Source organism: Taurulus bubalis (assembly GCF_910589615.1).
Source record: "Taurulus bubalis genome assembly, chromosome: 17".
NCBI classification, from domain to species: domain Eukaryota; kingdom Metazoa; phylum Chordata; class Actinopteri; order Perciformes; family Cottidae; genus Taurulus; species Taurulus bubalis.
Genome location: NC_136605.1, coordinates 22,819,217 through 22,890,503, shown reverse-complemented (window position 1 = coordinate 22,890,503; position 71,287 = coordinate 22,819,217). Strand labels below are relative to the sequence as shown.

General features: G+C 43.4%; 7 protein-coding genes across 7 annotated transcripts in view; 6 read left to right on the top strand and 1 right to left on the bottom strand.

The window, feature by feature from the left end:
- LOC306749380 (mpv17-like protein) overlaps nt 1-230 on the bottom strand; it is a gene marked incomplete at both ends in the record, with an annotated part of 2,108 nt that extends 1,878 nt beyond the window's left edge. The window contains one exon of the mRNA XM_079232661.1: nt 1-230. This exon is cut by the window's left edge and continues 77 nt beyond it. Within this exon, the coding sequence (XP_079088787.1) occupies nt 1-230 (230 nt within the window).
- A 1,842-nt stretch (nt 231-2,072) lies between these two features.
- crlf3 (cytokine receptor-like factor 3) lies at nt 2,073-15,893 on the top strand (the record flags this gene model as incomplete). Its single annotated transcript, XM_079233778.1, has 9 exons — nt 2,073-2,115; nt 8,633-8,760; nt 12,254-12,461; nt 13,055-13,142; nt 13,435-13,612; nt 13,715-13,943; nt 14,621-14,759; nt 14,860-14,972; nt 15,631-15,893. Exons 2-9 carry the CDS (start codon nt 8,644-8,646, stop codon nt 15,891-15,893), a joined length of 1,335 nt encoding a protein of 444 aa, XP_079089904.1. The 5' UTR covers nt 2,073-2,115; nt 8,633-8,643.
- A 5,313-nt stretch (nt 15,894-21,206) lies between these two features.
- Nucleotides 21,207-24,301, top strand: LOC306749625 (C-reactive protein-like; the record flags this gene model as incomplete). The annotated part of the gene is made up of 3 exons (XM_079232937.1): nt 21,207-21,351; nt 23,576-23,783; nt 23,896-24,301. 3 exons carry the CDS (start codon nt 21,207-21,209, stop codon nt 24,299-24,301), a joined length of 759 nt encoding a protein of 252 aa, XP_079089063.1.
- A 7,714-nt stretch (nt 24,302-32,015) lies between these two features.
- LOC306749624 (C-reactive protein-like) lies at nt 32,016-35,118 on the top strand (the record flags this gene model as incomplete). The annotated part of the gene is made up of 3 exons (XM_079232936.1): nt 32,016-32,160; nt 34,393-34,600; nt 34,713-35,118. 3 exons carry the CDS (start codon nt 32,016-32,018, stop codon nt 35,116-35,118), a joined length of 759 nt encoding a protein of 252 aa, XP_079089062.1.
- An 8,464-nt stretch (nt 35,119-43,582) lies between these two features.
- On the top strand, nt 43,583-45,614 carry LOC306749623 (C-reactive protein-like; the record flags this gene model as incomplete). Its single annotated transcript, XM_079232935.1, has 3 exons — nt 43,583-43,727; nt 44,808-45,015; nt 45,128-45,614. The coding sequence occupies 3 exons, from the start codon at nt 43,583-43,585 to the stop codon at nt 45,531-45,533; spliced, it is 759 nt and encodes a 252-aa protein (XP_079089061.1). The 3' UTR covers nt 45,534-45,614.
- A 5,726-nt stretch (nt 45,615-51,340) lies between these two features.
- Nucleotides 51,341-53,641, top strand: LOC306749622 (C-reactive protein-like; the record flags this gene model as incomplete). The annotated part of the gene is made up of 4 exons (XM_079232934.1): nt 51,341-51,386; nt 51,724-51,931; nt 52,484-52,814; nt 53,543-53,641. The coding sequence occupies 4 exons, from the start codon at nt 51,341-51,343 to the stop codon at nt 53,639-53,641; spliced, it is 684 nt and encodes a 227-aa protein (XP_079089060.1).
- Nucleotides 53,642-54,483: 842 nt separating this feature from the next.
- On the top strand, nt 54,484-69,807 carry LOC306750046 (polycomb protein suz12-like; the record flags this gene model as incomplete). The annotated part of the gene is made up of 16 exons (XM_079233428.1): nt 54,484-54,670; nt 55,653-55,699; nt 55,817-55,881; nt 60,167-60,235; nt 60,564-60,613; nt 60,907-60,992; nt 61,106-61,337; nt 61,678-61,780; nt 61,907-62,012; nt 62,161-62,335; nt 62,429-62,517; nt 63,299-63,442; nt 63,994-64,151; nt 65,194-65,386; nt 65,468-65,547; nt 69,228-69,807. The coding sequence occupies 16 exons, from the start codon at nt 54,484-54,486 to the stop codon at nt 69,670-69,672; spliced, it is 2,229 nt and encodes a 742-aa protein (XP_079089554.1). The 3' UTR covers nt 69,673-69,807.
- Nucleotides 69,808-71,287: the final 1,480 nt, after the last annotated feature.

The following is a 71,287-nucleotide window of genomic DNA, read 5'->3' as shown; positions in this document are numbered from 1 at the left end:
GATTTCCCGGGGAACCGCCTCTCCAGGGCCCGCAGCCAGAAGTAGTTGAAGTTTCCATGGAAACTGATGGCCACGATGGCCACGTCGCGAGTGTGTTTCCAGTCCATGCGCTCCTCCTGCGCGATGAGCTGGTGGACCAGGTCGCCGCCGGCGAATAAGCACCCGTACAAAGTGACGTTGGCGAGCCAGGGGAACCGCTTGGCGGCTTCCTTCAGGACGGCTCTCCTCATGCTACAAGTGATGCTGCACGGCCCCTCAAACGGCGTCGATTGGGCGATCAAGACGCAGAAGCATCGCGGTTAGAATGACCCATCTGCGCGGTAATCAGGAGGGATTAGACGGCTTCAACGGCAGCGGGAGTGTTACACATCACCGGGTCTCAGGTGGCTAAAGACACATCGCAGACTCCTCCAAACAAAGTTTCTCAAACGCTCCTCTCGGCTCCTGCGTAAAGGCCTGCCGTGGCACCGCCGTGGGCATGTTTGGAGAGGCCTCCTCTGCGTCCTGAGGGTTGTGCGTAAAATGCACCCGATCCTCCCGCGCGCAGGGAAACACGAAGATGTCTCAGGGAAACACAAATATGGAATCTAGATCATCCCGTCTGCTCCTGCGGGTCACGCGCTAATCTGGTGGATTGTCCCGCGCCCGTGTGACGTCATCGCGTTCAGCCACACAACCCACGCACTGTGAGATCTGTGGTGTCCAAAACCCCGCAATGGGTATATGCTCTCTCTCTCTCTCTCTCTCTCTCTCTCTCTCTCTCTCTCTCTCTCTCTCTCTCTCTCTCTCTCTCTCTCTCTCTCTCCATACTATAAAGTTATTATAAGGACGCTTGTAATAAACCTGCAGGATTATCGTCAGAAAGCTCCATCAAGAGGTCACGTGATCACACCTGAGGCAGGGTGGGGGTGAGAATAAGCGCTCCTGCCCTGGAGAAAGCCACGCCCACAATTACTCCACCCTAATGAGAAGCTGTATATATATATACTGCCTTCCTCCCTTTGTTCTTGTGTTCCCAGCCACGCTGGTTCTGTAAGTGAGTTTCCTCATTAAAACATTTGGTTTACCTTTAATATCACCCTCTTACTTTCTTATACTCTTAGTTAGTTACATGTAAAGTAATGGAAAGGGAAATTAAACTGCTCCACATCCTGCTCTGGCTCTCAAACCTCCTCCAGCCCACGTAAAGGTTTAAAGGGTTAACAGCAAAACAACTGCAATACACTGAATTACATGTGGAACAACTACTCAAGGATGTTTATAAATGCTTATAAAGGTTTATACATGTTTATAAAGGTTCTCACTGATCCATCCAACATGGGACCCCTATTCCAGTGAACACATTACCACCGATAGATGGCGACGTCACCACATAGAGCCAATGACCTCACCTGTACCTGAGGAGGAATGTACCTGTTACTGTCACTGTGTAACCTCTGGTACTGTTATGTGTTGCTCCGTGTTCTTCGAGGTTATTTGAATATGTAGCACATGATTTATTACAGTTTAGTTATACTACTACTTTGACTGCTGAATAGTTTTCACCCCATTAATGTATTTAAGGATCTAAACATCTGTACAAATGAAGGTAATGCAATTAGAATAAACAGATATTAGGATGTAGTCATAACATACGTTAAGATGTGTTCTATTAAAAGATCCTCCATTTACAATGTAAGTGTTATATCATATAAGATGCATAAACATCCAGTTGTGCATAATACAATTATTTAGCTTTACAGCAAATGAAAAGGACAAGATATAGAAACAGTTAAATGCATATTTACGAATGTATGTAATAGTGACACATATGACATATTACTTTTAACATAATACATACAATGTGAAATTAAATATAAATACTAACAGTACAATGACTAATTTGAGCACCACTTTATCATAAGGCGGTTGGGTGATGGGAAGGGGGCGGGATCAAAGCGAATCTCAATCCGATTGGCCGGTTTCCCTGTCGATCAAATCTGTCTCGTCTATGATTGGCTGCTGGCCCGAACGCCTCGGAAGTGTCATTTTTTGGGGACTTGAGCAAAACTTCGGCGGCTGCGAGCTGATTCACGACTTTCGGGATTAAATGGCCACCAGAAAGCTGTGAAACAGGTACGTGCGACGGAGAGGACCCACCTGAGAACCGCTTCTTTATTCAGACCGCAGAGGCGCTGCTTCCTCTCGGGGCTCGAGCCTGCGTGTCTTTTTAACAGCGCACGAGCTCCACCTCAACTTCTGTCTTCTCACGTTTCTGTGAGAAGGAACAGGAGAATATCCGTGAAGAAGTCTCCTCTCTGTCTGAACACAGTTTCCTCCTCTTGTCCAACAGCGGCTCTGTCCGCCTCGTGAGCCGAGCATGACTTTCTGTTTCTGCCGCTTCGCCTCATCTTCTGCCCCAGAAGACGCGAGGCGGCTGTTGAAGTTTGTGTTTTAATAGATAAATAAGTTGCTTATGACACGGCGTCCACGCCGAACTGCTTGTATCTCTTTATAAGTGCACAAGAAGCGGTTAACTCTGTGGAGAGCCGCCCGCGGGTTCTCTGACAGCAGCGACAACTTAAACACAGCAGATTTCTGCAGGAGTTCAGTCCGCTTTGATCTCATCAGATCAAACGCGCCGACGTGCCGCCTCGTGACATTGCTGCGAGAATTATGCATTTAAGCATTTTACATTGTGGAACTTGTGAAGCATCTAAAGAATGTGGTGGGCGTTGAGGTTTCAACGAGATGGAAATAACTACAACAATACGGAAGTTGTGTTGAGCGAGTTGAGACACGTCCTGTTGTCTCCTCGCCTGTGGTAATAATCATAATAATATTCATATTAATAATGTTAATGCTAATAGCGTGGGTTTGCACGTGAGACCCTCCACAGCTCTGTTAGTGCAGCATGCTAAAGGAGGTGCATGCAGCTTATTGAAATATGAAACGTGTGAAATTAAAATGTGGGTCACATGGCAGAAACCCATCAAAACAAAGAGTGTGTGTTTGTCTGGTGGCTTAACACAACAGCTCGTGACGTCACATCCAGCTGGAGAAGAGCAGAGTAAACGCAACACAACATGTATGTGACGATGCTTGTCAGCCTCTCCAGAGGAAGACTCTGTCACTCCATAGGTTCTAACCCCGTCTGTCAGTGACGTCACCCCATGCAGGTTGACCTAAATACTCAGGAGAAAGCTCGGCCTGCACATTTGCACAAAAACAACATCAATATATGTTTGTTTCTACAGCCACGTCATCATATATGTAAGATATATTTACACATTTATGGACGTGGGAGTTTTGAGATTTTGGAGGCCATATGACTTTTAGATCATATAAAAATAAAATTGAAAGTTAACAGCTGCTGCTTTGTGCAGTTTGTCAGCAGAAAGAGGAGCAATATCTTCACGCTTGAATAATTCTGCATAATTTCTGTCGTCCTACAATTTGCATTCATGTGGGTGTTAATTCTGGAGCACAGAAGATCAGTTTACTGGGACAATTTAACTTAAAATAAAGACAATCCTCTTACGTTTAGTGTACATTAGAGCTAAAGTAATATGCAAAACATTTCCATAATTGGTGAATTGTTGAAGAAATTCACTTTTATGTAAGAAGCTGAGACCAGCGAGCTTTTGGTCATTTCTTTACTTGACTTTTATGATTTAATCAATTCTCAAAGTTGTTGAAGTTTAGGCTCCGTCTGAACTCGACCGGCTCGTTAACAAAGCTAGCAGTTTCCCTCCGCTTCTAGTCTTTGTGCTAAGCTAAGCTAACTTTAAACTAGCGTTCTGACAAACGCAGAAGAAACCAATCTCTTTTTTGATGAAACAATTACTTGATTTTTATATTTTTGACTGTCGACAATTTATCGTTTAACGATCAAAAATGAATTCCTTCTAGTTGTATTCTTTGTTTTTATTTTATTGTGAAGAGAAAAGCTAAAATGTTGAATACAGAATCTTGGGCTTTTAGGAAATAATAATAATCTGCAGTCCTACGTCAGATTCTGGAGCCCAACATGTTCTTTGAACATGACTCACAGGTTATGTCTCTTATCTTGCAGCTGAAATAAAATGTGTACTTGACTTGATGGTTTGACATTGAGATGCTCCGGTCATGGCGGTTTGAAGGAAGATGCTCACATGCATGTGGCCGAAGCGCGAGGCCTCACTTCCTCTTTGAGATGCCGTACAGGAAGCCGGCCGACCGCAGCTCGTTGCATCACTACTCCGCTCCGAGGAAGACGAAGAAAAAAAACGAAAGTTTAAAACCGCCATCATTTGAAGACTTTAAGTCTGAAGATTATTTTGCGAGTCACACAAGGAGTGACAGAGACGACCTGTCAATCACCTTGTAGCCCCGCCCCTAAAGCGTCCCCTGCTTTATGGTCTGTTTGACTCCAAATGACTATAATTTACTAAATGAACATCATGCTGTATTGAAGAAGACTTGAAACTAGAGATTAAGACACAAACTCATGTTTACAATGTTTACTGAGGGAATAAATCAAGAGAAGTAGAGTAGTTTATATAGACTTCTATACAACCAGAGGAGTCGCCCCCTGGTGGTCAGGAGAGAGAATGCAGCTTTAACACATGAAGCATAGCTGCTGCTGGGCCTTGCTGAGTGTTTTCATTCTGGGCTCACGACTGCATAATAAGTGCTCTAAAGTAGCAGGAAGTGGTTTTCTTGTTGCCACACATCTTCTGCTCTGCATGCAGAGTTGTATCTTTGTAGTTTTCGTGGTGAAAGATGCGGGTTATTGAGTATTTAACTCCACATACAGAAAGTATTCCTTCACTTTATCCACGTTCTGTTATGTTGCAGCCTCATGCGAACATTGGTTGTAGCGTCTTCAGGTTGTAGCGTCTTCAGGTTGTAACGTCTTCAGGTTGTAGCGTCTTCAGGTTGTAGCGTCTTCAGGTTGTAGCGTCTTCAGGTTGTAGTGTCTTCAGGTTGTAACATCTTCAGATTGTAACGTCTTGTAACGTCTTCAGGTTGTAGCGCCTTCAGGTTGTAGCGTCTTCCGGTTGTAGTGTCTTCAGGTTGTAACATCTTCAGGTTGTAATGTCTTGTAACGTCTTCAGGTTGTAGTGTCTTCAGGTTGTAGTGTCTTCAGGTTGTAGTGTCTTCAGGTTGTAGTGTCTTCAGGTTGTAGTGTCTTCAGGTTGTAACATCTTTAGGTTGTAACATCTTTAGGTTGTAACGTCTTCAGGTTGTAACGTCTTCAGGTTGTAACGTCTTCAGGTTGTAGTGTCTTCAGGTTGTAGTGTCTTCAGGTTGTAACGTCTTCAGGTTGTAATTCAGGTTGTAGCGTCTTCAGGTTGTAATTCAGGTTGTAACGTCTTCAGGATGTAGCGTCTTCAGGATGTAGCGTCTTCAGGTTGTAGCGTCTTCAGGTTGTAGCGTCTTCAGGTTGTAGCGTCTTCAGGTTGTAGCGTCTTCAGGTTGTAGCGTCTTCAGGTTGTAGCGTCTTCAGGATGTAGCGTCTTCAGGTTGTAATTCAGGTTGTAGCGTCTTCAGATTGTAGCGTTTTCAGGTTGTAACGTCTTCAGGTTGTAACATCTTCAGGTTGTAATGTCTTCAGGTTGTAACGTTTTGTAGTGTCTTCAGGTTGTAACATCTTCAGGTTTTAACGTCTTCAGGTTGTAACGTCTTCAGGTTGTAACGTCTTCAGGTTGTAGTGTCTTCAGGTTGTAGTGTCTTCAGGTTGTAGTGTCTTCAGGTTGTAACATCTTCAGGTTGTAACATCTTCAGGTTGTAATGTCTTCAGGTTGTAACGTTTTGTAGTGTCTTCAGGTTTTAGTGTCTTCAGGTTGTAACGTCTTCAGGTTGTAGCGTCTTCAGGTTGTAGCGTCTTCAGGTTGTAACGTCTTGTAGTGTCTTCAGGTTGTAGCGTCTTCAGGTTGTAACGTTTCAGGTTGTAACGTTTTGTAGTGTCTTCAGGTTGTAGTGTCTTCAGGTTGTAGTGTCTTCAGGTTGTAACATCTTCAGGTTGTAACGTCTTGAGGTTGTAACGTCTTGAGGTTGTAGTGTCTTCAGGTTGTAGTGTCTTCAGGTTGTAACGTCTTCAGGTTGTAACGTCTTCAGGTTGTAGTGTCTTCAGGTTGTAGTGTCTTCAGGTTGTAGTGTCTTCAGGTTGTAGTGTCTTCAGGTTGTAGTGTCTTCAGGTTGTAGTGTCTTCAGGTTGTAGTGTCTTCAGGTTGTAACGTCTTCAGGTTGTAACGTCTTCAGGTTGTAGTGTCTTCAGGTTGTAGTGTCTTCAGGTTGTAGTGTCTTCAGGTTGTAGTGTCTTCAGGTTGTAACATCTTCAGGTTGTAGTGTCTTCAGGTTGTAGTGTCTTCAGGTTGTAATTCAGGTTGTAACGTCTTCGGGTTGTAAGTCTTCAGGTTGTAATTCAGGTTGTAACATCTTCAGGTTGTAGTGTCTTCAGGTTGTAATTCAGGTTGTAACATCTTCAGGTTGTAGTGTCTTCAGGTTGTAGTGTCTTCAGGTTGTAGCGTCTTCAGATTGTAGCGTTTTCAGGTTGTAGCGTTTTCAGGTTGTAGCGTCTTGAGGTTGTAGCGTCTTGAGGTTGTAGCGTCTTCAGGTTGTAACGTCTTCAGGTTGTAACGTCTTTAGGTTGTAACGTCTTCAGGTTGTAGCGTCTTCAGGTTGTAGCGTCTTCAGGTTGTAGCGTCTTCAGGTTGTAGCGTCTTCAGGTTATAACGTCTTGTAGTGTCTTCAGGTTGTAGTGTCTTCAGGTTGTAACATCTTCAGGTTGTAACATCTTGTAGTGTCTTCAGGTTGTAGTGTCTTCAGGTTGTAACGTCTTCAGGTTGTAACGTCTTCAGGTTGTAACATCTTCAGGTTGTAATGTCTTCAGGTTGTAACGTTTTGTAGTGTCTTCAGGTTTTAGTGTCTTCAGGTTGTAACATCTTTAGGTTGTAACGTCTTCAGGTTGTAACGTCTTCAGGTTGTAACGTCTTCAGGTTGTAACGTCTTCAGGTTGTAGTGTCTTCAGGTTGTAGTGTCTTCAGGTTGTAGTGTCTTCAGGTTGTAACATCTTCAGGTTGTAACATCTTCAGGTTGTAATGTCTTCAGGTTGTAATGTTTTGTAGTGTCTTCAGGTTTTAGTGTCTTCGGGTTGTAACGTCTTCAGGTTGTAGCGTCTTCAGGTTGTAGCGTCTTCAGGTTGTAACGTCTTGTAGTGTCTTCAGGTTGTAACGTTTCAGGTTGTAACGTTTTGTAGTGTCTTCAGGTTGTAGTGTCTTCAGGTTGTAGTGTCTTCAGGTTGTAGTGTCTTCAGGTTGTAACATCTTCAGGTTGTAACGTCTTGAGGTTGTAGTGTCTTCAGGTTGTAGTGTCTTCAGGTTGTAGTGTCTTCAGGTTGTAGTGTCTTCAGGTTGTAACGTCTTCAGGTTGTAACGTCTTCAGGTTGTAGTGTCTTCAGGTTGTAGTGTCTTCAGGTTGTAACATCTTCAGGTTGTAGTGTCTTCAGGTTGTAGTGTCTTCAGGTTGTAATTCAGGTTGTAACGTCTTCGGGTTGTAAGTCTTCAGGTTGTAATTCAGGTTGTAACATCTTCAGGTTGTAGTGTCTTCAGGTTGTAATTCAGGTTGTAACATCTTCAGGTTGTAGTGTCTTCAGGTTGTAGTGTCTTCAGGTTGTAGCGTCTTCAGGTTGTAGCGTCTTCAGGTTGTAGCGTCTTCAGGTTGTAGTGTCTTCAGGTTGTAGTGTCTTCAGGTTGTAACATCTTCAGGTTGTAACATCTTCAGGTTGTAGTGTCTTCAGGTTGTAGTGTCTTCAGGTTGTAATTCAGGTTGTAACGTCTTCGGGTTGTAAGTCTTCAGGTTGTAATTCAGGTTGTAACATCTTCAGGTTGTAGTGTCTTCAGGTTGTAATTCAGGTTGTAACATCTTCAGGTTGTAGTGTCTTCAGGTTGTAGTGTCTTCAGGTTGTAGTGTCTTCAGGTTGTAGTGTCTTCAGGTTGTAGTGTCTTCAGGTTGTAGTGTCTTCAGGTTGTAGCGTCTTCAGGTTGTAGCGTCTTCAGGTTGTAAAGTCTTCGGGTTGTAGCGTCTTCAGGTTGTAACGTCTTCAGGTTGTAGCATCTTCAGGTTGTAGCATCTTCAGGTTGTAGCGTCTTCAGGTTGTAGCGTCTTCAGGTTGTAGCGTCTTCAGGTTGTAGCGTCTTCAGGTTGTAGCGTCTTCAGGTTGTAGCGTCTTCAGGTTGTAGCGTCTTCAGGTTGTAATTCAGGTTGTAGTGTCTTCAGGTTGTAGTATCTTCAGGTTCTATTTCAGGTTGTAGCGTCTTCAGGTTGTAATTCAGGTTGTAAGTCTTCAGGTTGTAGTGTCTTCAAGTTGTAGCGTCTTCAGGTTGTAACATCTTCAGGTTGTAATTCAGGTTGTAAGTCTTCAGGTTGTAAGTCTTCAGGTTGTAACGTCTTCAGGTTGTAACGTCTTCAGGTTGTAGCGTCTTCAGGTTGTAACGTCTTCAGGTTGTAGCGTCTTCAGGTTGTAGCGTCTTCAGGTTGTAGCGTCTTCAGGTTGTTGCGTCTTCAGGTTGTTGCGTCTTCAGGATGTAGCGTCTTCAGGTTGTAACGTCTTCAGGTTGTAACGTCTTCAGGTCTTTTTGTGAACACTCTTTCTCTTCTGGTGTCTCAGGAGGCGGGAAGATGTCTGCGGAGGTGGACGCGTTGCTGCAGGAGGCTAAAGAAAGCATCGAGGCGGCCCAGAACTACCGCAGTGAACTCCAGCAGCGTCTGAATGGGCTCAACCAGGCCCGCAAACAGGTAATACACACATCAAGTACACACGTTTAAAATAGGCTGAAAGGGAGCTGGACAGCGCCATCACCTGGCTGCTTATGGATCCCTTTGTGTTTCCACTGTGACGGTCAGTGGTGGAAGAAGTATTCAGAGCCTTTACTGCAGCAAAAGTACTAATGCCTCACTTAAAATACTCCACAACAAGTAAAAGCCCTGCATTCAAAGGATTACTTCAAGATGTAGTAAAAAGTACATTGGAATGAAATGGAAACAGGCGGGAACAGCTAGCATGGCTCTGGGTTTTATCTCGTCTCTGATCATGTGACTTTGTAAACAACCAATCAGTGTGTAAACCAACGGGAGGAGCGCTAGTAAGAGCCAGTAATCTCATAACTACTTTATTATCTTGAAATGAACCCTGTAAAGTCCATCCATCCATCCATCCATTATCAGCCGCTTATCCGGGGTCGGGTCGCGGTGGCAGCAGGTTCAGCAGGCCGACCCAGGCCTCCCTCTCACCCACAACACTTTCCAGCTCATTCTGGGGGATCCCGAGGCGTTCCAAGGCCAGCCGGGAGATATAATCCCTCCAGCGTGTCCTGGGTCTTCCCCGGGGTCTCCTACCAGTTGGACGTGCCTAGAAAACCTCTAATGGGAGGCGTCCAGGAGGCATCCTGACTAGATGCCCGAACCACCTCAGCTGACTCCTTTCGACACGAAGGAGCAGCGACTCGACTCCAAGCTCCCTCCTGATGTCCGAGCTCCTTACCCTATCTCTAAGGGTGAGCCCGGCCACCCTGCGGAGGAAGCTCATTTCGGCCGCTTGTATTCGAGATCTCGTTCTTTCGGTCACGACCCAGAGTTCGTGACCATAGGTGAGGGTTGGAACATAGACCGACCAGTAAATGGAGAGCTTCGCCTTCCGGCTCAGCTCCTCTTCACCAGGACGGACCGGTACAGCGCCTGTTTTACAGCTGCAGCCGCACCGATCCGTCTGTCGATCTCCCGCTCCACCTTACCCTCACTCGTTAACAAGACCCCGAGATACTTGAACTCCTTCGCTTGGGGCAGGCAGTTTGTCCCCACCTGGAGGGAGCAATCCACCGGTTTCCGGCAGAGCACCATGGCGTCAGATTTGGAGGCGCTAACTCTCATCCCTGCCGCTTCACACTCGGCTGCAAAACGCCCCAGTGAATGCTGGAGGTCACAGTCCGAGGAGGCAAACAGGACCACATCATCCGCGAACAGCAGAGAGGCGATCCCGAGACTCCCGAACCGGATCCCAGGAGAACTATGGAGTCGGCAGGCGGCGCCCTTTCCAGGACCCCTCCCACCGACTCCAAGAAGGCCGGATACTCCGAACTGCTGTTAGGTGCATAAGCACAAACAACAGTCAGAGCTTTACTCCCCGCAACCCGTAGGCGCAGGGAGGCGACCCTCTCGTTCTCCGGGGAAAACTCCAACATAGCGGCGCTCAGCCGGGGGCTCGTGAGTATCCCCACTCCCGCCCGGCGCCTCTCACCCTGGGCAACTCCAGAAAAGGACAAAGTCCAACCCTTCTTCAGGAGCTTGGTTCCAGAGCCCATGCTGTGCGTGGAGGCGAGCCCAACTATATCTAGCTGGTACCGCTCCACCTCCTGCACCAGCTCCGGCTCTTTCCCCGCTAGCGAGGTGACGTTCCACATCCCTAGAGCTAGTCTATGCTGCCGGCGATCGGCTCGCCCAGGTCTCCTGCCTGGCCCGCCGCCCGGTCTGCATAGCACCCGACCCCGATAATTCTCCCCGCGGGTGGTGGGTCCACGGGGTGACTGCTGCTCCATGTTGTTTCTTCGGGCTGAGCCCGACCGGGCCCCATGGGCGAAAGCCCGGCCACCAGACGCTCGCCGACGAGCCCCCCCTCCTGGGTCTGGCTCCGGGAGGGTGCCCCTGTTTCCCTTGTCCGGGCGAGGTAACTTCAGACCGTGGGCTGCTATTCATCAGGGTTTTTTGAACCGCTCTTAGTCTGGGCTCTCCCCCGAGACCTGTTTGCCTTGGGAGACCCTACCAGGGGCTGACGCCCCGGACAACATAGCTCCCAGGATCACTGAGCCACTCAAACTCCTCCACCACGTTAAGGTGGCGATTCATAGGAGGAGCCTGTAAAGTCAAATACTAAATTAATTATAGGGAAACAAATGTTGAATATCCTCAACTATTAGATTTTGCTGCACTTTTAACTCTTCCTGCTTCTCAAGAATGAACTAATGTAACTTCTTTTATCATGTAATTTTGCTTTAATACAACCATACATTATATGAATTAAGCTCTAATGATGAAATCCTAAATATATATATATATATATATATATATATATATATATATATATATATTAATTACCTGTATTAATATTATTTCATACGGCATCATTTTCACAGTAACTCCTCCGATTACATTGACTAGTTATTGATTTTGTGTAGAGATAAACTGTCTATTAAGTAAAGTAACTAATGCACACACACACACACTAAACATTGTCATCTCCCGTGTTTAATGACGTTTGCTCATATTTTTTGTTCCACTGTGTTTTTCTCCCAACCAAACCCAAAATATTGATAATTGTCTGTCTGTGTCGCGCTGACAGTCGCCAGGAAGTGATGCCTTATGTGTGTGTGGAACAGTCCACACACGTACACACACAAAGTTCAGTGTGTGTGTGTGTGTGTGTGTGTGTGTTTCCATTATTGTACTGTCCCTTGTTTATCAGTGCAGCAGTGGTCAATCAGCCTTCCGTTTCCTGCTATCTTTCTATCACTCCCTCGTGTGTGTGTGTGTGTGTGTGTGTGTGTGTGTTCTGCAAAGAGGAACTGAAACATGACCTCTACCGCCGATGGCAATCCGCAAGCTTCCTGACAAGTTATTCGTCAGAGAGATTATTCTGTGTGTGATATAAGTAGTGAAGTCTATGCTTCATGTGTTAAAGCTGCATTCTCTCTCTTGACCACCAGGGGGCGACCCCTCTGGTTGTATAGAAGTCTATGCTTCATGTGTTAAAGCTGCATTCTCTCTCCTGACCACCAGGGGGCGACTCCTCTGGTTGTATAGAAGTCTATGCTTCATGTGTTAAAGCTGCATTCTCTCTCCTGACCACCAGGGGGCGACCCCTCTGGTTGTATAGAAGTCTATGCTTCATGTGTTAAAGCTGCATTCTCTCTCCTGACCACCAGGGGGCGACCCCTCTGGTTGTATAGAAGTCTATGCTTCATGTGTTAAAGCTGCATTCTCTCTCCTGACCACCAGGGGGCGACCCCTCTGGTTGTATAGAAGTCTATGCTTCATGTGTTAAAGCTACATTGATCAGCTGTGATGAGATTTGGACGACAATAAAATACAAAAACATCACATTATTCTGTAAATTTAAGCTGTTTTGACACGTTCATTACAGTCTTTAACAGATGCTATAACGTAGTGCCCTAAAGACGTTGGTGTTACCGGTGGTGACGGTTTTGGAATTGCAGAATGAACCTCCTCTCCTCTGCAGGTGCGGGGAAGCTCCACTCAGGCCCGCGAGGCCCTGCGGCGCCACTTCTCGGAGCTGCAGGCGGCGGCGAGCCGTCTGCTGTCAGAGCGCTGCGCCGCCCTGCTGGCCGAGGTGGACGCCATCGAGGCGGACAGCGTCAAGCCGCTGGACGACTGCCAGAGCCTCATCGAGCACGGAGTGGGCCAGGCGGACGAGCTGCTGAGAGACGGTGACGGCTTTACCTTTACACGGATGATGCTACGTCTCATTCATCTTTATCAGTGTTGGGTGTTAAAACATGGCCTCCGTGTCTCCAGGGCAGAGTTCATACGCTCATGGAAAACCTTGAACAGTCATGGAGTTTTAAAATGTTTATTTTCAAGCCTGGAAAAGTCCTTGAAAAAAATAAAATCCCAAAAGTTTAGTAAAAGTCATGTTAATGTGTTATATTCATGTGTTCATGACGTTCATTTACGCTGAGTTTGAAATAATGAATATGCTTTTAAAAGAAAGACCCAGAATATAAGCAGGCATACATACAGGCACCTATATAAATGTTTATTCTTTTAGTCAAACTATTGTCTCATTCATTTGAGTCATTTAAGGTTTACTGTATGCTTTGTGTTCTCCTTGTTAGTTTAAATACTACATTTACTCACTTTTTACTGTTTACACCCAGATTTCACTAAATGCTTGTCATGGACATTTGGTTTAAAGTCATGGAAAAGTCATGGAAATATGGGTTAAGGTCATGAAATTTTTTTGTGAAAAGTCATGTGAAGTCATGAAATGCATTGGTCACAATGTGCATGAACCCTGCAGGCGAAGCGGCTCTGCGGTGCGGCCTCGGGGAGAAGGAGGACAAGCTGGGCAGCTTCACCAAGAAGGCCATGCACATCCAGCTGGACAGGTGTGTCACACTTTACCCTCACAGTTTTTATATCTTATCTTATCTTATTTTTTGTGTAAATGGCTGCTACGCGACACTAAATTTCCCCTTGGGGATTAATAAAGTATATATTCATTCATTCTATGGAAACAACACAGGACGTTTTGAAAATCCTTAAAATACATTCTGAGCGCAACAATTAAAGTGATTATCTCTCCAGCGTCTAAAGTACCGATCGCTCCGGACCTTCTCTGCGTTTCTACTAGACTCAGAGTATTCAGATTCTGCTTCTGGTGGTGTTTCTTGTCTCCAGCCTGCCGGAGGTGCCGGCGCTGGTGGACGTGCCGTGCGTCTCCGCCCAGCTGGACGACTCCCTGCTGGGCCTCCTGAGGGACCGGGTGTCGCGCCTCGGCTCCGTCTCCTCCCGACCGCCGGTCCAGATAGAGGAGCTGCAGGAGCGGCCGGGCAGCATCCTGGTCCGCTGGTGCAAGGTCAGCACGGCGTGAACGCACTCCTCTCTGCTCACGCTGCAGACCTCCTCATCGTTGTCGTTGTTGTTGTTGTTGTCGTTGTTGTTGTTGTTGTTGCGTCAGGTGGACGAGGACTTTGCAGCGGCGGACTACCGGATGCAGCACCGGCGCTCCGGCGGCGGGAAGAGCCAGTTCGAGGACGCCTACATCGGTCGGGACTGCGAGTTCCTGGTCCTGCACCTGGACCCGCACACCGACTACCTGTTCAGGGTCTGCGCGCGCGGGGAGGGGCGCACCGAGTGGAGCCCCTGGAGCGTCCCGCAGACCGGGTACACCACGCTGGCGCCCCACGGTGGGTGAGACCCGGAGGGGCTGCACCCAACAAAATGTTTACGTCAGATGCTCTTTATGGAAGAAAACAATGCCACATTCTTAAATACGCTGTTTGAGCATTATTTTATTTAAGTATTATTTATGTATATACATACATACATACATACAGTCTGGCTGTTATTTCTGTCCTGTTTAGTAAAATGAAATATATATTCATATCACTTCATTCTATCTCATTTTTTTGCAGCATTTGTGTTTAATATTTTGTATTTATTAAGTGCCAATGGAAGTGGTATATACATGGTGTGTATATGTATGTATATAGTTTGTAATACTTCTCAATAATCAGTTTTTTCATTGAAATGTATGTGAAAATCAATTAAATATTGGGCGATCTCCTTTAGAAAGTGAGAAGAAAGTGAACGATTTGAAAGCCGAAGAATTCATGCATACTTTTTATTTAGCGGTATTGTTGCATCTTCTACTAACAAACAATTAGAATAAACAGGAATACAAGACTAGAAGTATGTCTTTTTACTTTTAAACGTGTTTGTGCATGATAGTCGTATTTTCAAGTCAATAAGTGTGTGTGTGTGTGTGTGTGTGTGTGTGTGTGTGTGTGTGTGTGTGTGTGTGTGTGTGCGTGTGTGTGTGTGTGTGTGTGTGTGTGTGTGCGTGTGCGTGTGTGTGTTGCAGAGTGGAGTCCGGGCTCTGAGGGCTACATCCTGAGCAGCAGGAGGAACATCGCTCTGCGCAGTGACTCCTCCCACTCGCACTGCGGCGTCCTCTACTCCAACGCTCCCACGTACTTCTGTGGCCAGACGCTCACCTTCAAGTACGACCACGACGCGCTGCGACACGTTTAGAGATGCTAGACGAGGGCCCGTCTCACTGTGTGTGTGTGTGTGTGTGTGTGTGTGTGTGTGTGTGCGCAGGATGTCGGCAGTCGGTCAGCTGGACCGGAGGGACAGTCTCGGTGTGTGTGTGGACAGCAGGAGAGGGGCGGAGTCTCTGCAGAGGGATCAGGCCGTCTGCATCTCCACCAACGGTACGCCGGCAACAAGTCTGCAGAACCGAATCTGCTACGTTCTGCTTGTTTTCTCACACACACATTGCGTAACTTTGTGAAGTTGTAGTAAAAGTACAGATAACTTAACAAAGTCGATTGTATTGTGAAGAGTAGTATCACTGAGAGTAGTATTGATCAGAGTATCAATAAGAGTACCGTAAAAGTTGGGTTACAAGCCGCAACTACCTTCGGTCAGTGTCCCCGTTAGCTCCCCACTGCTAGCGCTCCTGCTAGCGCTAGCAGGCGCTAACCACCAAAGGTAGCGGGACCAACCCCGGTTCGACATCCGACGCAGGCAGAGGGGACGCGGCCAGTAGTAGCAGCTAGCTCCCCGCTGCTGCTACTACTGGCTAGCTACTGGCTACTGGCTAGAGCTGCTGCTAGCTTGCTACAGCGGGGACACCCACCGGAGGTAGAAGCGGCTTGTAACCCGAAGTTTACGGTAGTATTGATCAGAGTATCAATAAGAGTAGTATTGATCAGAGTATCAATAAGAGTAGTATTGATCAGAGTATCAATAAGAGTAGTATTGATCAGAGTATCAATAAGAGTAGTATTGATCAGAGTATCAATAAGAGTAGTATTGATCAGAGTATCAATAAGAGTAGTATTGATCAGAGTACTCGTGTCCCTCCAGGAGCCGTGTTCGTGAACGGTAAAGAGATGACCAACCAGCTGCCGGCCGTGACGCTGGGCTCGGCCGTGACCTTTGACATGGAGCTGGTGAACCTGTTCCCCGGCGGCGGCGGTCCGAGCGACGGCGGCCACTTCAAGCTGAGGGTCACCATCGGCTCCGGCAGCCGGGAGGTGGTGTTCGACTGGCTGGTGGACCAGGCGGTGGACTGCCTCTTCTTCGGCTGCTCCTTCGCCCACTCGGGCTGGAAGGTCCTGGTCTTCTGATGGAGCCTCTCCTCATTTTCATCCGCTGGAGTTTTTCTCTTCTGTTGTTCTTTGTCTGGACAGAATCCGTCTTTTCCTCCCAGAATGTTAACGTCCAGATCGGTTCACCAGCAGCTTCACTGGTCTGTGTTTGAACACTGCCTTTCTAGTGTTACGGCCATTTTAAGCTTAGTAAAAACATTTTGAAAAGAAGATAAATAACAAAAAAATGGGAGAAGAAGGTTAATATTTCAGATTAAAAATCGTTAATTTACAAGGAAAATAAAACGTGGATATTCTTTGAGGTTATAAAGTTACAGATTTGCTGGAAAGTTGAGCACAAATATGTTTTTTTCCTTCTGTTGTCTGTTTTATTTTATGGACATAAGTAACTATTTTGGATGTTTTTTTATTTTTTAAACACAAACCTTTTCTCGTTTTTTATTTTTGTAAATTTGCGACTTTAATCTGAATATTTCCACCGTCCATGACTCCATAGGTTATTATTTATTTAATGATGTTGTTTACTTATAATGGCCCTAATACATGGTAGGATGACTTTCTAATGTAAACGTCGTATTTCTCTTGGGGTTTTTTTACGACAAAAGATAAATAATCGTTCCTGAAACATCGCAGCACTTTTTAAATCCATGAACTTAAGAAATGTGACGAGTCTCTGGAAACGAAGCGACGTGTTTCTTTCACCGTTTCTCTTAGTTTGGAGCAGGAAGACAGAGACGGACTCAATCTGCTGCTCTTGTTTGTTTTTATTCGTTCAACCCGTCACTGTGAAGGTCAAAGGTCGCTCCTCATGTTTCTGCTCTGCTTTCTAAACTTTAACGTTTTAAAGGGACAGTTCGCCTATAAAAAGCAAACCGGTTCAGTTGGCGTGTGAAGGGATTTAAAGGGACAGTACGTGTCTGTGTTATACAGAAGCTGTTATCTGAGCTCTCTTCAAGGTCACCAGACTCCACTCACTAAAGCAGTGATTTAGCTGGTCTGCTGCTGCCTCCGTCTGTGTTTTGTCCGTGTTGTGTGACTTTTGTGTTTTTAAGTCCCACAACACAGACACACTACCAGACGGAGGCAGCAGCAGACCAGCAGCTCCGTGTCCTGAGAGGTTAAATCACTGCTTTAGTGGCTGCAGTCTGGTGGTCGATGCATCTCCTGTAGTAATACACCGACTATGGAGAAGTTCTTCTAAAACACCAGAACTATCTCTTTAAACGGCACAAAGTCGCTGTAAAGATCATCTCACTTTCCCACCGCTTCCTGCTTTAGTTAGTTTAACAGACGAGACATGTGACTCGTCTGAGCCAATCAGAAGCTTGAGAAACGCTGCTGCGGATCAAGGAGTCGGGGTTCAATCTGAAAACGAGCTCTGAGCTTAAAAGCAGTGATCCTCAAGCTTAAGCCTGCCGTTATCTCAACAACGCGTCCGTTTACTTCTTAATGTTCAATTCAGTTTATTTTATATAGCCCAACATCACAAATACAAGTTTGCCTCGGAGGGCTTTACAATCTGTACACATGGCATCCTGTCCCGGGACCTCACATCGGATCAGGAAGAAGTGTTACGATCTCAAAGCGACGAAAAGGACGGAACATTGAGTACGAGTTGAGATGTTGTCGTCATTTAGTCATCTTGAAATAATGCATTTAAAAAACTGAACATCTATTCGGAGCTCAGGGATTTATTGGGTTAAAAAACACTAGCTGGCTCATTCTCGCTCAACAGGAGGAGTCTGTTGTGAAGCAGCAATGCATCATGGGAGTTGTTGTCTACCAGCTTGTTTCTCTGAAGATCCAGACGTCTAAAATCCTTCATCAGGTTTCAATAAAAACACCTAAAATGTGACTGAAAACTGGATAAAAAGTTACACTAATTTAATCTTGGGATAATATAAGTACACGACTCAACAATATATAACATTTAAACCTTTTAAGTGGGTCTAAAACTAAACTCTTGAGTTAAATAAAGTGATTTTACTCCTTTTTAAAAAGATGAAACTGCTCTTTAGACATTGTTCTCAACTTTTACAGCTTTTTTCCTTAAGGCTGAAGATGTGAACTTTAGTTTTTTTTGTCTTTTTTTGAATAATCAAGCCGTTGACAATCATTCACAGTATTTAGTTACAGGGCGAGAAGTTTACACAGTCGGTTAATTAACTTGAAAAATGTTAAGATGTTTGATTTGAAAACAGAAAACAAGGTTTGGATTAAAGTTATTCTTTTTTTTGGGGTTTAAACTAATGTTGTGGAATATTTTAACTGTTTTATAACTAAAACGAGAAGTTCAGTTTAATGTGTCGTGAGGTTTGTCTGTTACAGGTTAAAACTTTGAGAAATTAGTCTTCAAATGTCTCATTTTGTCAATCCAGTATAAAATAAGTACCAGATATGATATTAATGATTTAAGAGAAAACTGCAGCTTGTTTTTCCGTTATCAATATTCTTGTTCCAACCTCATCAATAAAGTCTCATGATGGCGACAAAATAGTTTGTTTTTAAACTTTGGACTGAGCCACGGCTAACGTTTCCCCCCGTTTCCAGTGTTTATGCTAAGCTAAGCTAACTCGGCGATAAAACAAAATGTATTATTTTTTAGTTATTGTTGTTTTTGCTTTTGCAGGATTAAAGTAAGCTCTGGTTCATCAGGATGCTTTTCACCAATGTCTTTGATCCTCTGCAGCGACGTTTCCTTGTTTGTTGTGTTCAGCTGATCTGAGGTCAGTGTTCAGCTGATCTGAGGTCAGTGTGTTCAGCTGATCTGAGGTCAGTGTGTTCAGCTGTTTCGAGGTCAGTGTGTTCAGCTGTTTTGAGGTCAGTGTTCAGCTGATCTGAGGTCAGTGTGTTCAGCTGTTTTGAGGTCAGTGTTCAGCTGATCTGAGGTCAGTGTGTTCAGCTGTTTTGAGGTCAGTGTTCAGCTGATCTGAGGTCAGTGTGTTCAGCTGATCTGAGGTCAGTGTGTTCAGCTGATCTGAGGTCAGTGTGTTCAGCTGATCTGAGGTCAGTGTTCAGCTGATCTGAGGTCAGTGTGTTCAGCTGATCTGAGGTCAGTGTGTTCAGCTGATCTGAGGTCAGTGTGTTCACTCGACGGTACCGATTCCTCGAGTAAAGTGAACTTTTACTGCTGACGGTGAAGCCAGCGCCCCCTTCTGGTCAAGCCGCTGCTGTCGTCCTGGATGTTTTGTCAATAAAGTTAAACTGAGAACTGAAAACCTTCTTCTGCAGCGTTTGTGACGTAATGTTGGAGGAGACAGGAAGGGGAGGGTTCACCTTTTAATTTAAAGACACATATTTAAGTGAATATCTCTATTTATTCCTCTGAAGAAGTATTCAGATTCCTCAGTTAAAGTACTAATACCACACTGAAGTACAAGTACTGCATGCAATGGCTCACTTCAATAAAAGTGGGGAAGTATTATCTTCAAAATGTACTTAATAGCTAAACATGTTTTTACTTCACTTAATCTAAGTCAAACTTTGCAGAGAGACTGTTAACATATTGTGCTTTTCAAAAAATATATATTTACATTTTTTTATATTTTTTCCTGTGTTCTATCATCAACCAATAAACCAGTAACACATATACTGCTATATGAACCTCTTAACTGGTCTCACAACTGTGTTCTGTATATTATATCTTTTGAATTTATTCAAATAGTCCTAGTGGTTGAGGAGATATTCTGTGTTTAGTGTGGGGATGCAAACCATTTGCAATTTATGAGAAAAACTGGCTGAGCTAAAGAAAGTTCAACGTTTTTATTTTTATCTCTGATGTTTCTGGATTAATATTCCGGCTGCATTAATGTTGCATGTTTTTAACTCCTTTATCTCCTTTTAGTTTAATCTGCATGAAAGCGTCACATTCTAGAAGACAAGAGGAGAACTAACGGATGTGACGACCAGCTGAGAGGTTTTTAAAAGAGTTTCTCTAATTTAAGAAGTAGAAGAACTTCATCAACATATAAAGAAAACTTCATCCTTCAGTTTCTCAGACATTGAACATCAACACGTCTGAAGACACAAAGTTTTACCTGAAGAGGAAGTAAAGCTGTCGGACAAATGTAGTAAAAGTACAACACCTCTGACATGTAGTACAGTAACAGTACTTCATGTACCTCTGAGATGTAGTACAGTAACAGTACTTCATGTACCTCTCAGATGTAGTACAGTAACAGTACTGTATGTACCTCTCAGATGTAGTACAGTAACAGTACTGTATGTACCTCTCAGATGTAGTACAGTAACAGTACTTCATGTACCTCTCAGATGTAGTACAGTAACAGTACTGTATGTACCTCTCAGATGTAGTACAGTAACAGTACTTCATGTACCTCTCAGATGTAGTACAGTAACAGTACTGTATGTACCTCTCAGATGTAGTACAGTAACAGTACTTCATGTACCTCTCAGATGTAGTACAGTAACAGTACTTCATGTACCTCTGAGATGCAAAATGCTGCTGGTCTCATGTGAATGAACAAAACAAAAGTAAAGTTAATAAAACCACATCAGCATCAGCAATAAAGTTAAAGTCATGACCCAAAAGTAATTTCTTCAAAGTAAAACTTAAAATAAAAGCATCAGGACCAATTTCAACATAAAATCTATATTCACAGATTTATATTTTCTCTGTCCGTTGCACATAGTCTGTGAACCTTTGCACATCTCCTGGTCAATAGTTGTGCAACGCGGCTTAGCTAAGTAAATATGAGGTCGTTGGCAGAACACAAATCTGACTCAACCAGCTACAACAGTAGATATGTTTTTTTTTAATCTAGTAAAATGTAGTGTTGGTGATACACTATAAATCCATATGTTTTCTCATGAATATAAAATAGATATTAGAGATGAATTATGATTATATATATTGCACATATTAATATAACTTAATTATAACTTCCTAACAGCTCTGAACGACGAGACGTTTAAATCCATTAAAATAAATCATCTTTTATTACCTCATTTGAATTGTGTGTTTTTATGACGAAAAGAATACACAATAAATTACTGTAAGAAAGTTTAAAAAAAAACGTTTAGCAGTGTTGATGGTTTACAGACCTCAGACCAGCTGCTATAATCAAACAAAACCCCAAAATGGATCATCAATGATCATCAATAAGACGTGATCAGGGATCTCTAAAAGTTATATTTGATCCTTTTTTTTCTTTAGTGCCGATCCGATCCGTGACTTTAATAATCTGTTGCATCGCTACTGGTTTACCTGCATAAGACAATATACGTGATGGTCTCGTCGTGATTTGGCCTCTCGTGAAAGGGTTACATATTTTTTTTAAAGCAGGGTCCAAGAAAAGCAACACGTTGAACATGAAGTTGTCTGCAGAACCCACGTGTCCTGGACTTTGTCTGCTTGTTCGCGGCGTGGACTCGGAACACAGCCGTGAACCCAAAGCGCTCTTCGCGGTCTCACTTCAGGTCAACGCGTTACGCAACGACGAGTTCAGGGACCCGCGTACAAAAGCCCTCCGAGTGCAGGACGCCTGCAGCAGAAGCCTCCGCAGCTGCACAGTATGTAGACGGCCTCGTTGTGCTTTATTGTTATTTCAAAACCTTGTTGTTTTTAACTAATAACTCTGCGTTTCACTAAGACATTTTCCTTTTCTGCAGGTTTGTTGACAACATGAGACTTTCCACCGTCCTCCTCCTCCTCTCCACGCTGGTGGCCGGTAAGCCTCCGTGCCTTTATGTGCATATCTGTGAATACTTATATAGATTGGTTATTTTATCATGAACTGAACGACAGAAAACAACTAGAAAATTTCGCAAGAAATTCGATGGTGTGGCAATATCTATAATACCGTAGTGAGATGTGTTGTTGAGGTTCTTGATGTACATTATATATGTATATATACATATGCCAACATTACCAGTAGTAAGATGTGTTATTGAGGTTATTGAGGAGTCATTTCTGTTTTTGTGATGGACTATGCAGCTATTGCTTCATAGACACAGGTCACTGGTTACCATGGTGATTGGGCAGACGAGATCTTAAGACTGGGAGTGGATTGTCTACAAAACCTTCTTAAACCCCGACTTCCGGGGCAAAAACATGGTCAAATCACCAAAATAGTACATTCAACAGAGAGGAAAGAAGCAGCCGAACGCGCTGATATGCTTGTTCTTTTTGTGGATTTAAAAATGTGACGGTGAGCGTCAGTGCAGCTGCACGCTACCCTAATTCACACATGCGCACATGGAAACACAGTCAGCCATTTTGTCCTGTTCATTTTGTATAGCCCAAAATATAATAATCTCTCTGACGGAATCACGGGGTGAGTCGCGAGGGGAGTTGTCTGACTCTCCCTCTCCTGACGGAGTCAGCCCTAACTACAAGCGCTACCAAAGGCCCACAGCCTCCTCCATGGCCATCCCACCTGAGGATGGACCGGCAGTAGCCGAGCGCAGGAGATCACGATCACTAAGCTAGCTTTATGCTAGCTTTGTTTATTACTCTGCCTCTCCTCCAAAAGACTTCAGTTGGTGTGAAACCTGTGTATGTTCAGATCCTGAGAGGTGGTGGGAAATGAGGTCAGGGATCCAAAAAAGTTATAGTAAAAGTATATTTAATAAAAAATGATAGACAGCTAATGCTCCCGCACGGGCCCTTTAAATCCACGGCGCACTTCGGACACCGGTCCGAACAGTACCGGTTAGTTTTCAACTCATTCGCGGGACTTAGAGTCCTTCCTATTAGTTAATGCTTATCTACCTTTGGATATAACCATGTTTTTGGAACTGCCGTTTCAGGGGCGGAACTATTCTTCGTTGTCGTCGTCTTCTTCTTCCCCAAAAAGGGTTGTGTCCATTGTCTCAAAAGTAAATATTCGGCTCCGCCCCCTCAGGCGAACAAGAGAACTACAACTCCTTAAGGCGGTAGTCAATATGTCATGCAGCATGCAGTATTTGTCTAACATTCATTCACACATCAATCATTCTACAGTAATAAAAGTGACCTTCATATGCATACAATTACAAATCCCTTATTAATTATCATATTTCATGCATTGTAATGTACACACAAACAACTTATTTTACATAGATGTGCACGTCCAAATGTGACAAACTAAGCTAAAAAAATACTACAGTTGGTTTGTGTGTTAAACTGATTGGCTCATATGAAGTGTGTGTGTGTGTTTGTGTGTGTGTGTGTGTGTGTTAAAATGATTGGCTCATATGACGCACCTGTGTGTTCTCGTTGTCATGGTGATCGAGGCTGAGAGCAAGCAGACTGATTAGAGGCAGACTGGACTGTGGATTTAAGGAAATAAACCTGTCAAACTACTGAATTTGATTAAAAAAAACTATATGAATCATGAGAGAGATCAGACTTTTGTGAAGGTTTAGGTGTCCTTGTTTGTGGGGTGTAGATATTAGAGCTTCAGGACAGTTCAGAAAGTGCTCCTGTTTGCTTCATGAGAGAAGATTGTGGTCAGATTTAACATGGAGTCCAATGGAGCAGTTGGCTGGACTTCATGTCGCTTTCAGGCTTGCTGACAAAAAAGTATAAGTTGGTTGGATTCCACGACGCTTGTGTACCACAAGCACAATATTTCGATGTAAAAATGATGCCTGAAGAGTAAGAATATACAATTGACTAAGCACTCGCGAGGTCATCAAACTCACAAAGTTCGAAGTAGATCAAAGGTTGTAAAGTGAACTCTCTCCCGGCCCCTCAGGGATCGTGGCCCGCAGGTCCCTGGTGTTCCCCAAGGAAACCAGCACCAGTTACGTGGAGATGATCCCCCAGAAGCCCCTGAACCTGAAGGCGTTCACTCTGTGCTTCCGCGTGGCCACGGAGCTCAAGGGCGAGCGCGAGGTCATCCTGTTCGCCTACCGGACGCCGGGCTTCGACGAGCTGAACGTGTGGCGCGAGCTGGACGGAAGGTGATGATGACGTGTTTAGTATCATACGACTTCCTCTTCCTCTCCCTCAGAGTTGATACAATATTGATACATTAACACACGCTGAAGACATTGACCCCTCTGGTGTGCGCAGGTTGGGTCTCTACATGAGTGGAGCCGGCGTCTTGTTCGACCTGCCCCAGATCAGCGCCATGGAGTCCCACGTGTGCCTCACCTGGGAATCCATCACCGGCGCGACCACCTTCTACATCGACGGCAAGAAGAGCCTGACGAAGATCTACGGCAAGAACCACACGGTGCGCGCCGGCGGCAAAGTCATCATCGGACAGGATCCGGATAATTTCGTGGGGGACTTTGACGCCAAGCAGAGCTTCGTCGGGGAGATCAACCGCATCCACATGTGGGACATCGTCCTCTGGCCGAACAGCCTCCAGGACTTGTTCTCTGGGAAGAGAACGTTGATTGCAAAGGTCTTCGACTGGGAAACCACGGAGATTAAAGTGCACGGAGATGTACAGGTTATTGACGATGAGCTGTAGAACGACACACACACACACACACATGCACACGTGTGATATGTCGGACTAAAGAAGTGATATGAAGTTCTTCACATCCACCTGCAATTCTTCTCAGTTCCAATAAAAATGTATTGTGACAGTGCTGTGGTGAATATAGTACTTTATTCATGTGTTAAAGCTGCATTCTCTCTCCTGACCACCAGGGGGCGACTCCTCTGGTTGTATAGAAGTCTATGCTTCATGTGTTAAAGCTGCATTCTCTCTCCTGACCACCAGGGGGCGACTCCTCTGGTTGTATAGAAGTCTATGCTTCATGTGCAGACCAGGAAGCAGAAGCAGAGTTGTAGTCTTACACCCTTCTCTGCATTCCCTGCATTTTCTTTAGGGCGGCTGCCCACCTTTGACTCTATAGAGACTGTGTCTGTCCCACGGCCACTTAAATTAATTAAATTAAAAGTAACCAAAAGAGGAGTTATAGAAAATAACCTCATAAAAGTTAACACCACTATTGCAACACAATAGGATAATTAAATGTGGACTCCTAAATATTAGATCCTTGTCTTCTAAAGCTGTATTAGTAAATTAATTAATATCAGACAATCACAATGATTCATTTTGTCTTACTGAAACCTGGCTGAGACATGAGGAATATGTCTGCCTAAATTAATCTACTCATAATAATACTCACATTCCTCGAGGCACCGGCCAAGGAGGTGGAGTAGCTGCCATCTTTGACTCGGGTCTGTTAATGGGTCCTAAACCTGGATTGAACTGCAACTCATTTGAAAGCCTTGTTCTTAGTCTTTCACATCAACCTGGAAAACAGTTCAGCCGATTCTGTCTGTTGTGGTGTACCGGGCACCAGGTACGTACTCAGAATGTAAATCTGGTCCTTAAGACTGATAATGTTATTATTGTAGGTGATTTTAATATTGAGAGTGACTCTGGACTCGATAGCCCCTCTAAAAAAGAGGATCATTAAACAACTTCATGGAACAACCCTCAGACTCGCATTTTGAAGCAAGCATCAGGAAGCTTGAGGGCATATGGCGTTCCAACAATCTAGAGGAGTCCCGGTTGGTTTGGCGGGATAGTCTGAGAACAAATAAGAAGGCCCTCCGTAATGCCAGAGGAGCCTACTACTCATCACTAATAGAGAAAAACAAGAGCAACCCTAGGTTTCTCTTTAGCACTGTGGCCAGGCTGGCTGAGAGTCATAGCTCGGTGGATGCGTGTATTCCTATAGACCTCAGTAGTAATGACTTCATGAACTTCTTCAATGGTAAGATTCTGGCTATTAGAGGCAGGATGGGTGATCTCCTGCCCTCGACTACTGCCGGTCCATCCTCAGGTGGGATGGCCATGGAGGAGGCTGTGGGCCCTGCTGTGTGTCTGGATGGATTTTTTACCATCAACCTCGACCAACTGTCTTCAATGGTTTCTACTTCTAAATCTTCTACCTGTCTCCTGGACCCTGTTCCGACTAAGCTGTTTAAGGAAGTTTTACCTTTAGTTAGTGCCTCTCTACTAGATATTATCAACGGGTCTTTACTAACTAGTCATGTACCACAGTCTTTTAAAGTAGCTGTAATTAAACCTCTTCTTAAGAAGCCCACTCTGGATCCAGAGGTGTTGGCTAACTACAGACCTATCTCTAACCTTCCCTTCCTCTCTAAGATACTGGAGAAGGTAGTCGCAAACCAGTTGTGTGAGTTTTTACATAACAATAGTTTATTTGAGGAGTTTCAGTCAGGATTTAGAAAGCATCATAGCACAGAGACAGCACTGGTGGCAATTACTAATGACCTTCTAGTTGCATCAGATAGGGGACTTGTCTCTGTACTGGTCTTGTTAGACCTTAGTGTTGATAAAGGACTTGTCTCTGGTCTTGTTAGACCTTAGTGCTGATAAAGGACTTGTCTCTGTACTGGTCTTGTTAGACCTTAGTGTTGATAAAGGACTTGTCTCTGTTCTGGTCTTGTTAGACCTTAGTGCTGATAAAGGACTTGTCTCTGTTCTTGTCTTGTTAGACCTTAGTGCTGATAAAGGACTTGTCTCTGTTCTTGTTAGACCTTAGTGCTGATAAAGGACTTGTCTCTGTTCTGGTCTTGTTAGACCTTAGTGCTGATAAAGGACTTGTCTCTGTTCTGGTCTTGTTAGACCTTAGTGCAGCGTTTGACACCATTGACCATGACATCTTATTACAGAGACTAGACCAGTCGATTGGTATTAAAGGTACAGCACTAAGCTGGTTTAAGTCGTATTTATCAGATGATCTCAGTTTGTATTTGTAAACGATGAGGCCTCAATGACCAACGTTCGTCATGGAGTTCCACAAGGTTCTGTGCTTGGACCAATTTTATTCACCTTATATATGCTTCCTTTAGGCAATATTATCAGAAAACACTCCATAAACTATCATTGTTATGCCGATGATACTCAACTATATCTGTGGATCAAGCCAGATGAAATCCACCAGGTCGCTACACTTCAAGCGTGTCTTAAAGACATCAAAACCTGGATGACCTGCAACTTCTTGCTGCTGAACTCGGACAAGACTGAAGTTATTCTACTCGGCCCAGAACACCTCAGAAATCAATTATCTGATGATGTGGTTTCTCTGGATGGCATCGCTCTGGCATCCACCACCACCGTAAGGGATCTCTGAGTTATTTTTGACCAGGACCTGTCCTTTGGCTCCCACGTGAAACAGATCTCAAGGACCGCCTTTTTTCACCTACGGAACATCTCAAAGATCCGGCACATCCTGTCTCAACGCAATGCAGAAACATTGATTCACACATTTGTTCCCTCAAGACTGGATTACTGTAACTCCGTATTATCAGGCTGCTCCGGTAAATCCCTTGGATCTCTCCAACTGATTCAGAATGCTGCAGCTCGTGTACTAACGAGGACGCGGAAGAGAGATCACATTACTCCTGTACAGAGGTGTCAAGTAACGAAGTACAAATACTTCGTTACTTTACTTAAGTAGAAATGTTGGGTATCTATACTTTACTGGAGTATTTATTTTTCAGACGACTTTTTACTTCTACTCCTTACATTTTCGCGCAAATATCTGTACTTTCTACTCCCTACATTTTAAAAATAGCCTCGTTACTATTTCATTTTGGTTTGTTTTCACTCCGGCTTGTCATCGTTTAAAAACACACACACAAAAAAACTCTCCTCCCCGTTGCCCACAGATACGTGCGCGCGCACACAGGTGAGCGCTGAGCACACACACACACACACACACACACACCAGCGGACAGAGAGCGTCGAACAATATGTCGCGTGAAAAGCGTTCCCAGGGTGAAGATGGCAACAGCAGCTCTCATGTGAGGAGCACCGGCACAGCTCTCTGAACCCGGAGCAGCTCTCTGAACCCAGAGCAGCTCTCTGAACCCAGAGCAGCTCTCTGAACCCGGAGCAGCTCTCTGAACCCAGAGCAGCTCTCTGAACCCAGAGCAGCTCTCTGAACCCGGAGCAGCTCTCTGAACCCGGAGCAGCTCTCTGAACCCAGAGCAGCTCTCTGAACCCGGAGCAGCTCTCTGAACCCGGAGCAGCTCTCTGAACCCGGAGCAGCTCTCCTGCTCCAGGTGAAACGAGCCAAAGTGCTCGTGTCTTCTACCAACAATGAGCTGCTGGCTTCACATGTTACAAAAGTACAAAGTACACGGATATAAAACTAAGTCATTAATAAATACATGGAGAAATGCCTGTACTTTTGGGTAAATGGTTACAGTACGCCGTTAGCAGGATACGATTGCGCATGCGCGACTCTACGCTAGTAACGCTACGCGATTTTTTTTGGCGTTTTGCCAGAAGTCTCTGAGCTCGTCTTTTCCTGCTGTTGCGTTTTTCAAAATAAAAAAACAGATCTAAGCTCAATATTGAGCATGAATTGAGAGAGGCCGTATCAAATCTACAACCCCGTTTATAACATATGTGTCGAGGAAAGCAGCTCACTGCTCCACTAATACTGATACAACCTGATGGCTCACATATCTGCACTCATTCTGTTTTGTTCGGCAAAAAAAATGAAAAGCTTATTGTTTTCCACAATGAGCTATTTAGTAGTAACTAAATATGAGTTATTTTTTGCACAGATAGAACTTACACAAAACATTGTCTGATGGGGCAATCTGATTTACTTGTAAGTGATTGCAATTGTCTTTATTCTGTTACTTATAAAAGCACAGATGAGTCACACAATTATGTTATTTGCAGAAAAAGTTTGAGAACCACAGCTTTAAGTGTTTGTGTCGGAGTCGCCGCCGCCGCCTATTTTGCACTATTACAATACCTTTTGACACCTCTGCTCCTGTACTAGCTGCTCTCCACTGGCTTCCTGTAAGATCGAGAATCATATTTAAAATCCTTCTCCTTACCTAGGTTACCAAGGTTGTGACAAAGCGTTACACCACTGAAAACACCAGTGAACTTTTTATTCAGAAGTTCTGCTCCACACCAGGCCTCTCTTGCATCTCAGTCAATGAGCTTGTGGATGGCTTCAATTAATAATAATAATGCATTTCATTTTTATCGCACTCTTCCTTCAAAGGAATCTCAGAGTGCCACACATATAGTCAAAACAAATAAAACCGATTAAAACATAGTTAAAGCAATACAAATTTAAATTAAAAATGTAAAAAAAACATTTTTTTAAAGGCGCGGTTTCCTAAATTTTCATTTGGGCACATTTGCGCATATTTTCTCGCATCTGTGACATTTGAATTTTTTCATGTAGCAAACCTTATATTTCACTTGTATATGACTGATGGTGTTCAATAAACTTGTATTAGTGGGGATTTACTGAGGGAAATGCATTTTTTCTTTTATTTGCTATTTTCTCAAAATGTTTTCAAAATTTGCTGACTCAGCGATTTATGTTGCTGTGTTCTTTGGTTCATATCTCAGTGATGCTTTGCAGCAGAGGGATTTGGTGAATAGATTTGGAATCTGTGTGGAACTGTCTTGCTTTTTGCCATTTGGTTTCTTCTGATAGCACCAAGCTACGGGCTGCTAGTTCCGGAAACATGCAGAGTGGGCTGACTCATGACAAAATTCTAACTATTTTATTTGAATAATTATTTTAGTTGGTGTTTGAGTTGTGTTGAAATGGCTGACTAATTATTGTAGCCCAGGTTCTCTTGTTTAATTTGATGTGTAGCATCAATATATTTGTTCATGATTATTGTAATGTTTTACACAGTTTAACTAAAATATCTAAAAAAGGGCCTATATAGGTTAATTCGGGGCTTAAAGTAAAACCACATCAGCATCAGCAATACAGTTAAATTCATGACCCAAAATTAATTTCTTCAAAGTAACCAAAAGAACAAAGCTAAGCTAACTCGGCGATAAAACAAAATGTATTATTTTTTAGTTATTGTTGTTTTTGCTTTTGCAGGATTAAAGTAAGCTCTGGTTCATCAGGATGCTTTTCACCAATGTCTTTGATCCTCTGCAGCGACGTTTCCTTGTTTGTTGTGTTCAGCTGATCTGAGGTCAGTGTTCAGCTGATCTGAGGTCAGTGTTCAGCTGATCTGAGGTCAGTGTTCAGCTGATCTGAGGTCAGTGTTCAGCTGATCTGAGGTCAGTGTGTTCAGCTGATCTGAGGTCAGTGTGTTCACTCGACGGTACCGATTCCTCGAGTAAAGTGAACTTTTACTGCTGACGGTGAAGCCAGCGCCCCCTTCTGGTCAAGCCGCTGCTGTCGTCCTGGATGTTTTGTCAATAAAGTTAAACTGAGAACTGAAAACCTTCTTCTGCAGCGTTTGTGACGTAATGTTGGAGGAGACAGGAAGGGGAGGGTTCACCTTTTAATTTAAAGACACATATTTAAGTGAATATCTCTATTTATTCCTCTGAAGAAGTATTCAGATTCCTCAGTTAAAGTACTAATACCACACTGAAGTACAAGTACTGCATGCAATGGCTCACTTCAATAAAAGTGGGGAAGTATTATCTTCAAAATGTACTTAATAGCTAAACATGTTTTTACTTCACTTAATCTAAGTCAAACTTTGCAGAGAGACTGTTAACATATTGTGCTTTTCAAAAAATATATATTTACATTTTTTTATATTTTTTCCTGTGTTCTATCATCAACCAATAAACCAATAACACATATACTGCTATATGAACCTCTTAACTGGTCTCACAACTGTGTTCTGTATATTATATCTTTTGAATTTATTCAAATAGTCCTAGTGGTTGAGGAGATATTCTGTGTTTAGTGCGGGGATGCAAACCATTTGCAATTTATGAGAAAAACTGGCTGAGCTAAAGAAAGTTCAACGTTTTTATTTTTATCTCTGATGTTTCTGGATTAATATTCCGGCTGCATTAATGTGTGTGTTGCATGTTTTTAACTCCTTTATCTCCTTTTAGTTTAATCTGCATGAAAGCGTCACATTCTAGAAGACAAGAGGAGAACTAACGGATGTGACGACCAGCTGAGAGGTTTTTAAAAGAGTTTCTCTAATTCAAGAAGTAGAAGAACTTCATCAACATATAAAGAAAACTTCATCCTTCAGTTTCTCAGACATTGAACATCAACACGTCTGAAGACACAAAGTTTTACCTGAAGAGGAAGTAAAGCTGTCGGACAAATGTAGTAAAAGTACAACACCTCTCAGATGTAGTACAGTAACAGTACTTCATGTACCTCTGAGATGTAGTACAGTAACAGTACTTCATGTACCTCTCAGATGTAGTACAGTAACAGTACTTCATGTACCTCTCAGATGTAGTACAGTAACAGTACTTCATGTACCTCTGAGATGTAGTACAGTAACAGTACTTCATGTACCTCTCAGATGTAGTACAGTAACAGTACTTCATGTACCTCTGAGATGCAAAATGCTGCTGGTCTCATGTGAATGAACAAAACAAAAGTAAAGTTAATAAAACCACATCAGCATCAGCAATAAAGTTAAAGTCATGACCCAAAAGTAATTTCTTCAAAGTAAAACTTAAAATAAAAGCATCAGGACCAATTTCAACATAAAATCTATATTCACAGATTTATATTTTCTCTGTCCGTTGCACATAGTCTGTGAACCTTTGCACATCTCCTGATCAATAGTTGTGCAACGCGGCTTAGCTAAGTAAATATGAGGTCGTTGGCAGAACACAAATCTGACTCAACCAGCTACAACAGTAGATATGTTTTTTTTTAATCTAGTAAAATGTAGTGTTGGTGATACTATAAATCCATATGTTTTCTCATGAATATAAAATAGATATTAGAGATGAATTATGATTATATATATTGCACATATTAATATATGTTTAACTTCCTAACAGCTCTGAACGACGAGACGTTTAAATCCATTAAAATAAATCATCTTTTATTACCTCATTTGAATTGTGTGTTTTTATGACGAAAAGAATACACAATAAATTACTGTAAGAAAGTTTAAAAAAAAACGTTTAGCAGTGTTGATGGTTTACAGACCTCAGACCAGCTGCTATAATCAAACAAAACCCCAAAATGGATCATCAATGATCATCAATAAGACGTGATCAGGGATCTCTAAAAGTTATATTTGATCCTTTTTTTTCTTTAGTGCCGATCCGATCCGTGACTTTAATAATCTGTTGCATCGCTACTGGTTTACCTGCATAAGACAATATACGTGATGGTCTCGTCGTGATTTGGCCTCTCGTGAAAGGGTTACATATTTTTTTTAAAGCAGGGTCCAAGAAAAGCAACACGTTGAACATGAAGTTGTCTGCAGAACCCACGTGTCCTGGACTTTGTCTGCTTGTTCGCGGCGTGGACTCGGAACACAGCCGTGAACCCAAAGCGCTCTTCGCGGTCTCACTTCAGGTCAACGCGTTACGCAACGACGAGTTCAGGGACCCGCGTACAAAAGCCCTCCGAGTGCAGGACGCCTGCAGCAGAAGCCTCCGCAGCTGCACAGTATGTAGACGGCCTCGTTGTGCTTTATTGTTATTTCAAAACCTTGTTGTTTTTAACTAATAACTCTGCGTTTCACTAAGAGATTTTCCTTTTCTGCAGGTTTGTTGACAACATGAGACTTTCCGCCGTCCTCCTCCTCGTCTCCACGCTGGTGGCCGGTAAGCCTCCGTGCCTTTATGTGCATATCTGTGAATACTTATATAGATTGGTTATTTTATCATGAACTGAACGACAGAAAACAACTAGAAAATTTCGCAAGAAATTCGATGGTGTGGCAATATCTATAATACCGTAGTGAGATGTGTTGTTGAGGTTCTTGATGTACATTATATATGTATATATACATATGCCAACATTACCAGTAGTAAGATGTGTTATTGAGGTTATTGAGGAGTCATTTCTGTTTTTGTGATGGACTATGCAGCTATTGCTTCATAGACACAGGTCACTGGTTACCATGGTGATTGGGCAGACGAGATCTTAAGACTGGGAGTGGATTGTCTACAAAACCTTCTTAAACCCCGACTTCCGGGGCAAAAACATGGTCAAATCACCAAAATAGTACATTCAACAGAGAGGAAAGAAGCAGCCGAACGCGCTGATATGCTTGTTCTTTTTGTGGATTTAAAAATGTGACGGTGAGCGTCAGTGCAGCTGCACGCTACCCTAATTCACACATGCGCACATGGAAACACAGTCAGCCATTTTGTCCTGTTCATTTTGTATAGCCCAAAATATAATAATCTCTCTGACGGAATCACGGGGTGAGTCGCGAGGGGAGTTGTCTGACTCTCCCTCGCCTGACGGAGTCAGCCCTAACTACAAGCGCTACCAAAGGCCCACAGCCTCCTCCATGGCCATCCCACCTGAGGATGGACCGGCAGTAGCCGAGCGCAGGAGATCACGATCACTAAGCTAGCTTTATGCTAGCTTTGTTTATTACTCTGCCTCTCCTCCAAAAGACTTCAGTTGGTGTGAAACCTGTGTATGTTCAGATCCTGAGAGGTGGTGGGAAATGAGGTCAGGGATCCAAAAAAGTTATAGTAAAAGTATATTTAATAAAAAATGATAGACAGCTAATGCTCCCGCACGGGCCCTTTAAATCCACGGCGCACTTCGGACACCGGTCCGAACAGTACCGGTTAGTTTTCAACTCATTCGCGGGACTTAGAGTCCTTCCTATTAGTTAATGCTTATCTACCTTTGGATATAACCATGTTTTTGGAACTGCCGTTTCAGGGGCGGAACTATTCTTCGTTGTCGTCGTCTTCTTCTTCCCCAAAAAGGGTAGTGTCCATTGTCTCAAAAGTAAATATTCGGCTCTGCCCCCTCAGGCGAACAAGAGAACTACAACTCCTTAAGGCGGTAGTCAATATGTCATGCAGCATGCAGTATTTGTCTAACATTCATTCACACATCAATCATTCTACAGTAATAAAAGTGACCTTCATATGCATACAATTACAAATCCCTTATTAATTATCATATTTCATGCATTGTAATGTACACACAAACAACTTATTTTACATAGATGTGCACGTCCAAATGTGACAAACTAAGCTAAAAAAATACTGCAGTTGGTTTGTGTGTTAAACTGATTGGCTCATATGAAGTGTGTTTGTGTGTGTGTGTTTGTGTGTGTGTGTGTGTGTGTGTTAAAATGATTGGCTCATATGACGCACCTGTGTGTTCTCGTTGTCATGGTGATCGAGGCTGAGAGCAAGCAGACTGATTAGAGGCAGACTGGACTGTGGATTTAAGGAAATAAACCTGTCAAACTACTGAATTTGATTAAAAAAAACTATATGAATCATGAGAGAGATCAGACTTTTGTGAAGGTTTAGGTGTCCTTGTTTGTGGGGTGTAGATATTAGAGCTTCAGGACAGTTCAGAAAGTGCTCCTGTTTGCTTCATGAGAGAAGATTGTGGTCAGATTTAACATGGAGTCCAATGGAGCAGTTGGCTGGACTTCATGTCGCTTTCAGGCTTGCTGACAAAAAAGTATAAGTTGGTTGGATTCCACGACGCTTGTGTACCACAAGCACAATATTTCGATGTAAAAATGATGCCTGAAGAGTAAGAATATACAATTGACTAAGCACTCGCGAGGTCATCAAACTCACAAAGTTCGAAGTAGATCAAAGGTTGTAAAGTGAACTCTCTCCCGGCCCCTCAGGGATCGTGGCCCGCAGGTCCCTGGTGTTCCCCAAGGAAACCAGCACCAGTTACGTGGAGATGATCCCCCAGAAGCCCCTGAACCTGAAGGCGTTCACTCTGTGCTTCCGCGTGGCCACGGAGCTCAAGGGCGAGCGCGAGGTCATCCTGTTCGCCTACCGGACGCCGGGCTTCGACGAGCTGAACGTGTGGCGCGAGCTGGACGGAAGGTGATGATGACGTGTTTAGTATCGTACGACTTCCTCTTCCTCTCCCTCAGAGTTGATACAATATTGATACATTAACACACGCTGAAGACATTGACCCCTCTGGTGTGCGCAGGTTGGGTCTCTACATGAGTGGAGCCGGCGTCTTGTTCGACCTGCCCCAGATCAGCGCCATGGAGTCCCACGTGTGCCTCACCTGGGAATCCATCACCGGCGCGACCACCTTCTACATCGACGGCAAGAAGAGCCTGACGAAGATCTACGGCAAGAACCACACGGTGCGCGCCGGCGGCAAAGTCATCATCGGACAGGATCCGGATAATTTCGTGGGGGACTTTGACGCCAAGCAGAGCTTCGTCGGGGAGATCAACCGCATCCACATGTGGGACATCGTCCTCTGGCCGAACAGCCTCCAGGACTTGTTCTCTGGGAAGAGAACGTTGATTGCAAAGGTCTTCGACTGGGAAACCACGGAGATTAAAGTGCACGGAGATGTACAGGTTATTGACGATGAGCTGTAGAACGACACACACACACACACACATGCACACGTGTGATATGTCGGACTAAAGAAGTGATATGAAGTTCTTCACATCCACCTGCAATTCTTCTCAGTTCCAATAAAAATGTATTGTGACAGTGCTGTGGTGAATATAGTACTTTATTCATGTGTTAAAGCTGCATTCTCTCTCCTGACCACCAGGGGGCGACTCCTCTGGTTGTATAGAAGTCTATGCTTCATGTGCTAAAGCTGCATTCTCTCTCCTGACCACCAGGGGGCGACTCCTCTGGTTGTATAGAAGTCTATGCTTCATGTGCAGACCAGGAAGCAGAAGCAGAGTTGTAGTCTTACACCCTTCTCTGCATTCCCTGCATTTTCTTTAGGGCGGCTGCCCACCTTTGACTCTATAGAGACTGTGTCTGTCCCACGGCCACTTAAATTAATTAAATTAAAAGTAACCAAAAGAGGAGTTATAGAAAATAACCTCATAAAAGTTAACACCACTATTGCAACACAATAGGATAATTAAATGTGGACTCCTAAATATTAGATCCTTGTCTTCTAAAGCTGTATTAGTAAATTAATTAATATCAGACAATCACAATGATTCATTTTGTCTTACTGAAACCTGGCTGAGACATGAGGAATATGTCTGCCTAAATTAATCTACTCATAATAATACTCACATTCCTCGAGGCACCGGCCGAGGAGGTGGAGTAGCTGCCATCTTTGACTCGGGTCTGTTAATGGGTCCTAAACCTGGATTGAACTGCAACTCATTTGAAAGCGTTGTTCTTAGTCTTTCACATCAACCTGGAAAACAGTTCAGCCGATTCTGTCTGTTGTGGTGTACCGGGCACCAGGTACGTACTCAGAATGTAAATCTGGTCCTTAAGACTGATAATGTTATTATTGTAGGTGATTTTAATATTGAGAGTGACTCTGGACTCGATAGCCCCTCTAAAAAAGAGGATCATTAAACAACTTCATGGAACAACCCTCAGACTCGCATTTTGAAGCAAGCATCAGGAAGCTTGAGGGCATATGGCGTTCCAACAATCTAGAGGAGTCCCGGTTGGTTTGGCGGGATAGTCTGAGAACAAATAAGAAGGCCCTCCGTAATGCCAGAGGAGCCTACTACTCATCACTAATAGAGAAAAACAAGAGCAACCCTAGGTTTCTCTTTAGCACTGTGGCCAGGCTGGCTGAGAGTCATAGCTCGGTGGATGCGTGTATTCCTATAGACCTCAGTAGTAATGACTTCATGAACTTCTTCAATGGTATGATTCTGGCTATTAGAGGCAGGATCGGTGATCTCCTGCCCTCGACTACTGCCGGTCCATCCTCAGGTGGGATGGCCATGGAGGAGGCTGTGGGCCTTGCTGTGTGTCTGGATGGATTTTTTACCATCAACCTCGACCAACTGTCTTCAATGGTTTCTACTTCTAAATCTTCTACCTGTCTCCTGGACCCTGTTCCGACTAAGCTGTTTAAGGAAGTTTTACCTTTAGTTAGTGCCTCTCTACTAGATATTATCAACGGGTCTTTACTAACTAGTCATGTACCACAGTCTTTTAAAGTAGCTGTAATTAAACCTCTTCTTAAGAAGCCCACTCTGGATCCAGAGGTGTTGGCTAACTACAGACCTATCTCTAACCTTCCCTTCCTCTCTAAGATACTGGAGAAGGTAGTCGCAAACCAGTTGTGTGAGTTTTTACATAACAATAGTTTATTTGAGGAGTTTCAGTCAGGATTTAGAAAGCATCATAGCACAGAGACACTAGTGACAACTACTAATGACCTTCTAGTTGCATCAGATAGGGGACTTGTCTCTGTACTGGTCTTGTTAGACCTTAGTGTTGATAAAGGACTTGTCTCTGTTCTTGTCTTGTTAGACCTTAGTGCTGATAAAGGACTTGTCTCTGTTCTGGTCTTGTTAGACCTTAGTGCTGATAAAGGACTTGTCTCTGTTCTTGTCTTGTTAGACCTTAGTGCTAATAAGGACTTGTCTCTGGTCTTGTTAGACCTTAGTGCTGATAAAGGACTGGTCTCTGGTCTTGTTAGACCTTAGTGCTGATAAAGGACTTGTCTCTGTTCTGTTCTTGTTAGACCTTTGTGCTGATAAAGGACTTGTCTCTGTTCTTGTTAGACCTTAGTGCTGATAAAGGACTTGTCTCTGTTCTGGTCTTGTTAGACCTTAGTGCTGATAAAGGACTTGTCTCTGTACTGGTCTTGTTAGACCTTAGTGCAGCGTTTGACACCATTGACCATGACATCTTATTACAGAGACTAGACCAGTCGATTGGTATTAAAGGTACAGCACTAAGCTGGTTTAAGTCGTATTTATCAGATGATCTCAGTTTGTATTTGTAAACGATGAGGCCTCAATGACCAACGTTCGTCATGGAGTTCCACAAGGTTCTGTGCTTGGACCAATTTTATTCACCTTATATATGCTTCCTTTAGGCAATATTATCAGAAAACACTCCATAAACTATCATTGTTATGCCGATGATACTCAACTATATCTGTGGATCAAGCCAGATGAAATCCACCAGGTCGCTACACTTCAAGCGTGTCTTAAAGATATCAAAACCTGGATGACCTGCAACTTCTTGCTGCTGAACTCGGACAAGACTGAAGTTATTCTACTCGGCCCAGAACACCTCAGAAATCAATTATCTGATGATGTGGTTTCTCTGGATGGCATCGCTCTGGCATCCACCACCACCGTAAGGAATCTCTGAGTTATTTTTGACCAGGACCTGTCCTTTGGCTCCCACGTGAAACAGATCTCAAGGACCGCCTTTTTTCACCTACGGAACATCTCAAAGATCCGGCACATCCTGTCTCAACGCAATGCAGAAACATTGATTCACACATTTGTTCCCTCAAGACTGGATTACTGTAACTCCGTATTATCAGGCTGCTCCGGTAAATCCCTTGGATCTCTCCAACTGATTCAGAATGCTGCAGCTCGTGTACTAACGAGGACGCGGAAGAGAGATCACATTACTCCTGTACAGAGGTGTCAAGTAACGAAGTACAAATACTTCGTTACTTTACTTAAGTAGAAATGTTGGGTATCTATACTTTACTGGAGTATTTATTTTTCAGACGACTTTTTACTTCTACTCCTTACATTTTCACGCAAATATCTGTACTTTCTACTCCCTACATTTTAAAAATAGCCTCGTTACTATTTCATTTTGGTTTGTTTTCACTCCGGCTTGTCATCGTTTAAAAACACACACACAAAAAAACTCTCCTCCCCGTTGCCCACAGATACGTGCGCGCGCACACAGGTGAGCACTGAGCACACACACACACACACACACACACACACACCAGCGGACAGAGAGCGTCGAACAATATGTCGCGTGAAAAGCGTTCCCAGGGTGAAGATGGCAACAGCAGCTCTCATGTGAGGAGCACCGGCACAGCTCTCTGAACCCGGAGCAGCTCTCTGAACCCAGAGCAGCTCTCTGAACCCAGAGCAGCTCTCTGAACCCGGAGCAGCTCTCTGAACCCAGAGCAGCTCTCTGAACCCGGAGCAGCTCTCTGAACCCGGAGCAGCTCTCTGAACCCGGAGCAGCTCTCTGAACACAGAGCAGCTCTCTGAACCCGGAGCAGCTCTCTGAACACAGAGCAGCTCTCTGAACCCGGAGCAGCTCTCTGAACCCGGAGCAGCTCTCTGAACCCGTAGCAGCTCTCCTGCTCCAGGTGAAACGAGCCAAAGTGCTCGTGTCTTCTACCAACAATGAGCTGCTGGCTTCACATGTTACAAAAGTACAAAGTACACGGATATAAAACTAAGTCATTAATAAATACATGGAGAAATGCCTGTACTTTTGGGTAAATGGTTACAGTACGCCGTTAGCAGGATACGATTGCGCATGCGCGACTCTACGCTAGTAACGCTACGCGATTTTTTTTGGCGTTTTGCCAGAAGTCTCTGAGCTCGTCTTTTCCTGCTGTTGCGTTTTTCAAAATAAAAAAAACAGATCTAAGCTCAATATTGAGCATGAATTGAGAGAGGCCGTATCAAATCTACAACCCCGTTTATAACATATGTGTCGAGGAAAGCAGCTCACTGCTCCACTAATACTGATACAACCTGATGGCTCACATATCTGCACTCATTCTGTTTTGTTCGGCAAAAAAAATGAAAAGCTTATTGTTTTCCACAATGAGCTATTCAGTATTAACTAAATATGAGTTATTTTTTGCACAGATAGAACTTACACAAAACATTGTCTGATGGGGCAATCTGATTTACTTGTAAGTGATTGCAATTGTCTTTATTCTGTTACTTATAAAAGCACAGATGAGTCACACAATTATGTTATTTACAGAAAAAGTTTGAGAACCACAGCTTTAAGTGTTTGTGTCGGAGTCGCCGCCGCCGCCTATTTTGCACTATTACAATACCTTTTGACACCTCTGCTCCTATACTAGCTGCTCTCCACTGGCTTCCTGTAAGATCGAGAATCATATTTAAAATCCTTCTCCTTACCTAGGTTACCAAGGTTGTGACAAAGCGTTACACCACTGAAAACACCAGTGAACTTTTTATTCAGAAGTTCTGCTCCACACCAGGCCTCTCTTGCATCTCAGTCAATGAGCTTGTGGATGGCTTCAATTAATAATAATAATGCATTTCATTTTTATCGCACTCTTCCTTCAAAGGAATCTCAGAGTGCCACACATATAGTCAAAACAAATAAAACCGATTAAAACATAGTTAAAGCAATACAAATTTAAATTAAAAATGTAAAAAAAACATTTTTTTAAAGGCGCGGTTTCCTAAATTTTCCTTTGGGCACATTTGCGCATATTTTCTCGCATCTGTGACATTTGAATTTTTTCATGTAGCAAACCTTATATTTCACTTGTATATGACTGATGGTGTTCAATAAACTTGTATTAGTGGGGATTTACTGAGGGAAATGCATTTTTTCTTTTATTTGCTATTTTCTCAAAATGTTTTCAAAATTTGCTGACTCAGCGATTTATGTTGCTGTGTTCTTTGGTTCATATCTCAGTGATGCTTTGCAGCAGAGGGATTTGGTGAATAGATTTGGAATCTGTGTGGAACTGTCTTGCTTTTTGCCATTTGGTTTCTTCTGATAGCACCAAGCTACGGGCTGCTAGTTCCGGAAACATGCAGAGTGGGCTGACTCGTGACAAAATTCTAACTATTTTATTTGAATAATTATTTTAGTTGGTGTTTGAGTTGTGTTGAAATGGCTGACTAGTTATTGTAGCCCAGGTTCTCTTGTTTAATTTGATGTGTAGCATCAATATATTTGTTCATGATTATTGTAATGTTTTACACAGTTTAACTAAAATATCTAAAAAAGGGCCTATATAGGTTAATTCGGGGCTTAAAGTAAAACCACATCAGCATCAGCAATACAGTTAAATTCATGACCCAAAATTAATTTCTTCAAAGTAACCAAAAGAACAAAGCTAAGCTAACTCGGCGATAAAACAAAATGTACTATTTTTTAGTTATTGTTGTTTTTGCTTTTGCAGGATTAAAGTAAGCTCTGGTTCATCAGGATGCTTTTCACCAATGTCTTTGATCCTCTGCAGCGACGTTTCCTTGTTTGTTGTGTTCAGCTGATCTGAGGTCAGTGTTCAGCTGATCTGAGGTCAGTGTGTTCAGCTGATCTGAGGTCAGTGTTCAGCTGATCTGAGGTCAGTGTGTTCAGCTGATCTGAGGTCAGTGTGTTCAGCTGTTTTGAGGTCAGTGTGTTCAGCTGATCTGAGGTCAGAGTGTTCAGCTGATCTGAGGTCAGTGTGTTCAGCTGATCTGAGGTCAGTGTGTTCAGCTGATCTGAGGTCAGTGTTCAGCTGATCTGAGGTCAGTGTGTTCACTCGACGGTACCGATTCCTCGAGTAAAGTGAACTTTTACTGCTGACGGTGAAGCCAGCGCCCCCTTCTGGTCAAGCCGCTGCTGTCGTCCTGGATGTTTTGTCAATAAAGTTAAACTGAGAACTGAAAACCTTCTTCTGCAGCGTTTGTGACGTAATGTTGGAGGAGACAGGAAGGGGAGGGTTCACCTTTTAATTTAAAGACACATATTTAAGTGAATATCTCTATTTATTCCTCTGAAGAAGTATTCAGATTCCTCAGTTAAAGTACTAATACCACACTGAAGTACAAGTACTGCATGCAATGGCTCACTTCAATAAAAGTGGGGAAGTATTATCTTCAAAATGTACTTAATAGCTAAACATGTTTTTACTTCACTTAATCTAAGTCAAACTTTGCAGAGAGACTGTTAACATATTGTGCTTTTCAAAAAATATATATTTACATTTTTTTATATTTTTTCCTGTGTTCTATCATCAACCAATAAACCAGTAACACATATACTGCTATATGAACCTCTTAACTGGTCTCACAACTGTGTTCTGTATATTATATCTTTTGAATTTATTCAAATAGTCCTAGTGGTTGAGGAGATATTCTGTGTTTAGTGCGGGGATGCAAACCATTTGCAATTTATGAGAAAAACTGGCTGAGCTAAAGAAAGTTCAACGTTTTTATTTTTATCTCTGATGTTTCTGGATTAATATTCCGGCTGCATTAATGTTGCATGTTTTTAACTCCTTTATCTCCTTTTAGTTTAATCTGCATGAAAGCGTCACATTCTAGAAGACAAGAGGAGAACTAACGGATGTGACGACCAGCTGAGAGGTTTTTAAAAGAGTTTCTCTAATTTAAGAAGTAGAAGAACTTCATCAACATATAAAGAAAACTTCATCCTTCAGTTTCTCAGACATTGAACATCAACACGTCTGAAGACACAAAGTTTTACCTGAAGAGGAAGTAAAGCTGTCGGACAAATGTAGTAAAAGTACAACACCTCTGACATGTAGTACAGTAACAGTACTTCATGTACCTCTGAGATGTAGTACAGTAACAGTACTTCATGTACCTCTCAGATGTAGTACAGTAACAGTACTTCATGTACCTCTCAGATGTAGTACAGTAACAGTACTGTATGTACCTGTGAGATGTAGTACAGTAACAGTACTTCATGTACCTCTCAGATGTAGTACAGTAGCAGTACTGTATGTACCTCTCAGATGTAGTACAGTAACAGTACTGTATGTACCTCTCAGATGTAGTACAGTAACAGTACTGTATGTACCTGTGAGATGTAGTACAGTAACAGTACTGTATGTACCTCTCAGATGTAGTACAGTAACAGTACTTCATGTACCTCTCAGATGTAGTACAGTAGCAGTACTTCATGTACCTCTCAGATGTAGTACAGTAACAGTACTGTATGTACCTGTGAGATGTAGTACAGTAACAGTACTGTATGTACCTCTCAGATGTAGTACAGTAACAGTACTTCATGTACCTCTCAGATGTAGTACAGTAGCAGTACTTCATGTACCTCTCAGATGTAGTACAGTAACAGTACTTCATGTACCTCTCAGATGTAGTACAGTAACAGTACTTCATGTACCTCTCAGATGTAGTACAGTAACAGTACTGTATGTACCTCTCAGATGTAGTACAGTAACAGTACTTCATGTACCTCTCAGATGTAGTACAGTAACAGTACTTCATGTACCTCTGAGATGCAAAATGCTGCTGGTCTCATGTGAATGAACAAAACAAAAGTAAAGTTAATAAAACCACATCAGCATCAGCAATAAAGTTAAAGTCATGACCCAAAAGTAATTTCTTCAAAGTAAAACTTGAAATAAAAGCATCAGGACCAGTTTCAACATAAAATCTATATTCACAGATTTATATTTTCTCTGTCCGTTGCACATAGTCTGTGAACCTTTGCACATCTCCTGGTCAATAGTTGTGCAACGCGGCTTAGCTAAGTAAATATGAGGTCGTTGGCAGAACACAAATCTGACTCAACCAGCTACAACAGTAGATATGTTTTTTTTTAATCTAGTAAAATGTAGTGTTGGTGATACACTATAAATCCATATGTTTTCTCATGAATATAAAATAGATATTAGAGATGAATTATGATTATATATATTGCACATATTAATATAACTTAATTATAACTTCCTAACAGCTCTGAACGACGAGACGTTTAAATCCATTAAAATAAATCATCTTTTATTACCTCATTTGAATTGTGTGTTTTTATGACGAAAAGAATACACAATAAATTACTGTAAGAAAGTTTAAAAAAAAACGTTTAGCAGTGTTGATGGTTTACAGACCTCAGACCAGCTGCTATAATCAAACAAAACCCCAAAATGGATCATCAATGATCATCAATAAGACGTGATCAGGGATCTCTAAAAGTTATATTTGATCCTTTTTTTTCTTTAGTGCCGATCCGATCCGTGACTTTAATAATCTGTTGCATGCTACTGGTTTACCTGCATAAGACAATATACGTGATGGTCTCGTCGTGATTTGGCCTCTCGTGAAAGGGTTACATATTTTTTTTAAAGCAGGGTCCAAGAAAAGCAACACGTTGAACATGAAGTTGTCTGCAGAACCCACGTGTCCTGGACTTTGTCTGCTTGTTCGCGGCGTGGACTCGGAACACAGCCGTGAACCCAAAGCGCTCTTCGCGGTCTCACTTCAGGTCAACGCGTTACGCAACGACGAGTTCAGGGACCCGCGTACAAAAGCCCTCCGAGTGCAGGACGCCTGCAGCAGAAGCCTCCGCAGCTGCACAGTATGTAGACGGCCTCGTTGTGCTTTATTGTTATTTCAAAACCTTGTTGTTTTTAACTAATAACTCTGCGTTTCACTAAGAGATTTTCCTTTTCTGCAGGTTTGTTGACAACATGAGACTTTCCGCCGTCCTCCTCCTCGTCTCCACGCTGGTGGCCGGTAAGCCTCCGTGCCTTTATGTGCATATCTGTGAATACTTATATAGATTGGTTATTTTATCATGAACTGAACGACAGAAAACAACTAGAAAATTTCGCAAGAAATTCGATGGTGTGGCAATATCTATAATACCGTAGTGAGATGTGTTGTTGAGGTTCTTGATGTACATTATATATATGTATCTATATATGTATCTATATATCTATATATATATATCTATATATATATATATATATATATAGATATATATATATAGATACATATATAGATACATATATGTGTATCTATATATATATATATATATATATATAGATATAGATACATATATGCTGCAGCATTCTGGGTCCACTGGAGAGATTTAAGAGACTTACCGGAGCAGCCTGATAATAAGGAGTTACAGTAATCCAGTCTTGAGGTTACAAATGCGTCAATCAACTTTTCTGCATCTCTTTGAGACAGGATGTGACTGATTATTTAAATGTTCCGTAGGTGAAAAAAAGGCAGTCCTTGAGATCTGTTTCACATGGCAGCCAAAGGACAGGTCCTGGTCAAAAATAACTCAGATTCCTTACGGTGGTGGTAGATGCCAGAGCGATGCCTTCTGAGGTGTTCTGGGCCGAGTAGAATAACTTCAGTCTTGTCCGAGTTCAGCAGCAGGAAGTTCGAGGTCATCCAGGTGTTGATGTCTTTAAGACACGCTTGAAGTTTAGCGACATGGTGGATTTCATCTGGCTTGATCCACAGATATAGTTGAGTATCATCGGCATAACAATGATAGTTTATGGAGTGTTTTCTGATAATATTGCCGAAAGGAAGCATATATAAGGTGAATAAAATTGGTTGTGAACTCTCTCCCGGCCCCTCAGGGAGCGTGGCCCTCAAGTCCCTGGTGTTCTCCGAGGAAACCAGCACCAGTTATGTGGAGCTGATCCCCCAGAAGCCCCTGAGCCTGAAGGCGTTCACTCTGTGCTTCCACGTGGCCACGGAGCTCAAGGGCGAGCGCGAGGTCATCCTGTTCGCCTACCGGACGCCGGACTTCGACGAGCTGAACGTGTGGCGCGAGCTGGACGGAAGGTGATGATGACGTGTTTAGTATCGTACGACTTCCTCTTCCTCTCCCTCAGAGTTGATACAATATTGATACATTAACACACGCTGAAGACATTGACCCCTCTGGTGTGCGCAGGTTGGGTCTCTACATGAGTGGAGACGGCGTCTTCTTCGACCTGCCCCAGATCAGCGCCATGGAGTCCCACGTGTGCCTCACCTGGGAATCCATCACCGGCGCGACCACCTTCTACATCGACGGCAAGAAGAGCCTGACGAAGATCTACCGCAAGAACCACACGGTGCGCGCCGGCGGCAAAGTCATCATCGGACAGGATCCGGACAATTTCGTGGGGGACTTTGACGCCAAGCAGAGCTTCGTCGGGGAGATCAACGGCATCAACATGTGGGACATCGTCCTCTGGCCGAACAGCCTCCAGGACTTGTTCTCTGGCAGGATAATATTGTTTGCAAAGGTCTTCGACTGGGAAACCACGGAGATTAAAGTGCACGGAGATGTACAGGTTATTGACAACGAGCTGTAGAACGACTCACACACACACACACACACACACACAAACACGACACGTTGGATTAAAGAAGCGATATGAAGCTCTGCACATCCACCTGTAATTCTTCTCAGTTCCAATAAAAATGTATTGTGACAATGCTGTGGTGGAAGAGATTCATCGTTATTCATGTGTTAAAGCTGCATTCTCTCTCCTGACCACCAGGGGGTGACTCCTCTGGTTGTATAGAAGTCTATATAAATGACTCTACTTCTCTTGATGTATTCCCTCAGTAAACATTGTAAACATGAGTTTATGTCTCAATCTCTAGTTTCAAGTCTTCTTCAATACAGCATGATGTTCATTTAGTAATTGATGGTCATTTAGAGTCAAACAGACCATAAAGCAGGGGATGCTTTAGGGGCGGGGCTTCAAGGTGATTGACAGGTATTGTACTTTGAAATCAAACTAGTTTCTAAGTCGTTATTTCAGTTTTGGGTTTATAAGTTATACATTTTCTTTTGTTTTTTAAAGAATTAAGTAGAGTTGAGTGGAAAGAAAATATAATATAATAGTGACACCATCTCAAAAAGTAGTATAAAAAACAAGATTATTAATGTACTATAGAAAAACACTGTGGTCTAATTATTCTATTATTATTTGTATCTTATTATTGGATGTTGTGGCAAATTATTTCAATAGTAACAGCACACGTTGGTGACTGAATATAAAAATATTGTGTTGTTTTAGTGCACTCTTGTGGTATTTGAGAAGAGCAGTTATGTGTAGAAGTGGCATTCAGCCACAACCATCGACTGTTATGAGAAAACCCTTCACTCCAAATACTTTTGAGGGTTTTTTTGTGGCGTAATAATCAATAATAATTAATCATATTGAACACAATGTGTTTTCACAATTATATAGTATAACCATCTGTGTATACGATTTAATCTGTTAGTATAGATCAGGCTTACTCCCAAAAATTGGAGAAGATTGGATATCACAGCTGACAGGCACGGACGGGGTTCGAACCCGCGATCTTCGGTTTACGAGACCGACGCCTTACCACTTGGCCACCGCGCCAGGCAGTGTGGACGGGTCGCGTTGAGGCTTCAAGACGGTGGGACGCTTCGCCTCTAGGACGCTTTCCAAACTTCATTTTAAATACACACTATTGTGAGTTTCTTCGGACAAACGAGGGAATCGCACTTTCACCTCCAATTAAACAGAGTTATATTTCTTTCATACAGCGTAATGTGTTATTAATTACGTTTTTAACGGGCAGAAAAGTAAATTAAATGAACCCGAAGTGAGGTTCGGCGTACACGTCACGAGGAGGGCGTCTCGCGCACCCGGAAGTAGCAGAAGCGGCTGACTGCGGATGGGACTCCAGTCTCTCCTCCTGAAACATGCTAACAACAAATAGCGCACCGATGACGTAAGTGCCGCATGTTTCCTCTTCGGCTGGTGCAAACACTGCACGGCCCTTTCACATGGAAGAAGTATCTCACGCTGTAAGTCACGTGACTTTTTTAAAAATCAGAGCGAGTCCGGCGTGAACAAATCTGTGCGGAAGCTAACGCGTTAGCTCCAGAAGAGCTGCGCGGTTCTTCATACGCAGGATTATGCGTACAATCACGTTATTGGTTCGTACGTATTAAACTACTCCTGCTGTTGCGAGTATTGACGGCCACACTGATGTTTATGTGTGTTATTTTCTTTACATTGTTGTCACTCAGGCCAAATTGTATTAAAAAAACATAGAATTTAATAAACTAAAATATTCCATAACGCCAAATTTAATTTGATAATTTCTGACACGACATTGTGAACCATTCTTCAATTTGGCATATCAGAGAATATCAGGTTGTGAAGTTTAAACTTGAAATGCCCGAAAATGCACTCGTGATAATGTAATGGGCCTTTTGACCTCACGTCGTTTCACAAAGCACCAGTTGCTCAAATTAATGATGCATATGTTCAATGGGATTTTGGTTTCTATGGGAGCCCGTTTTTGCACACAAAAAAAATATTATGAGATAAAAAGTCATAATTATGAGATACAATCATAACTATGAGATAATAATGTCGAAATTATTAGATAAGTCATAATTATGAGAAAATAAAGTCATAATTATGAGGTACAGTCATAACTGAGATAATAAAGTTGAAATTATGAGATAAAAAGTCATAATTATGAGATAAAGTCATAACTATGAGATAAAAAAGTCATAATTATGAGATAAAAAGTCAAAATGGGAAACAGGGTGGCAACGGGCTTCCATATTTTGCCCACTTGTCGTGTTATGGAGATCTGATAAATGCACACCCTCCACCTCCCAGCCCACTGCAGTAAGAGACAGATACACAGAGCAGCGTCATGGTCGTTCTTCAGTCTCCAGAGGAATAGATTGCTGTGACTTGTTAAACCTGAAACATGACTAGCCTTCTGTTTGTTACTCCAGCTTTGGGTCTGACGTCACAGACCGAGTGTTCAGGCCTCATCGGCTGCTTGACCTCTGTGTTGTGTTCCAGCCTCTGACCGTCTGAGCCGCCATGCCGCTGGTGTTGGACGCAGCGTGGGCGCTGTGGAGCATCGGCGCCGGCATCTACGACTACTTCCACACCAGCGCCATGGAGGAGAGGATCCACACGCTGGAGAACGTCCTCTCCATCCACCAGTTTGTGATCGCGGGCCTGTCGGCCGGCCTCGTCCTGCTCGTCACCTACATCCTGTGGAGAAAACACTGAAGCGCAGCTTCTCCACCCCGGCGCCGTCCAGAGGGGCGGCCGGGGTGACGTGAGCGCCGCGTTCAGGACGTCCCACATGAGGACTCTGAGGAAGCGGTCCGGTCCGCTCTTGGGTTCTGGACTCTGTGGGTCGGTTCTCTCCGTGTTCTGGATGTAAAACTAACACACTTTGCACTTTGACGTCTCTGAGCGGATGCCGTTCATTTAAACATCTTCCTTTGGGTTCGTTACAGAACCGCACTGAGTGTTTGTTTTTTAACCCCGTTACCTTCCAGATCAACTGTTTCCTCATTTATAAGAAGGTTATCATCTAACGACAGACAGGCAGGCAGAGAGACAGACAGACAGACAGACAGACAGGCGGTGCAGGAGTATTAATACTATTATTATTATTATTATTATTATTATTATGATCATCATCCTGGTTTGAGGTGGAAGAAGCACTGTGAGGAATTTTAAACACTGGGAGATTAATTCATCCTTTGGTGTGGTTTTGTTTAGTTGGTTATGTTTCTGCTGAGGAGAGAAGAGTCTAACTGGACTCTTTGTTTGCGTCTTTAATTTGTTTGTTTACATATTTCTTGTGTCGTATGTTTTTAATCCAAAAACCGTTCACTGGAACTTTGTGTCATGCTTTCTCTCTGGGGTTCTGCTCTGAAGAACCACTTTGGCTTCTGTTAAAGGGAATATGTTTGAATAATAAATCCTAACTGAAGTCCAAGCTCTGCGTGTGTTTATTTTTATTAGAACCCTTTTGTTCCTCGTCATGATTAGAATTGTTTTTGAGTAAAATAAATAATGCACAATACAGAGAACTTTACTGGTGGAAAAATATGTCAAAAAGATCTGTTTAAAACACAAAGATAAAGTATTGTAGAGCGTGAGATAGAGAATCACAGGAAAATACATTCATAATTTATTCTGGTGCAATGACTACATGTACTCTAATACCACTAACATGTATTTTAGTTCAATCATTACATGTACTTTAGTGCGATTAAAAACAAGTATTCTAGTACAGTAATTACATTACAGTGCAATAGTTACTTTTATTCTAGTGCAATAAATACACGTACTTTAGTGTAATAAAAACAATTATGCTAGTACAGTAATTACATATATTCTAGTGCAATATTTACATTTATTATAGTGCAATAATTACATAGTGTGATAGTTACATGTATTATAGTGCATAATTACATTTACTATAGTGCAATAATAATTACATATATTCTAGTGCAATAGTTACATAAATTAGGTAAATAATCACATATATTCTTGTAATGATATATATATATATATACACACATATATATATATATATATATATATATATATACACACGTATATATATATACATATATATATATATATATATATATGTATATATATATATATATATATATATATATATATATATATACATATATATATATATACATATATATATATATATATACATATATATGTATATATATATACATATATATATATATATACATATATGTATATATATATATACATATATATATATATATACATATATATATATATATATATATACATACATATATATATACATATATATATATATACATATATATATATATATATATATACATATATATGTATATATATATATATATATATATATATATATATATATATATATTCCAGTGCACATAAACTCTTATTTCCATGCATTTTGTATTTATTTATTTTTCTCATTATTTAATCACATTTGTTTGCTGAAGTCGTTTTGTTGTTTTCTGTGTTTTTTAATCTCAGTGACTGGGAGCTGAGCTCCATGCTTTATTCTGCACAGCGACATTAAATGATGGTAAAACATCACAGAGATCAACAGACTTCCTCCATGAAAGTCTGCACAGCATTCTGCACTCAGCTCCTTCACATTGACATTCCCACATCACAACAGAAGCCTCACTGAGTCAGACTGCAGGTTCATAGCAGTGAAGTGGAAGCTGTGTGCTCACCAGCTATTGGAGTCCTCTGTGTTTCAGGTCAGTGTTCAGTGTTCAGACTCTCTGCTCGTCCTGAACCAAGAAGATTAGCACCTGTATTTACATCTCAACTGGAACATTTAAATTCAAGCAATATACGCTCTGTAATATTACAGTATGATGGAATGAAACGTGTAATTGAATGGCATACACTTTAATTTACTCTTTTGTTCACTTGCAATTTCAACAGTTTGGTGGCACCAAACCCGATGAAAAAGTGCGTCACCGCTGCGTTTGTTCGCTCGCTGCTCGGCAGCGGACCAGTGAAGCCGAGCGCGCGCCGGACAATGCTATCCCCTCTGACTGCACAGGTGTGCGTCAACGCGACGCGTAGGGTCTGCGTCGACGGCGTAGCTACGGCGTAGGGTCTGCGTCGACGGCGTAGCTACGGCGTAGGGTCTGCGTCGACGTGACGGAGCGACCTGACGGAGAACCATAAATTAGGCTTTTCGCAACGACGAGTTCAGGGACCCGCGTACAAAAGCCCTCCGGCAGAAGAAGCCTCCGCAGCTGCACAGTATGTAGACCTTTCATAAACTTTATATTATATACTAATACAAACTAGCGCATTATTATAAAACTAACATAAGACTAAATTGGACTATGACATTGTACTTTTATAACCTTTATATTATATACTAATACAAACTAGTGCATTATTATAAAACTAACATAAGACTAAATTGGACTAAGACATTGTACTTTTATAACCTTTATATTATATACTAATAAAAACTAGTATATTATTATAAAACTAATATAATACTAAATTGTATTAATGCATTGCAAAAGTACAATTTAGTATTATATTAGTATATAATATAAAGGTTTTATATTATATACTAATATCATACTAAATTGTATAAAGACATTGTACTTTCATAAACTTTATATTATAAACTAATATAATACTAAATTGTATTAAGACATTGTACTTTTATGACCTTTATATTATATACTAATATAATACTAAATTGTATGAAGGCATTGTACTTTATAACCTTGTTGTTTTTAACTAATAACTCTGCGTTTCACTAAGAGATTTTCCTTTTCTGCAGGTTTGTTGACAACATGAGACTTTCCGCCGTCCTCCTCCTCGTCTCCACGCTGGTGGCCGGTAAGCCTCCGTGCCTTTATGTGCATATCTGTGAATACTTATATAGATTGGTTATTTTATCATGAATTGAATGGCAGAAAACAATAATCTCTACAGGTGATTTTCTTTCAAGGAAAAAAAGTCAAAAAAATAAATTAAACAACCAAAAGAATCTTCTTTTTGGTTGTTGTTTTTTTACTTAAGGTTAAAGGTTACTGGTCAAAACGTAGAGGGTTAGGGGTTACAGCGCCACAATCTGGCCAAAATTGCACTATAGATTGGAGGATGGAGATATGTGAAGAAATCATCATATTATCATGACACATGTTGTACAGTGAACTCTCTCCCGGCCCCTCAGGGATCGTGGCCCGCAGGTCCCTGGTGTTCCCCGAGGAAACCAGCACCAGTTACGTGGAGATGATCCCCCAGAAGCCCCTGAACCTGAAGGCGTTCACTCTGTGCTTCCACGTGGCCACGGAGCTCAAGGGCGAGCGCGAGGTCATCCTGTTCGCCTACCGGACGCCGGGCTTCGACGAGCTGAACGTGTGGCGCGAGCTGGACGGAAGGTGATGATGACGTGTTTAGTATCGTACGACTTCCTCTCCCTCAGAGGCCCAAAGCACCAGACTCCCTTTAAAAAACTTAGAATTTAACTGCAGCAGCTGACAGTCTGCCTCTCAGTGCTGGTCCTGGTTCTCCTTCCCTCGAGCGGGTCCAGCAATACGTCCTGGGTCTCCAGCAGCGTGGTGTCGTCACTTTAATGCTGCGTTCACACGCAACACCAAAAGTGTTGCGAATTATTTTGCGCTAGTAGATTACATGCAAAGTCAATGCACAGACACAAATGGTTGAGAAAAAGCAAATTTTCCAGCGGGCGGCGTAAATGATGTGAATGACGTGAATGACGTGAATAACGCGGCGCGAAGGACGCGTTTCAAGCGAACTTTTCAAGCGAACTTTTCAAGCGAAGCGCTGCTCCTTATCATAAACGATAATACACTTGAATCAATGCAATCAGAACAACAATCGTTATGTATTTTGAGGAAGAACAATTTTACTACAATATTGATATATTATATCCCTCACGCTGAAGACATTGACCCCTCTGGTGTGCGCAGGTTGGGTCTCTACATGAGTGGAGACGGCGTCTTGTTCGACCTGCCCCAGATCAGCGCCATGGAGTCCCACGTGTGCCTCACCTGGGAATCCATCACCGGCGCGACCACCTTCTACATCGACGGCAAGAAGAGCCTGACGAAGATCTACGGCAAGAACCACACGGTGCGCGCCGGCGGCAAAGTCATCATCGGACAGGACGCGGATAATTTCGTGGGACATCGTCCTCTGGCCGAACAGCCTCCAGGACTTGTTCTCCGGGAAGAGAACGTTGATTGCAAAGGTCTTTTCGACTGGGAAACCACGGAGATTAAAGTGCACGGAGATGTGCAGGTTATTGACAACGTGCTGTATAACCACACACACACACACACACACACACACACACACACACACACACACACACACACACACACACACACACACACACACACACACACACACACACACGTTGAATTAGAGAAGTGATTTGAAGTTCTGCACATCCACCTGTAATTCTTCTCAGTTCCAATAAAAATGTATTGTGACAATGCTGTGGTGGAAAATTGTACGTTATTCATGTGTTAAAGCTGCATTCTCTCTCCTGACCACCAGGGGGTGACTCCTCTGGTTGTATAGAAGTCTATATAAATGACTCTACTTCTCTTGATGTATTCCCTCAGTAAACATTGTAAACATAAGTTTATGTCTCAATCTCTAGTTTCAAGTCTTCTTCAATACAGCATGATGTTCATTTAGTAAATTATGGTCATTTAATCACGAGAAGTGATGACTAGTGTTGCATAGCAAGAAAGGATTAATATTTCACGATTCTGAAAACTATTGAACTCAATCAATCAGTGGCTTTAGAGGCCTCATTTTAACTGGATTACTCAAAATTAAGACATTTTTAATAAATGATTTGTCTTCAAAGAAAAAGACAAATCCGAGGAAATTCATGTTCATTCACAATTATTCTGTTCTCACTTGAAACTGTATTGTTTATTGTTTAACATCTTAATGACTTTACTTGAGTCATAAAGACACTTGTGTTTATTTTTAACTGAACGGCCCTTATTTAGACCTGGCTCGCCATGCTGCGGGCGGCAAACATGACTCTGCCGAGACTGGACAATATTCCCACCAATGAGAGCTCAGGATTTCACAAACAAGCGCTGTGATTGGCTGGAGCTGTTGGAAGGCGGGATCTTTCAACGCAAGCTCCAACGTATAGTTCACAAGCGGGCGAAGTTAGGGCAAAATAGCCGGAACTCGTATAGATTTATCTTCAAAATAAAAATATTTGCACGATCAAGATGACTTTTTTTTAGATAAATTATGTTTGATATAGTAGTATTTTCATTAGGATGTGTTCATATTATCGATATATGCATCTGTGTTAAAACATAAACTAAATAAATTGCGTGTTTAATATGTTTTTATTTGAACTATAATATATTTTGAAAATACTGGACCGGATAACCGCTCGGCTTGTTTAGCGCTTGCTCTACCGTACCGCCGACCCAACTCGCCAACGGGCGCTAGGCGAGATATAACGCGATTTTTTTGGGTGAAATTATGGCACCAAACCCGATGAAAAAGTGCGTCACCGCTGCGTTTGTTCGCTCACTGCTCGGCAGCGGTCTGCGAGTTATCGACCAGTGAAGCCGAGCGCGCGCCGGACAATGCTATCTAGTTAGCTCGGGGGTTAGCTGCTAACTGGCTACGGAAGTTAGCCGCGTCAGATCGCAGGAGGCAGATTTTCTCGTTTCGCGCATTTGAAGCCTGTTCGCCGACCTCTGTCGCCGTTTAACCGGCAGATAAACGGAAGTATTGGATTGCAAAGTGTGCCGCTTCACTCATGCCACATAGAAAAAGACTTAAACTTCAATAATTTGCCTTTAAAATGGAGAGTCGGCTTATTTTTTCTGCAACCACCGCTCTTTTGTTTTGACAAAGGAACCCGAGTTTCGTTTTTTTTTTTTTTTTGGGACAGTTACTTTGGTCGTTTTGTTTTTGCAAAATGGCTCCACAGAAGCAGGGCTCCTCAGGTGGAAGCCAGCCGGCGGGGTTTGCTTCTGGAGGTAAAACCAACGGGTTATACCAGTCGTCCTCCTCCTCCTCTTCCTCCTCTGCGATGGTTGCAGCCAAGAAGCCCAACATGCAACTCATTCAAGCCGACCACGAGTTGTTCCTGCAGGCCTTCGAGAGTGAGTTGCTGTGGTCCCCGTGTTGCCTGTTTAGAAACAGTAGTGTTGTTTTAGGGTCTCAGGAAGTTTAATATCGGATGCTTTACTGCAGTAAAAGTACTTAAACCACCTGGAAATACTCCTACAAGTAACAGGCATGGACTCAAAACCTTACTCAAGTAAAAGTATATAGCATGCAGTGTGTATGTATGGAAGTATTAATATACTTAAAGTTTTGACTGGTCAGTCAAATGTTCCCTGTTCGTGTTTTTATTATTATATGTTAGGTTTCTGGATTATTACAATTACATTGTACTGCTCTAGATGTTTAAGTTTATTACTGTGTGACTTACCAGAGTTGCGTGTTGTTCACAGGACAGGAAGGAATTTAAAGAACTGTCGTCTGACTAACACATGTACTACATGCACCTCTGAGATGTAGTACATTACAAAGTACAATATTTACCTCCTGAGATGTGGTTAAAGGTACTGCATGTACCTCTGAGATGTTGTACATTACAAAGTACAATACTCACCTCTGAGATGTAGTACAATAAAAAGTACAATATTTACCTCTGAGCTGTGGTAAAAAGTACTATATGTACCTCTGAGATGTAGTGAAATAGAAAGTACAATATGTACCTCTTAGATGTAGTACAGTAGAAAGTACAATATTTACCTCTAAGATGCGGTTACAAAGTACTTTATGTACCTCTGAGATATAGGGCAGTAAAAAGTACTGTATGTACCTCCTGAGATGTAGTACAGTAAAAAGTACAATATGTACCTCTGAGATGTGATGTGGTAAAAAGTACTATATGTACCTCCTGAGATGTAGTACTCTCTACGAGTTTAAACAGTTTTCATTCATTAAATTAATCATTGCACTGAGCCCATCGTGCTTTTTAACCTTTCAAAATCCTCCCATAAAAGGCTAAATATCAAAGAGATGTTCTGATGATGATGATGATGATGATGATGAAGAAGCTGTATTTATTTGCAGAACCGACCCAGATCTACCGGTTCCTCCGCACCAGGAACCTGATCGCGGTGAGTGTCGCCTCCTCCACGATGCGTCGACCATTGAGACGAGAGGAGACGTTCCTGTCGCTCCGGGCGCGTCGAGGAAGAATTCTAACGCTTGTTTGTTCTCTTCTCGTCCCTCAGCCTATATTCTTGCACAGGACGCTCACCTACATGTCCCACAGAAACTCAAGGAATAACGTCAAAAGGTAAATAAATAAAAAATCCTGCGCTTTATAGAAAATCGTGTTTTTCTATATGGTTTGTTAAACCTGAAACGTGGCGTTAAACTTATTATCTGAGAGAGTCAACCGCCTGTAGGTGGAGGCCGATGGATACGTCGAGGCTGAGATAGCAGAGACGTTTTCCGTTAGGCCGCTTTGCATACAGCAGATCTCCTGATACGAGCCGCCGGTGCTTCAGGGGCGCTTTAACCACGTCGATGTCACATGACGCGCTGCGGGGCGCCGCCTGTGTTCTTCACTGTTTGAAGTCACAAACGCTGCAGCAGAAGCAAGTTGAATGTGGTGTTTATTCTCTCACTGGCAACCAAACTGTGTAGTAGTAGTGTGTTTTATTCAGTCAATCATTACAGTGAAGCCACAATTTAATATGGAAAACAGAAAGCCTGAAATATATCTTTATATATTTCATTCACACTTGTAACCCTCACTTTTTTTTATATATAAACAATCCTTTTGAAAACCAAACACACTTATGAGACATTCTTGAAATAAAAAATTAATGACTTATTAATTGAGTTTTTACATCAATTCAAACTTGTAAAAGTTAGCTCTAGCCTCTCATCGGACTGCTGCTCGTCCTCTGAGCAGCAGCAACTCTCTGTGTGTTGTTGGGGACTAAAGGACTAAAGATGGCCGCCGTTACAAGAAGGTGTGTTTTTCCTGATGTGAAGCGGAGCGAGTGAACCATGCGGCGGCTCGGCTCACTTTCACTTTCCACTGCTGGCTTCAGCCGCATGAGTGAGCTCCACACAGGAGGAGAGGCTGGTTTGAGGTGTTTGATGCCCGAGCAGCTTCTCTCTCGTGCTCCACGTCTGGAGGTTTTACGTCCCTGGAAACCAGTTAAAGTTAAAGTTCAAGGCCCCGGCCGATGTCCGGAGCCAACAGACGTTTCAGAAAGGGGATCTTGTGCGTCTTCGGTCGATGTCAAAGTTGAGCCCACAGTGGTGATTCAGTGTGAGGGGTCCCGGGTCCTGAGACCCCTCGAAGCCGCCCAGCTGGTTCCAGTTACTCCGGCTCGTTAGACGGCCGCTCAGATTGGAGTTGGACGGAAGCGAGAATTATGTGAGGCCACCGATCCACAGATCTGAGCCAGGTGGGCACGTCTCCCAACCACAGCCAGCGTTACAGAGCCGGTTGAGTCCAAGTAATAAAACCGACAACGTTCTGATCTGCAGCCGGTTTCCCTCTAGCTGATGTTCACCTCCTGCCTGCTGCACCTGAACAACAGTAGTGTTGTTGCCTCAACTTAACTTTAGTTTTTTAGAGTTAAAAGAAAGAAATGGACAAATCGCTCAGCACGAAACCCAATAGATGGATTTAGTTTTGACGAATTCACAAACTGCAGTGAGACTGTTGGTGTTGTCATTCAATCAACATTTATGAATCAATGAATAAAAACATGTGAAAAGTGACTTTGAGCAAGTAAAAAAAAAAAACATGAACGTTGAACTCTGGAGGTGCAGTTTGTCAGGGGACTGAATCTATACAGAGATCTGTGTTGTGACTGAGGTCAGTGTTGTTGTTGTGACTGAGGTCAGTGTTGTTGTTGTGACTGAGGTCAGTGTTGTTGTTGTTGTGACTGAGGTCAGTGTTGTTGTGACTGAGGTCAGTGTTGTTGTTGTTGTGACTGAGGTCAGTGTTGTTGTTGTGACTGAGGTCAGTGTTGTTGTTGTTGTGACTGAGGTCAGTGTTGTTGTTGTTGTGACTGAGGTCAGTGTTGTTGTTGTGACTGAGGTCAGTGTTGTTGTGACTGAGGTCAGTGTTGTTGTTGTGACTGAGGTCAGTGTTGTTGTGACTGAGGTCAGTGTTGTTGTTGTTGTGACTGAGGTCAGTGTTGTTGTTGTTGTGACTGAGGTCAGTGTTGTTGTTGTGACTGAGGTCAGTGTTGTTGTTGTTGTTGTGACTGAGGTCAGTGTTGTTGTTGTGACTGAGGTCAGTGTTGTTGTTGTGACTGAGGTCAGTGTTGTTGTTGTGACTGAGGTCAGTGTTGTTGTTGTTGTGACTGAGGTCAGTGTTGTTGTTGTGACTGAGGTCAGTGTTGTTGTTGTTGTGACTGAGGTCAGTGTTGTTGTGACTGAGGTCAGTGTTGTTGTTGTTGTGACTGAGGTCAGTGTTGTTGTTGTGACTGAGGTCAGTGTTGTTGTTGTTGTGACTGAGGTCAGTGTTGTTGTGACTGAGGTCAGTGTTGTTGTGACTGAGGTCAGTGTTGTTGTTGTTGTGACTGAGGTCAGTGTTGTTGTTGTTGTGACTGAGGTCAGTGTTGTTGTTGTTGTGACTGAGGTCAGTGTTGTTGTTGTGACTGAGGTCAGTGTTGTTGTGGTGACTGAGGTCAGTGTTGTTGTTGTTGTGACTGAGGTCAGTGTTGTTGTTGTTGTGACTGAGGTCAGTGTTGTTGTTGTTGTGACTGAGGTCAGTGTTGTTGTTGTTGTTGTGACTGAGGTCAGTGTTGTTGTTGTTGTGACTGAGGTCAGTGTTGTTGTTGTTGTGACTGAGGTCAGTGTTGTTGTTGTTGTGACTGAGGTCAGTGTTGTTGTTGTTGTGACTGAGGTCAGTGTTGTTGTTGTTGTGACTGAGGTCAGTGTTGTTGTTATTGTGGTGACTGAGGTCAGTGTTGTTGTTGTTGTGACTGAGGTCAGTGTTGTTGTTGTGACTGAGGTCAGTGTTGTTGTTGTGACTGAGGTCAGTGTTGTTGTTGTGACTGAGGTCAGTGTTGTTGTTGTTGTGGTGACTGAGGTCAGTGTTGTTGTTGTGACTGAGGTCAGTGTTGTTGTTGTGACTGAGGTCAGTGTTGTTGTGGTGACTGAGGTCAGTGTTGTTGTTGTGACTGAGGTCAGTGTTGTTGTTGTGACTGAGGTCAGTGTTGTTGTTGTTGTGACTGAGGTCAGTGTTGTTGTTGTTGTGACCTGAGGTCAGTGTTGTTGTTGTGACTGGAGGTCAGTGTTGTTGTTGTTGTGACTGGAGGTCAGTGTTGTTGTTGTTGTTGTGACTGAGGTCAGTGTTGTTGTTGTTGTTGTGACTGAGGTCAGTGTTGTTGTTGTTGTTGTGACTGAGGTCAGTGTTGTTGTGGTGACTGAGGTCAGTGTTGTTGTTGTGACTGAGGTCAGTGTTGTTGTTGTGGTGACTGAGGTCAGTGTTGTTGTTGTGACTGAGGTCAGTGTTGTTGTTGTGGTGACTGAGGTCAGTGTTGTTGTTGTTGTGACTGAGGTCAGTGTTGTTGTTGTTGTGACTGAGGTCAGTGTTGTTGTTGTTGTGACTGAGGTCAGTGTTGTTGTTGTGGTGACTGAGGTCAGTGTTGTTGTGGTGACTGGAGGTCAGTGTTGTTGTTGTTGTTGTGACTGAGGTCAGTGTTGTTGTTGTTGTTGTGACTGAGGTCAGTGTTGTTGTTGTGACTGAGGTCAGTGTTGTTGTTGTGACTGGAGGTCAGTGTTGTTGTTGTTGTGACTGAGGTCAGTGTTGTTGTTGTTGTGACTGAGGTCAGTGTTGTTGTTGTTGTGACTGAGGTCAGTGTTGTTGTTGTTGTGACTGAGGTCAGTGTTGTTGTGGTGATTGAGGTCAGTGTTGTTGTGGTGATTGAGGTCAGTGTTGTTGTTGTGACTGGAGGTCAGTGTTGTTGTTGTTATTTGTGACTGAGGTCAGTGTTGTTGTTGTTGTTGTGACTGAGGTCAGTGTTGTTGTTGTGACTGAGGTCAGTGTTGTTGTTGTGACTGAGGTCAGTGTTGTTGTTGTGACTGGAGGTCAGTGTTGTTGTTGTTGTTGTGACTGAGGTCAGTGTTGTTGTTGTGACTGAGGTCAGTGTTGTTGTTGTTGTGACTGAGGTCAGTGTTGTTGTTGTTGTGACTGGAGGTCAGTGTTGTTGTTGTTGTGACTGAGGTCAGTGTTGTTGTTGTTGTGACTGAGGTCAGTGTTGTTGTTGTGACTGAGGTCAGTGTTGTTGTTGTTGTGGTGACTGAGGTCAGTGTTGTTGTTGTTGTTGTTGTGACTGAGGTCAGTGTTGTTGTTGTTGTGGTGACTGAGGTCAGTGTTGTTGTGGTGACTGAGGTCAGTGTTGTTGTTGTTGTGACTGAGGTCAGTGTTGTTGTTGTTGTTGTTGTGACTGAGGTCAGTGTTGTTGTTGTGACTGAGGTCAGTGTTGTTGTTGTTGTTGTTGTGACTGAGGTCAGTGTTGTTGTTGTTGTGGTGACTGAGGTCAGTGTTGTTGTTGTGACTGAGGTCAGTGTTGTTGTTGACTTGCTGTTTGTTTGCTCTACAGGAAAAGCTCCAAGGTTGACAATCTGTTGTTCAAAGTGGAAAAGATGCGAGGCGAACAGGAGACTCACAGGTAAACAACAACCGTCTGTCTGCTGACGCTTTAATAACCCAGAATATACAAATGTATACATGTATGTATGTATGTATATGTATATATGTATATATATATATATATGTGTGTGTGTGTACATTATAGTTGTGGTTCTGAAGATGAACTCTGAATACTGGCCAACTTGTTTGTTTGTTTGTTTTCCAAAATATTCCTCGCCACCATCTTTTAAAATCTTCTCTTTTGTTTCCCCACTTTCAGACCGACTGATCTGATCTTCACGTCTCGTGGACATTTGATCAAATCTGAATCCTCTGTTTTAATCCCTGGTGTGTTTTGTGTTCCACAGCTTGGCCTCCAACCTGCAGCTCACCTTCACGGGCTTCTTTCACAAAGCTGGTGAGTCTTTTATTTATTCTTTTCAGGACGGTTCCCAACGTCCTTTACTCGAGGAAAAGAGGCGACGCGTCACACATTTAAAGCGACAGCATCCAACGATTATACTGAACATTACGGATGAATTAAAAACATTCTTCTATATATATGTTTATTATTATCATGAATAAAGCTGCTTTAAGTGTCGAGAGGTCAGAAAAGGTGTTCCTGCACTGATTCTCTCTCTGTGTGTGTGTGTGTGTGTGTGTGTGTGTGTGTGTGTGTGTGTGTGTGTGTGTGTGTGTGTCTGTCCTCAGTGAAGCCGTCTCAGGACAGTGAGAACGAGCAGAACTCTGTGTCTCTGGAGGTGCTGCTGGTCAAAGTCTGTCACAAGAAGAGGAAGGTGTGTGTTCCCCTGTGTGTGTGTGTGTGTGTGTGTGTGTGTGTGTGTGTGTGTCCTCGTCTCCCCTCACGGATGGCGTCAGAACCCTAACCCCCCCCCCCCCCTCTGTTCAGGACGTGAGCTGCCCCGTGAAGCAGGTCCCCACGGGGCAGAAGCAGGTTCCTCTGAACCCAGACCCGGCCTCCAAGACCTGCTGCCCCTCCCTGCTGGTTCCCAGCAGCGAGTTCGAGCCCAGCAACTCTCACATGGTGAAGTCGTACTCGCTGCTCTTCAGGGTGTCGAGGCCCGGTTGCCCCCGCCCCCAGATCAACGGCCTCGCCAACGGAGAGAACCACCACAGCCGAGGTCTGTCTTCTGCTACCGGTTCTTTTATAAATGTAAAGCGTCTTGATTTATATTAAAATGAATCGGAGTCTTAACTACCTAAAGATTGTTTGTCACGTTCAGGAAAACAACATCTAAAACCTGAGTGGACTCTTTATTATCTTTTAGTCCCAAAACCTTTTAAACATCATCAATAACTTGAGCTTTAAACTCAGTGAATAACTTGATGAGTTAGCGTTAAATTAAACGGAAGCGATTGTAACAAACCGCGTTTTGTTTCTGTTCTCTTGATTGTCGTTCGGCTCTTTGTGGTCACTGTGGAAATGGAAAGGTGGGTCACATGTCACGCTGTGCCTCTCAGAGTTCACAGAGGAAGTGGTGAACAGGAAGAGGAGGAGCTCCAGTCTCAGGGAGGAGGGAGAAACCACGTTTGTGGCTCAGATGACGGTCTTCGACAAAAATAGGTGAGGCGCACAAACCACCGGCGGAGAGACGCAACGACGGCTTTGTTCTGATCCCGAAGAGTGACTGTGTGTGTGTGTGTGTGTGTGTGTGTGTGTGTGTGTGTGTGTGTGTGCGCGTGTGTCCAGACGTCTGCAGCTGCTGGATGGCGAGTACGAGGTGTCCATGCAGGAGATGGAGGAGTGTCCGGTCACCAAGAAGAGGGCCACGTGGGAGACCATCCTGGACGGAAAGGTGTGTGTTCACGATGTAGAAGAAATCCTCTTATTGTTATTATGATGTTCTGAACGTTAGAAAACAGAGAAACGCGATGTGTTGGTTCTATATTTGAGCCGTGATGTTTGTGTGCGTAATAAATGATGCGCTCCGTCTCCATGTGCAGCGCTTGCCGCCCTTCGAGAGCTTCTCTCAGGGCCCGACCCTGCAGTTCACGCTGCGCTGGACCAGCGACTCCTCCGACCGCTCCACGGCGCCCGTGGCCAAACCTCTGGCCACCCGCAACTCCGAGACCAACCAGGACCCCCGGCCCAGCACCCTGAGGGCCACACACACTCTGGGTGAGCCTGGGAACAAAAACAAATGCATAAAGAACAGCACGGGGGTTTTCATGATCATTAAAGACGTGACTGATTTCTCCTCCTGCGCTGCAGCCGTTAAAGAATCCATAAACGCTGACGTGCAAACCAGAAGAGAACTCGTCTCCGCCGAGCCCCGACAGAAGCTGCGCATCTTCTACCAGGTCGGTCTCCTCCTTGAGTTTCACCGCCTCACACTCAGGCCCAACCGTTTGCTGCCGACATCCCGCTGAACATCGGGTTGTGCTGAAGCGGGTTAAACGTTGGGGTTTACCAAACATTCGTGGTGTTTCTCTCAGTTTTATTTAGAGATAACCCTTTAATAACTATTACACGCTATACTGGGAGACCTGGATTAACTGTGGAATTCATAAACGACATAATAATATTATCAGAACTCTCTTTCGGGAGCTAACGAATAAAGTTTTTGCAGTTTTGTAAATATGGATGTCAGAAGATATCGACCTCGGAAATGAAGTTCCAACTAAGATGAGGGAAATAAAAAGTGTTTTTAGAATAGTTTTACCTTCCTGATCAAGGCTCTCTTCAAGGCTACAAGACTCCATTGATAAAACAAGTATTTGTACCTCTCAGAACACACGGTTCTGAGAGGTACAAATACTCCATCTGTTAGTTTGACTGTGGGACTTTTGTGTTTTGAAAAGATTAGTTCGGATTCAATAAAGTAACACAAACAAACTAGAGGCCAGAAGCTCCTGTGTTCTGAGGTAAAATCACTGTTTCTGTCCATGAAGTCTGGTGGAAGAGGACACAGCAAAGGAAAGAGATATAAATATTCTCAATACAGCGTTCACGTACACTGATATTGAATATAAAATACTTACTGTAGAAAGACGGACAGTTCAAGCCACCCTTGGGAGAGACGAGGTGGAGTTAAAGCTGAGTGTTTGTGTGTCTGTCGCTCACGTTTCTGTCTTTCTCCAGTTTCAGTACAACAGCAACACGCGGCAGCAGACGGAGGCCAGAGACGACCTGCACTGTCCCTGGTGCACGCTCAACTGCAGGAAGCTCTACAGCCTGATCAAGCACCTCAAGCTGTCTCACTCCCGCTTCATCTTCAACTATGTGGTGAGACGGGCGCCGAGGTCCAGAGGACATCAAACGATCCTGATCAATGAAAGCACAACTCCATAGAACATCAAATTATCTGATAAATTAAAGTACAAGTCCATAAAACATCTAAATATCCTGATAAATTAAAGTAAAAGTCCATAAAACATCTAAATATCCTGATAAATTAATTTACAAGTCCAGAAAACATTAATATTCCTGATTAATCAAAGTAAAACTACAGGTTTAAAAAGAAAAGAGCATTAAAAAGTATCTATTTATAGATCATTATAATATGTTTTTGTTTCTAAAATGTTCACTAATAATAATAACACACTTGATTTATACGCCACCTTTCAAACCGTAACAATTAACTTGAATAAATCCTGATCTTTAAGTGCAGAAACTGGGACAAAAGAAGAGAATAAAACACTTTTAGAACTGGTTTAATCTGATTTAAAGGCTTTTCTCAAAAGATTAAAAACTTTAAAGAAAGAAAGGTGGTAATGAGTGATTTTTACAAGATGTTGAGCAGAACTCGTCACTCACGCGTCCCGATCTTTCTGCAGCCGCACGCCAAAGGAGCGAAGGTGGAGGTCTCCATCAACGAGTGCTACGACGGCTCGTACGCAGGGAACCCGCAGGACATCCACAGCCAGCCGGGCTTCGCCTTCAGCCGGAACGGGCCGGTCAAGAGGACGGCCGTCACGCACGTGGTGGTCTGCAGGTGCTGCTTCACTTCATGTGTACTTCATGTGTACTTCATGTGTACTTCATAAGTACGTCATACTCGCTGTGAAAGGGGTCGTTGGGAGGTTTGTTGACTTAAATCCTGCAGAAATCCCTGAATTCTTTTCCAGGCTCGGTTGTGATCTGCAGCAGCATTTCTCAAGCTTCTGATTGGCTCAGACGAGTCACATGTCTGTAGCGAAACTAACTAAAGCAGGAAGCGGTGGGAAAGTGAGATTATCTTTTCCGCGGCTATGTGCCGTTTAAAGAGATAGTTCTGGTGTTTTAGAAGTACTCCTCCATAGTCGGTGTATTACTACAGGAGATGCATCGACCACTGGACAGTGTTTTAACCTAGTTCTCCAGGATACTTTACATATACTGTAAAGCCTAATCTATGCTTCTCCGTCAGGAGAAGACGTCTTCTCTGTCGCCTGCGCTTCAACATTTGCAATATAAGCATTTGCTCTTCAATATTGATGAGCTCCAACTCCAAATGCAGCCGCTCCAACTTGGTCGCCATTGTTTACTGTTTACTGTGACCGGAAGAAAAAGGATTCGGCCCCTATATAACCCCTGAAACCACACAGCCACACCCCCCTGGCGGCATGGCGGTTAATTGCAGGCAACGCGTTCCCTCGACGCAGAACTTCGAATGCTCTACGACTGCGTCGCGTCGACGGCGAACCATGAACTAGGCTTAAAAGTCGGGTTGCAAGCCGCTTCTACCTCGGGTGGGTGTCCCCGCTGTAGCAAGCTAGCAGCAGTGCTAGCCAGTTGCTAGTAGCTAGCCTGTGGGGAGCTAGCAGCAGCTAGCTCCCCACTGCTGCTGCTACTGCCCGCGTCCCTTCCGCCCGAGCCGGGTGCCGGGGCTGGTCCAACTACCTTCGGTGGTTAGCGCCTAGCAGGAGCGCTAGCTGGCTACAGCGGGGAGCTAACAGGGACACTGACCGAAGGTAGTAGCGGCTTGTAACCCGACTTTTACGGTACATATATACATATATATATAATATTATTCTTCTCCGTTTTGAAAACTCCAGACCCCAGAGAACGAAGGCGAGTCTGTCCGAGTTCCTGGAGCCGGAGGACGGCGACCAGGAGCAGCCGATCATCAGCGGACACAACCGGCTGTACTTCCATAGCGACAGCTGCGTGCCGCTGCGCCCGCAGGAGATGGAGATGGACAGCGAGGACGAGCGCGACCCCGACTGGCTCAAAGAGAAGACCGCCATGGTCAGTTCACGGCCCGCCGGAGGCGGGGCCTTGCGTCTCTTAAGCTTACGTCAGAAACCTGAGTGTCCTGTCTCTCCGCAGCAAATCGAGGATTTCACCGACGTCAACGAGGGGGAGAAGGAGATCATGAAGCTGTGGAACCTCCACGTCATGAAGCACGGGTGTGTGCGGTCAGCAAATACTCTGTGACGCACGTTTACACACCTACACCTTCAGTTCATCAGCTCCACCAGGTCACATGACTTCATGTTAGCCTATAGAGGAGCTCCACCAGGTCACATGACTTCATGTTAGTCTCTAGAGGAGCTCCACCAGGTCACATGACTTCATGTTAGTCTCTAGAGGAGCTCCACCAGGTCACATGACTTCATGTTAGCCTATAGAGGAGCTCCACCAGGTCACATGACTTCATGTTAGTCTCTAGAGGAGCTCCACCAGGTCACATGACTTCATGTTAGTCTCTAGAGGAGCTCCACCAGGTCACATGACTTCATGTTAGCCTATAGAGGAGCTCCACCAGGTCACATGACTTCATGTTAGCCTATAGAGGAGCTCCACCAGGTCACATGGCTTCATGTTAGTCTCTAGAGGAGCTCCACCAGGTCACATGACTTCATGTTAGCCTATAGAGGAGCTCCACCAGGTCACATGACTTCATGTTAGCCTATAGAGGAGCTCCACCAGGTCACATGACTTCATGTTAGCCTATAGAGGAGCTCCACCAGGTCACATGGCTTCATGTTAGTCTCTAGAGGAGCTCCACCAGGTCACATGACTTCATGTTAGCCTATAGAGGAGCTCCACCAGGTCACATGACTTCATGTTAGCCTATAGAGGAGCTCCACCAGGTCACATGACTTCATGTTAGCCTATAGAGGAGCTCCACCAGGTCACATGACTTCATGTTAGCCTATAGAGGAGCTCCACCAGGTCACATGACTTCATGTTAGCCTATAGAGGAGCTCCACCAGGTCACATGGCTTCATGTTAGTCTCTAGAGGAGCTCCACCAGGTCACATGACTTCATGTTAGCCTATAGAGGAGCTCCACCAGGTCACATGGCTTCATGTTAGTCTCTAGAGGAGCTCCACCAGGTCACATGACTTCATGTTAGCCTATAGAGGAGCTCCACCAGGTCACATGACTTCATGTTAGCCTATAGAGGAGCTCCACCAGGTCACATGACTTCATGTTAGCCTATAGAGGAGCTCTACCAGGTCACATGACTTCATGTTAGCCTATAGAGGAGCTCCACCAGGTCACATGACTTCATGTTAGCCTATAGAGGAGCTCCACCAGGTCACATGACTTCATGTTAGCCTATAGAGGAGCTCCACCAGGTCACATGACTTCATGTTAGCCTATAGAGGAGCTCCACCAGGTCACATGACTTCATGTTAGCCTATAGAGGAGCTCCACCAGGTCACATGGCTTCATGTTAGTCTCTAGAGGAGCTCCACCAGGTCACATGACTTCATGTTAGCCTATAGAGGAGCTCCACCAGGTCACATGGCTTCATGTTAGTCTCTAGAGGAGCTCCACCAGGGCCCTATTTCTCGTACCTGGCTTACTGAGTTAGCGGCTAATTGTCAGGATAAGATGACGTAGGTCAGGCGTTCTCGGTTTCTCGAAGCAAGCTTAGATTAATCACCATAGCAACACATCCAAAAATGTAAACCTGCTCCCGGGCAGGCTTACTGAACTTCACTGGATAAGCTGGACACTCCCACGGACAAAAGAGGCAGCTCCCTTCCTCATTGATGAAGGAGCGATATTAGTTATATTAGTTTTATAGGGAGAGAGTTCTTCCACATCGCCAGGATCCTTTACATCATCATGACTTCCTGTACGCAGCGATATAGATTTTGCCGGCAAGAAATAATTTATTTACGAAAGCTTCTCGAGCCGCGGACATTGATCACCACAGGCGCAGCTGATCGCCGTCTCAGACACAGACTGTCAGCCGCTGCATGCCGCTGTTCTTAAGTTTATTTAGCTCTTAAGAAACTTATGGATGTGTTAAAGCATCATAATTATATGACAGTGTTATTAGTACACCATGCATCTCATTATTGTAGAACATGATTAAGGTGATCGTGATGAGAATACAGAGAACATAATTTATTTTCACTGCTTCAATTGATTGAATTTCTGATTATGAATAAAACATACATACTGATCCGCCCATAACATATTCAAACTCATATACACATATATATATATAGTACATGATTCATACGTGCATACAGTACATATATCCTCATAAGTATATATTTATTCGTAGATATAATCTGATTGATTTGGGTGATGAAGCACTTCAAATTTGCCGATACATTTTCTCAACACTGACTCATTTAACTTGTCTGATATATTTAGACGCTTATGTCTCTCAGAGGGGGCGGAGTTAAAGCTGCGTTCACGGCAACAATGTTGCAAAAACGTTGGAATATTCGCAAGACGTTTGCTGTGAATGACTACGGTATTGACTTCCTCATATGCCTTCATGATCATCTCCTGCTTCTCAGCAGAGAAATAAAAAGAGGTTCCTCTGAGTTTATTGTCATTGTACTGGTAGAACATGGTGGTGTCAGTGCTCCATTATTATCCTTCTGAAGAGGAGCGGCGCATTTATCAGATGACTGACGTCTGGCTAGAATGAACGAGACGTTTCAGCGCGGATCAGCCGTGAAGAAACCCAGACAGCCTGATGTCAATCATCTCGCTAATTTAAGATGGAGATTAGGACATTTGCTTGACTTTGTTTAGCCAGGTATGAAGAATAACCCCCCCCAGGTCACATGACTTCATGTTGTAGAGGAGCTCCACCAGGTCACATGACTTCATGTTGTAGAGGAGCTCCACCAGGTCACATGACTTCATGTTAGCCTATAGAGGAGCTCCACCAGGTCACATGACTTCATGTTAGCCTATAGAGGAGCTCCACCAGGTCACATGACTTCATGTTAGCCTATAGAGGAGCTCCACCAGGTCACATGACTTCATGTTGTAGAGGAGCACCACCAGGTCACATGACTTCATGTTAGCCTATAGAGGAGCTCCACCAGGTCACATGACTTCATGTTAGCCTATAGAGGAGCTCCACCAGGTCACATGACTTCATGTTAGCCTATAGAGGAGCTCCACCAGGTCACATGACTTCATGTTAGCCTATAGAGGAGCACCACCAGGTCACATGACTTCACGTCTCCACCACTGAGCTAAGAGGTGTTCACTGACCTGCTTTATATTGGAGAACTAAACGCTGGTTTTAAACACAGACTTTATTTCAGACATCTAAACAAAAACCAGGAAGTGTCATGAAGCTGACTCACTTCCTGGTTTTCTGACTCTCATTCATAACTCTCTCTTAATAAAATCTCATTCATAACTCTTAATAGAATCTCATTCATAACTCTTAATAGAATCTCATTCATAACTCTTAATAGAATCTCATTCATAACTCTTAATAAAATCTCATTCATAACTCTTAATAGAATCTCATTCATAACTCTTAATAGAATCTCATTCATAACTCTCTCTTAATAGAATCTCATTCATAACTCTCTCTTAATAGAATCTCATTCATAACTCTTAATAGAATCTCATTCATAGCTCTTAATAGAATCTCATTCATTACTCTCTCTTAATAGAATCTCATTCATAACTCTTAATAGAATCTCATTCATAACTCTTAATAGAATCTCATTCATAACTCTCTCTTAATAGAATCTCATTCATAACTCTTAATAGAATCTCATTCATAACTCTTAATAGAATCTCATTCATAGCTCTTAATAGAATCTCATTCATAACTCTTAATAGAATCTCGTTCATATCTCAGGTTCATAGCGGACAACCAGATGAACGAGTCCTGCCTGCTGTTCGCCGATCGCCACGGCGTCCACATCGTCAGGAACGACCTCTGCCGCAACTTCCTGCTGCACCTGATCAGCATGCACGACTTCAACCTGGTCAGCACGCAGACCATCGACCAGGCCATGGCCCGCCTACGCCTCCTGCAGAGCCAGGGCGCCCACCGGGACCAGGAGGAGGAAGACGAGGAGAAGGATGAAGAGGAGGACGAGGAGGAGGACTGGGAGACGGCCGTGGAGTCCCAGCCGGAGCTGGATCCGGACCTCGAGGACCCAGCCGGTCACGAGGAGACGAGCAGCGGATGTGTGGAGAACGGAGGCCAGAAAGAGGAAGAGGAGGAAGAGGAGGAGGCCGCGACCGAACGGACGAGCAGCAAGAGGAAACTCTCCGGTTCTGATTCGGTTGCAAACTGAAGAGAAAACAGAATAAAGAAATAAAAACAAACCAAGGTGACAGACCAACGGGTTCATGCCGGGATCAGAAACGAGATGAAGTTCACCTTTTCATTTCCAGCCCACTGAGTTCATTCAGACTGAACCACCGACTGAATCCAGTCCTTTTTTAATCTGGATCAAGTTCGGACTCTTCCTCTTTCGAACTCAACTTTTCCTTTTTGTCGTCTCGGTGTGAAGAACCAATCAGTTCCTGCAGCACTCGGCTCCACCAAAGGTTTTTTTTCTGTGTGACTTGAGGGTGTTTTACGTTAGTGTCGCGGTTACGGGTCTCAAGGCCCATCAGGTCTCTGGTCCGGTGTCCGGGTCTCTGGTTAGCCTCAGAGGACTCTTGTGTCTCCAGGTGTCCGACGTCGTCTCTGTGTCTAATCTGGCCTCTGTTAAAGTGCCAGGGCTCTTATTCTGTGTCTGACCAGGTCTCTGGGGGTCTGACCAGGTCTGTGGGTCTCTGTTTAAGTCTCAAGGATTCTTCCTGGTTCTCTGGTTGTCTAGTCAGGTCTCTGATCTGGTCTCCACGTCTCTGATCCGTGTCCAGATGTCTCTGATATTCTCCCCCTGATCACCTCATTCTTTTACTATATTTTTCTCAAGAGGAACACAGACTTGATCAGAGTCTTGGATCTGATGTTTCTTCCGGTGCTAGATCTTTCATTTTTTTAGTTTTCTCACTGCCAGCTCTCACAAACACCACCAGGCCTCCCACTTCCTGCTCTGCCTCACACTTCCTGCTCTGCCTCCCACTTCCTGCTCTGCCTCACACTTTCTGCTCTGCCTCCCACTTCCTGCTACACCTCCCACTTCCTGCTAAACTTCCCACTTCCTGCTACACCTCCCACTTCCTGCTACACCTCCCACTTCCTGCTCTGCCTCACACTTCCTGCTCTGCCTCCCACTTCCTGCTCTGCCTCACACTTTCTGCTCTGCCTCCCACTTCCTGCTAAACTTCCCACTTCCTGCTACACCTCCCACTTCCTGCTACACCTCCCACTTCCTGCTAAACTTCCCACTTCCTGCTACACCTCCCACTTCCTGCTACACCTCCCACTTCCTGCTAAACTTCCCACTTCCTGCTAAACTTCCCACTTCCTGCTACACCTCCCACTTCCTGCTACACCTCCCACTTCCTGCTAAACTTCCCACTTCCTGCTACACCTCCCACTTCCTGCTACACCTCCCACTTCCTGCTCCGCCTCCTTTTTATAATCCACAATTCAAAACCAGGATTTTTTGTTATTTTAGTGTGTCCTCACACACTGAAAGAGCTGCTGAATAATGTATCATCTAAATGATGAATTGACAAAATATTAATTAATGGAATTAAATAGTCTCTCACAATTTTTATTTTTATCTTTTTGTACATACGACTCTGTAAAGCTGTAATAAATTAGCTTTTGACTACGATTCTCCTGGAGCCCTGAACGCCACACGGGAGCTTTTGTAGTTTATTTTAGTTTTCACACCAAAGGGGATAACATTTTGCTGCAGATTTCTTGTTTCTTGTCTCGTGTGAACTTTTCTTGCCTTTTTTTTTTTTTTTTTGGGGTGAAATAAAATTAAAAATCACTGCCTTGAAATC